Here is a 72,089-nt window from a genome sequence, read left to right as displayed (position 1 = left end):
TACTGATGAGCAGGCGGCAAGTACTTGGGTACTTCAGGCGTCAGGTACTCTGATGAGCAGGTGGAAGGTACTCGGGTACTCTGATGGGTAGGTGACAGGTACTCGGGTACTTTGAGTACCTGTCAACGGAGTACCCGTCATCAAAGTACCCGAGTACCTGTCATCAGAGTACCCGAGTACCTGTCATCAGAGTACCCGAGTACCTGTCATCAGAGTACCCGAGTACCTGTCATCAGAGTACCCGAGTACCCGTCATCAGAGTACCGGAGTACCCGTCATCAGAGTACCCGAGTACCTGTCATCAGAGTACCCGAGTACCTGTCATCAGAGTACCCGAGTACCCGTCATCAGAGTACTCGAGTACCTGTCATCAGAGTACCCGAGTACCTGTCATCAGAGTACCCGAGTACCTGTCATCAGAGTACCCGAGTACCTGTCATCAGAGTACCCGAGTACCCGTCATCAGAGTACCCGAGTACCCGTCATCAGAGTACCCGAGTACCTGTCATCAGAGTATCCGTCATCAGAGTACCCGAGTACCTGTCATCAGAGTACCCGAATACCTGTCACCAGCCCATCAGAGTACCCGAGTACCTGTCATCTGAGTACCTGATGACAGGTACTCGGGTACTTTGATGGGCTAGTGACAGGTGCTCTTTATTGGGGGGGGGGGGGCAATCAGTGTGGTTGGGGTGCACTGTAGTTGGTAACTAGCTGTTACCACAATCTCCTCCTCACACAGGATCAGTGTGTGAGGAGGAGAACACGGTGACAGCTAGTTACCGTGTTCTCTGTTGACATTTGTGACCGGCTGTGATTGGACACAGCCGGTCACGTGGTAAAGAGCCAATTTCATTGGCTCTTTACCTAGATCGGGGATCGACTCTGTCCGAGGGACGAGCCTCGTCCCCGATCGCTGCTCTGCGCGCCCCCGGGGGCGCGCATTGCAGAGAGAACGAGCGGCTCGTGCTGGAGCCGCTCATGTGATCGGCTGTGATTGACACAGCCGATCACGTGGTAAACAGCCAATTTCTATTGGCTGTTTACCTTGATCAGTGATGGGCTATGTCCGAGGGACGAGCCTCATCCCTGATCGCGCCGCTGCGCGCCGCCGGGGGCGCGCAGTAGCAGCTAGAACGGGCCGACGTCATATGACGGCGGCCCGGATCTAGACAACCACCTTGCCGACGTCATTTTACATGACTCGGTAAGGAAGTGGTTAAAGATTTTGAGTAAGTGGTGAGGGACTGGAGCCTCTGTGGGATTTTTTTAAAATAGATTTTCTGTTTGTTCTAGGTCCTCCATGCATTTGATATCCTTCATGTTGCGTAGCCATTTAGAAATCGGGATTAGGGTCTTTCCATTTCAAAGGGATGTGGGATTTTGCTGTATTCAGGAGGTGGTGAAGTATGGATTTATTGAAGGTATTATTAGAAATTGAGGAATGGTGCAGTAAAAAAAAAAATGCCAGGCAATCAGCTATATTAAAGTCCATGAATTAGTGAGATATTATCCTGTCCTTAGTCCAAAACAGTGTTGCCAACTGTCAGTATTTTTTACTAGCAGCCAGTAAAAAATGGGCACTTTTCTTCTGCCAGTAAATGCCAGTAACACAAAAAAGTTACCAGTTAAAAATATAACCGTGACACTTGGCATGCCTAGTTCCAGTCCAGAGCGAGCCGAGACCATCTGAGTGCCTGTTATAGTGTTTTTAGGCGGCAGAGGCAGTGCTTGAGTGTGACGTGTGATGTCATGGTGCAAGGGAGCCAAGCAGAGAGGCTGGAGCCTCATGTGTATGGGTCTGAAGGATGGGAGCCAGGCAAGCTGAGAGCAGGACTGTCACTGCTATTTGGACTGGAGTGGACTGAAAGGACCACCTGGTGTGGAGAGGGACTCTCACTGTGACTCAGGAGGGTACATGTTGGTGAGGTGTCATCATGATCTGTGCTGCTGCACTGTGCTCTCAGTGTCACTGTGAGAGTCAATTTCATGTGTGTGTACCTGCTCATTCTAATTTCTTGCCCTCCTGTCCCGGAGCTACTTACTTACTATATTGAGAAAAAAGAAAAGAAATATGTTTTTTGCCTTAATATCTACCATCAATCACATTGCTAATTGCATATTGTACTTTTTTGTAACTTAACCACTTGCCGACCGCCGCAAGTACATATACTGCGGCAGTCAGCCCCTCACAGGCAAAATGACGTATGGGTACGTCACTAGCCTGCGAGGCTCTGGGGAGCGAGCGCGCACCGCCGGTCACGGACCCCCCGCGCGTGTGCCTGGCGGACCCGATGTCCGCTGGGCACTCGCGATCGTCGAGTGGGAGAAAGGCAGGCGGCTGATGTAAACAAGCCGCCTGTCATTCTCCCCTGTATAAGAACAGTGATCATACGGTTCTACTATGTAGGACCGTTGATCACTGTTCGTACCCCTGAAGCCACAGCCAATCATAGTTAGAATCACGCCCCTAGGGACACACTTAACCCCTCCCTCTCAAATAAAGTTAACCCCTTCACTGCCAGTGTCATTTTACAGTAACAGTGCATATGTATAGCACTGATTACTGTAGTAATGTCACTGGTAACCCCAAAAGTGTCAAAAATGTCAGTCAAGGGTCTGATCTGTCCGCCGCAATGTCACAGTCCCGCAAAAAAAAAAATCGCAGATCGATGCCATTACGTGTTTAAAAAAAAACAACAAAAATGACAAAAATCTTTCCCTTAGTTAGTAAACGCAATAACTTTTGCGCAAACCAATCAAAATACGCTTTTTGCGATTTTTTTTACCAAAAATATGTAGCATAAAACAAATTGGCCTAAAATGTTAAAAATTTTTGATTTTTACATTTTTTTTGGGGAATTTCATATTGTTATTTTTGCAAAATTGACGCTCTTTTTTTGTTTATAGTGCATGATCGAAAAATCGCACAGGTGATCAAATACCACCAAAAGAAAGCTCTGTTTGTGGGACAAAAAGGACGTCAAATTTGTTTAGGTACAGCGTCGCACGACCGCGCAATTGTCTGTTAAATTAACGCAGTGCCGAATCGCAAAATACCCCCTGGTCAGGAAGGGGGTAAAATCTTCCGGGGCTTAAGTGGTTAAATGCTGACATTTGCACGTAAAACTTACATTTTTTAACTTTTGGAAATGCCAGTAAAAACTTGGCTATGGCAGTAAATTTTGGGTGTTGTGTCAGTAAATTTTAATCTGGTAGGTTGGCAACAGTGGTTTTAAAGGGTCTCAAAAATGGGAAAGACCAGAATACGTGTAAAGCTGGATACACACTATACAATTTTCTTTAGACTTACCAAAACCATATAATATGAGGTCAGACCTAAACACTTTTCATTTGTATGCAATCAGGCAGGCCCTTGCACTACATAGTTGATGGTAAATCCAAAGGAAATCTACCAACAAAAGTTGTATAGTGTGTATCCAGCTTTAGGCTGAGTCCTTGTCTCTGGTAAATCTCCAGCAGATATCTGTGGATTCTCGCAATTGTCTATGGAGTTATGTGGGTATTCGGTCTCTGTCAGTTTTTCATTGCTGTCTGTGTCCCTGCTGGAGAAACCAGAACAAGAGGTGAGTGGAAATCTTCTAATGGGATGCTAAATACAGTAACAACTGTCACTTTGGAAAAATGTCCTCCTACTTGTTATGCCTACACGTCAGGAAGTGAAGGGGAATTTCCCCATGGCACACAGATGACAACAGAAGCAGACCAGGGTTTTAATCATGTCTTATTCTAAGCAAAATTAAAAAAAAAAAAAAAAAGTTTTAACGTTAGATAAACCTAAAGTGATACTAAAGTCTTGTTTTTTTTTGTATTAAAATAACAAACATGTTTTACTTACCTGCTCTGTGCAGTGGTTTTGCACAGAGCCGCTCAGATCCTTCTCTTCTTGGGTCCCTGTTTGGCATTCCTGGCTATGGCAGCTTGCTATGGGGGGCACCCGAGTCGAGCAACAGCTCTGTATGTTCATTCGGACACAGAGCTGCGACTTGGCCCTATCCCTTTTCTCTCCTCATTGGCTTACTGACTTTGACAGCAGCGAGAGCCAATGGTGCCCGCTGCTGTATGTCAGCCAATCAGGAGGGAGAGTCCCGAACAGCCGAGTCTCTCGTACAACATCACTGGATCGAGATAGGACTCAGGTAAGTATTAGGGGGTGCTGGGGAGGCTGCTGCACACAGGTTTTTTTTTTTTTATCTTAATGCAAAGAATGCATTAAGATAAAAACCTTTTGCCTTTGTAACCACTTTAAACAATGTTCAGTTTGTCTGTGAGACTGCATAGGAATTATGCCGCAGTGCCCTCTTCACTTGTAGGAAAATAATCTTTTCTATTGTATGTTTCTGTGCATGGGGAGCAGTTACTGCAAAATTAACATGTCATCCAAAGCTACAGTAACAATAAATCACATAACACGCGTGTAATGGATGATCGAATGGTTGAATAAACATCAAAAACAGGTGTTAAAATTTCAAATGGGGATTCAACCCCAATCATCCTACCAGAGGTCTCATCTGAGGAAAGGGCTTAACCCTGAAATGTTATATTTTTGAGACCATACCCATTTGTGCCATGGCTGTTGGGCACCTCTTTTATGGTTTACCGCTATAATTTTTGTTACTGTGTGGTTCTCTATTGATGTATTTATGAAATTATGTGTTTATTACAGTTGCAATGAGATTTCTCTTGTATTTACTTTGCAATACTAGTGAAACATTACTTATGTACTGTCCCTGTAGGGCTTGCTGTATGATGACTTGTTGGGCCTCCTCTGATTACCAGCATACAGTCACTTAGGGTACAGTTTACACATTCATCCTTACTCCCAATGGCTCGTTGCTCAATATACACTCCAGGGGTATTGGTTTTTAGTATTTATTGTGGAACTTGGATGGGAGAAGGGAAATAGTGGGATACTCCAACTGGAACTATCCATATTGGATAAGCACAACTCTTGTACTCAGAAGGTTGCTTGTGGAAGCTTAAACCATACTGTCACATGTATGGAAAGGGTTAAGTCTCCTTGCTTTTTCTCTCCAGTAATAGACTTGATGATCTACATTATCTTCAGGATATTCTCTATCATCCCCTTTACTGAGATCTGTCCACGGACTCTTCTAGCTGCAGGGGTTGGCCCCCTCAGGTCATACCCCTTGACATAGATCTGTACTCATTGTACTGTAGGATCAGATGCTTCCAGTGTCTCCACTCTCAGGTCAGCTCCCAAGGACCTCTGGGTTCAGTTCCTCTCTAGCTCTCTAGGCCCTAAGGTCGACTACCTGAGGCTGCATGGCATCTCTGCAGATGAAAGACCCCAAGCACATATGCTCCTGGCTTTTATACATTATCCCAGCATGCACCAAGGCACTTTCCTCTGCCAAATCACCAGGGTGTATTAAACGCCTGTGCACTCATTTGTCAGGTTTCCTCCCACTTTCCAATTTGCCTCCCTATTGGACCAGTGTGAAACACTCTGCAGTCAGAAGGAGTTGCACCTGAGCACATTGAGCAGACCTCACTAACAGATCCTGCTCTTTGGTAGATAGAGAACCATATAGATTTACCTGCAATCCCTCCGGTAAGCAGACAGGATTTAAAACTATACTCTCTAGCACCTACCTAGGAGGATGCTACACTTGCTATATAGTGTGTGGTTCCTAATGCACAGTAACAACATGCAGAGGTTTCTGATTCAGGAAAGGAAAGCCAGTGACGTTGGACAATGCTGACACTGCTGGCTCCTGGGTGCATGACGAAGCAGTGTGCATTTCAGGCATTAATTATGTGGTTTACAGGTAATTAACTACTCAAAACTGAAAGTTTGTAGCAAGGGCAAGAGTCGGTCTTGAGCTTAAAATAATTCACCACAGTACAGAACAAATGAATATCAGTCTTCCCATGGTAGACACATCAGATCTGTCTACATAAGGTAAGCATAAAGTACTGAAGCTAGGGTTGCCACCTCATCCCTTTATACCAGGACACATAATGATTACACAGGTTCTGAGGCTAATATAATGCACATTAGGCACTAAGTGGGTTTAATTACCACCTCAGCCACATAACCTGTGTAATTAATGTGTGTCCTGGTTTAAAGGGGTGAGGTGGCAACCCTAAGTGTAGCTAGAGCTGGTGCCTTAACTACAGCAATAACAAAGCAAAAGTTATTGCTAATAAACTTCATAATAACATAAAAATAATGTAAAACCCTATATCCGATGCTTAATCATACCAAGAAAGAGAGGGGGGTTCTTCTAAACGTCAAACACTTCAAACACAATCATATAAACATTGACAATAGGCTCCTGCATGAAGACCAAGAGATCTATATAAAGAGATGTGACTTTATATATAGGCCTCTGATTGGTTTGCAGTATATAGGCCTCTGATTGGTTTGCAGTATGCTGTGGGATCTTTATTTACCTTACTTCTCCATTGAACTCTGTCATACACTTACAATACAATATACAATACAACATGGGGGGTTCTTTACTGTTAGGGCTACAAGATTGTGGAATTCTCTACCACAAGAGGTGGTTTCTGTGGGAAGTATGGTGGCTTTCAAAAGACTCTTAGACGTACATCTCAAGGATCAGGACATTAAGGGCTATGTGAGATGATTAAAGCCACACACACCTACACAGGTTGAACTGGGTGGACTATTGTCTTTATTCAACCTCACCTACTATGTAACTATGTAATATAATGTTGCATTGCACATTACAGGGCTCAAAGTTGTAGTGCAGTCTGTGTCTAACAAACTGGGGTTTGCTAGGGTGATTATCTTTATGTTCCTGTTTTTAAAGGAAATCTGTCATGAGAGAATAACGAAGGCAGACCACTCTTTTTGAGGATACTGGTTGCCTGGCTGTCATGCTGATTTGACCAAAAAGTAGCGATACAGATGGCAACAACCATCTAACATTTTCAAAAGAAGTCCAGCAGTGGCCTCCCCTGTACTTCTTTAATGACATATTATTTTACCACATAAGTGAATATGTTCTTTCTGTGCCATATAATATCTAAACAACTGAAAACAATAACAGGAAATTAGCATCACAAAAAAAAAACAGAAAGGAAGCTTAAAATGTTTTCTTCTGATTCCCCATTGTTCTCCACCAAAGATGACAGTGAAGACAACACAAATCCTGCTTCCACTGCAGTGAGCAGTGACATGAAAAACATAAAAAAAAGTACATGATATGGCATATTTTTCTCACATTCCACCTGTTTCTATTAAGTGTGACATACTGACTAAAAGAAATGCAGCAATGCATAGAAGCCATGATATGATTCAAATCTCCCACTTTTTTGCAAACACTGTTATACAATAAAATTAAACAAAATAATAAACGCCCAATGCACCTCAACTGCTCACCTGGGTTGCAGAGCACCGCAATGCACAGTATTGCACTACTGCATACCACAAGTACATTTGTAGCAAGGTGTTAGGACTCCGTTGTAATGCCATGGGAAAATTCTGCTGCAATACTCCTGGGTTGCACTAGATGTCTCCACATGTCCCCAATTTGTCTGTGTAGGAAATTTAATTGGGGAGCCCAGCATAGGACCAATGTGTCCCCTGCAGTGGGCTTCAGGCGTCATCTTGAAAAGGGTCTGGGAAAACTCCTAACTACAGCAGGAGAGAGACTTAAAAGCTAACAAAAACTATGATAAGAAATCATGTTAAACTAAAACTATTGAAAGGCAATACAGCCCTGGCTGGACATTGAATGCCTGCCTGGGATGAAGAGTGAGAGCGAGCAGAGACTAGGAAAAGGTGATTGGCACCATTGTGGGCTCCGGTTTAGAATGGGGCAATTGGCCTTCCAATACCTTGGCGCCATTCTGTAAACCTTGTGCCCTACTGTCTCAAGGGCTTCTGAGTTGTAGTGGGACCCTGAAGCCAGATGCCTGGAGCTACCAGTGTATCGAGAGGCCTCTCAAAGTAAATGTTTCCCTGACAGCACTGAGGCCATGCATAAAGTGAACACTGTGTTAAGTAACCTGGTTTCTGAACCTCATTAAACTGCTTAATAAGGCAGTTGAGTAAAATAGACCTCCAACAGGACATGACTAAGGCTCCATGTACACGGGACGCTGGAAATGGCCGTTTAGGTGCAGTTGGGCGTTTTTTTTAGAAGCCCCTGAACCCATCTACATTTTATCTTATCTGTCCATGTACACCAGGTCGTTTGCGGTCGTTTGTGGGCAGTTGCGTTCAGGGACTTTTTTTAGAACGCAATTATTTGCGTTCGAACGTGTGTTTCCCGGCGTTTCAAAGCAAAAACGCGACCGAACGCGTCCGAACGCGATCGAACGTGATGACCCGCATTTGGCGTTCGCGTTTTTCCATTTTAAAGGGGAATAATTTTTTTGACCTCTAGGAACGGTTCTAAACACAAATGCCCGCTAAACGCCCGCTAAACGCGGGTACAAACGCGACCGAACGGACGTTTCAAACGTCCTAAAAATTCCAGCATTCAAAGGGACTTTTGACAACGTCCCGTGTACATGGACCCTTACACAGCCTACTGGAAAGACAGCAACATGTTGGTAATTGTCAAATCCCACCCACTAGTTGCAGCTGCTTTAACCACTTGCCTACTAGTCTGGTTATGTTTCGTTCAAGTTGAACTGTGCAAATAGTTGAGTTCATAAACTAGCTATTAGAAGTCACTCTATATAAAGAGGAACATCCTGCTCAATTGGTTGTACACAGTGAGCCCCACAGTGAGCGCTGAGTGCCTCTTGGGCTTTTTGCCATCAGGCCTCTATTGTACAAGTTTGTAAGGCATCTGTGCACACCTTTACAGAATTTTACAAGGTGGATTTGTTGGCATCATCGGATGCCTCTTTTGGCCGCAAGGTTTTGCAGGTTGCGGTTTCATAAGAGAATGTTTGTTTGTAGTTCTCTTCGGGGTCTTTTATCTGGGTGAGCTCCTGTTGTTTGGTTGAGCTCCATGTTGCCTGGTTGGCTACGTTTAGCCTTTTGGAGATGAGGCTGCGTCTGTCGATGGACATCAGAGAAAAAGATTTTACGGTAAGATCTTACAAAAATCTTATTTTTGCTTATTTTGCTAAAGTAGAAACTGTTTCTTTCCATGGGTTTGCGTGAAGAAATAAATGATCTACTCTTTCTTAACTTAAAGGGGTTTTTTTGAGTGTATTTAGGGTAGTAAATAGACCTCCAACAGGACATGACTTACACAGCCTACTGGAAAGACAGCAACATGTTGGTAATTGTCAAATCCCACCCACTGGTTGCAGCTGCTTTAACCACTTGCCTACCAGTCTGGCTATGTTTCGTTCATGTTGAAATGTGCAAAGAGTTGAGTTTGTAAACTAGCTATTAAAAGTCACTCTATATAAAGAGGAACCTCCTGCTCAATTGGTTGTACACAGTGAGCCCCCTATAAGAGAGCGTTATCCTGTTGGTTCCAGTGCATCGGCAGCCCATTAAAAACGAATGGGCTGCCTTATGCAACACATGTGTAACCTGCATGTGTAAATTCAAAGCACACAGGTGTGAATGGGCCCCCAAGGGAAAACTATATTGAGAGAAATATGAAGGCTGCCATTGCTCCTTCTAAAAATATCAGCTGCCTGGCTGTCTTATCAGTATTTTATGAATCATTCACCTAGTACAAGATTGCAGATTAGAAATTCAGAGTGAAGTCAGAACTCTAAATCTACATGAAAAAATAATATTAATTGCAGCACTCAAATTCTAAAAATGATAAAATAATCCTTGTGTGCAATAAAGATACTCTTAAAAAACGTTTTTTTTGCATACATTAGGATTATTTTCATGTTTTTATAATTTAGGTGCTGCAATTATTATTATTTTTAATTCTTTTAGTTGGTTGTATATCTGGACCTATTGCATGTAGCACATATTTTTCTCACTTATTTAGATAGCACTGCCTTTTTTTTTTTTTCACTAGTTCCAAATCTACAAACTTGTCCCAGGACAGTGACACAGGGAAATAAGACCAGGAGGGATGAGAAGTGATTTTGTCAAAATTAATTTCTCTATCGTCCATCGACAGACGCAGCCTCACCTCCATGAGCTGAGTGGGTTATGCTCCTCCCATCAGGAGTAGTCTAGGCAGGAAAATTTGAATGAACACGCCCAGGGGGTTGTCCCTCTAGGCATAACCCCCACTGCCACAGCCCAGAACATCAGTTTGTTTCTGCCTAGAGAAGGAGTAGGACCTAGGTTTCCTGCTGGGACCCCAGTCTCAGTTTTTTTTTCTTTTGAGAATATTTTCCCTGTGAAGGCGCATTCTACTAGAGCACTGAGTGCCTCTTGGGCTTTTCGCCATCAGGCCTCTGTTGTACAAGTTTGTAAGGCAGCGACTTGGTCGTCTGTGCACACCTTCACAGAATTTTACAAGGTGGATTTGTTGGCATCTTCGGATGCCTCTTTTGGCTGCAAGGTTTTGCAGGCTGCTGTTTCATAAGAGAATGTTTGTTTGTACTATTCTTCAGGGTCTTTTATCTGGGGGAGCTCCTGTTGTTTGGTTGAGCTTTTGCTTATTTTGCTAAAGTATAAACTCTGTTTCTTTCCATGGGTTTGCGTGAAGAAATAAATGATCTACTCTTTCTTAACTTACAGGTTGTTTTTTGAGTGTATTTAGGGTAGTTTCATTTATTTTAGAGTTCACTGTATTTGCTTTTTTTTTCCTTTTTTGTGTATTTTATTGTTATTTGTGTACTATTGCTTTACATTTTCTTTTTGGTGTCTGTTTTTTTTTTTCTTTCTGTGTAAAAAAACATAATATAACAAGGCTAAAGTGGGGCTGTTTTATGGTACCAGAACAAGTCCATGATAGTTCAGGAGCTTCCATAGATCAAGTTCAAGATATATTAATAGCCCAATGCTTTCCTGAAAACAACTTTAACTATACCTTCCCAATTGACTCCAATATATTATAACAAATTTGGAACCATGTTTGCTGAAATCTCCAGATTTTCCTTTATGCTCGGTTAACATTTGTGCGATGCGGGAAGGCTGCGAATATGCAGCGTGATCCCGCATCGCATCCGCATATCTGGCAGTTCACACTGCCATATGCGATACGCAGGGGGTGTCAATTAAATGCTAACGACACCCCCAGTTTGATCGCATATCGCAGTGCAATCTGCAAGTTCGCACAGAATCGGATCGCACAAGTGTGAACCACTGTGCGATCCGATTCTGATGCGGCTCAAAAAATGCCTCATGTGCGTGTTTGGTGCGGATGCAGTGCAAATTCGGCCATATAAAGTGTATGGCTGAAATTTGCACCACACATGAGATCGCATGTAATTTAGGAGCAGTGCGCTCTGAATTACATGCGATCACCGCATCCACACAAGTGTGAACCGGCTCTTAATCCCTTTTTGTAATGCCAACTAGCATTCGGATTAATTGGATGCCTTGATTTCAGATCATTGATTAGCACAGGAGCATGTTGTTTTGAGTTACTAAAGAAAACAATTCAACCTAAAAACCAAAATCAAATTTCAATGTTGAAACGCGCCAATTGCCATAAATAGATCTTTATTTATACTGGAGTTTGCCAAGTGCTTACGGCCTCTTTCCAAGCCCTGTACAGTTATTTTTCTGAGACTCTTTGTTCCAATATACAATGGAGCAGAGGAAAAAACATTCTGTGGACTCTACGAGCAGACTTGGGATTTCAGTTAAGATGCCTATGACAGCATTAAGTGGCCTTTTTTAAAAGAATTACTTTTTATTCTAATGCACTTCACCCTACATCATCCTATTTCAGCACTTCCTCCCATTTATAAAAGTTCAGAACATAAAGTTGTAATGTGAAATTGTACTGAAAAACTGTCAGAAGGTAGACGAGTAAAAAAAAGGTATTCACTGTGACCCACAACAAAAAGTGACAGGTGCCGCTCAGGGCTCCTCCAGGTCCTATTGCATGACAAAGTGCTAGGAGTGCCGACAAGGACAGAGCTCTGCCCAGCTCAAAACATCTAGTAGAGAAAGGAAGTCCTAAAAGTTGCACAACACAGAAAAACTCTGTAAGGAGGTGTATGACAGCCTCAGCCTGGTCTCCAACTGTAATAAGCTCTGGAGGCAGAGTAAAACGCATTGGGAGCATGGCCTGGTTGGGGCCGGAACTGAGGCTGTCATACACCTCTTTACAGGGTTTTATTGTGATGTGCGACTTTTAGGACTTCCTTCCCCTACTAAAGAAAAAGTATGCCATCCTAAAAAAAAATCCTTTCTTAGTAAACCCATCCCTGAGAAGTTTTATATGTTTTTGACAGGTAAACATCAAGCATAGTATAGAAGTATTTTGTATTCTCACGTGCATTTAGCAAGTGGCTCTAAGACTCTTTTCACATGCCTTCAATGACCAGTGATGATCAACTTGAAAATGATAGAAGTCCCCGACACCTAGATGGCCACACAATACCAGCTAATTTTCATGCATTGAAGTGCACCGAGTAGTGACTAGGCAGCCCATTCATTTTGAATGGACTGTAAAGCACCTTAAAGTTTGCTATATCTTTTACACACACACTGAAGAAGAAGAGGGAGTAAAATAAGCCCCATTGTTGATGTCAGTGGCATTAATAGTAACTCCCAGCATTAATGGTAACTCCCCCCTTAATTTGCAGCTACTGCAACAATAACTACCAGTATTGGTGTCAGTGACCACAATATTAACCCCAACATTGGTGGTCAGTAGCATTGCTATTCTAATCCCCATTAATTGTTGGTCAGCAGCACTGCTGTTAACCCCTCCCTTTATCCCCACCTCTTCGTTAATGGTAAGTGGGGGATGATAAATGTTACTGGGTTTGTTTTGTGGGGCGTTCATCAAACCCACTGTGAAAAGTCTGTAAACTTAAATCGGAACCCGACTAAAGATTATGGCTGCAAATCATGAAAATCAATTCTGGCCCTTCTCAAGGCTAAAAGGCAAGAGATTGTCAAACGAATGGCATGGGGAGATGAGCACTGGCATAGGGGACATGTACCAAATGCAAATAAATATTTAAAAAATACCTCAAAGCGGGGAGAGGGTCCATCTTTTATTTTGATTTTCAGGACGACATGAGAAAAACACCAATCCCTTAAATCACATGTTTGAAAGTAGCCTTTGAGCTGTATGTGACAATACAAACCAGTACGATTCTCACAGACAGTGTCAATGACACCGTATTACAGTATCACATATTTTGCAGGTGTTATGGATTTTTTACTGTTACATAGTTGTTTGACTTAAATATAACAGCAACACCTTAAAGCGGAGTTCCACTTAAAAGTGGAACTTTCGCTTATCTGTCTCCTCCCCCCCTCCAGTGCCACATTTAGCACCTTTCAGGGGGGAGCGGGTACCTGTTTTTGACAGGTACCCTCTCCCCATTTCCGTCGGACCTCGCTGCGCCAAGGTACGTCAGAGTTTCGGCCCCCTACTCCTCCCTCTGTTTCCTGGCCAATTACCGAGCGCAGCGCGCTTTGCGCATGCGCAGTAGGGGCCCGGCTGTGAAGCCGCCCCTGGTGTTAACCCTTTCCCTGCCAGTGTCATTACTACAGTAACAGTGCATATTTTTAGCACTGATTACTGTAGTAATGTCACTGGTCCCAACAAAAGTGTCAAAAAAGTCAGTTAGGTGAACGATCTGACTGCTGCAATGTTGCAGTCCCACTAAAAATTGCAGATCGCCGCCATTACTAGTATAAAAAAATATATAAAAATTACATAAATCTTTCCCCTAGTTTGTATACGAGATAACTTTTGTGCAAACCAATCAAAATACGCTTATTGGGATTTGTTTTTACCAAAAATATTTAGCAGAATACAAATTGGCCCAAAATTATGGAAAAAATTTAATTTTTACATTTTTTTTTATTGGGAATGTTTTATAACAGAAAGTAAAAAAATATAGATTTGTTTTCAGAATTGTCGATTTTTTTTGTTTATAGCGCTAAAAATAAAAATCGCAGTGGTTATCAAATACCACCAAAATAAATCCCTATTTGTGGGAAAAAAAGGACATCAATTTTATTTGGGTACAGCGTCGCACAACCATGCAATGGTCAATTAAAATAATGCAGTGCCGAATCGCAAAAAATGGCCTGGTCATTAAAGGGGAAAATATTCCGGTCCAGAAGTGCTTAACAGCCTCTGCCTGCAGCGTATCTACCGTGGTAAAAGTACAAGTCATTTGGGAATCACAACCATGAGAAAAACACATGACTATACAACAAAGAGTTTGGTAGGAGCAGCACTTCAATCAGAGTAGTCAGCAGTAAAAAGCATGCACTCTCTTCCTTAAGGGCACATAGTAGCCAATTTATTTTAGTTTGTTGATATTGAATCCTTTTCCTCCTCAGTTTTTTTTTTTAGGATTTTTCCTCTATTTCCACCAGCTGATCCAGCCAGTAAGTTCATTATTTTTCAACTTCAAGCTGTCCACAAAAAGTAGCAGTTAGAAGGTCAAGACAAACCATTTGACACCGAAAAAAAAATCAAAAAACTGTCTGCTCCAATGGTTGTAATGATATCCTGCACTGGATATCCTAAAAGCTGTCGCAAGCAACCATTTTGTCACGGCAACCATTTTGTTCAGAGCTCTGCCATGACAGCTTACAAAAGATCCTCACTCACACGGCCCCCCTCCCCTACCTCGGTTAATTCCTGGAATGCAGGGAGTTTCGACTTCAAACAAGGCGTTATCTGAACAGATGTCTGGACGGATATCTGTTCTGATACTCAGGCCAGGTCATAAAGCTTTAACCAAGCAAAGGAGGATAATGGCTAATGGGTTGTAAAACAGAGCCATTCAAGAGCTCTGTTAATTTTTTCCCCCTTTCCCGTCCTACCTTACTATAGTATTGGGTATCGGCTTTTTTCAAGATTAATACTAATACTATGTTATCAACATACTTGTTACTTTTTATATATTTTTATACATCTTACCCAATACGCCGATCCCACAATACCTCAATATCCATTTTATTCCCCTCCCCTCTTCTTTTATATAGCTCTGTTAATTGAACACATTTACACACAAATTCATAACTTGAAACACAAACAAGATATCTCTCTAGAAAGTGTATAGTTAAATGCAAAATAAAATACTGATCGAATTGAGACCATGCATGATCACCCTATCACATATAGAATAGAAGATAGCAATAAGATATTCCCTGTGTGATAATATATTCATATTTAGTATCTTTTGAAGCCAAATCACATGCTGAATGATAAACTAGCAGTTTAAAGAATGTAACCATTACATATTTTGAGATATGAATTATGTTATAAATCTGTCTATACGGGAGGTTCCTTGGTATTGTCGTAAACTTTAGGGCCGCCCATGGCCACTGTGTTTATTGGTCAGGGACCTCTGTTAACACCCCCTGTGGTCTCAGAGAAAAAGAGAGAGGCAGATGGGGTTAGGGAGTTCTCATGGTAACATCAAGAAGTAACATCTATCAAGTTTGAGAACCGATCACACTGGCTCAGCTTCTGAACATTGATAACCCAAGGACCTTGAATGCAAGTATTCTTCTTTCTAAATTCACCTATTTTTTCTGAATTGTGTCTCTTTGCTGAATTGTGTCTCTATTTCTTTGAAACACTTTTTTCTGTAAATATTTTATTTGCACCAAATTTTAACCTTTTTATTATTAAACTTTATTTTGAAAAGTGTTAATCTTGTCCCTAAGCTCTTAGCGCAAACTAACAACGAACCTGTCTCTTGAAGAGTGCTACTGTATAGAATAAATCCTCTGAACATTCCTGTCTGTGGTGACAGCGCGTTTTACAGATGATTATTCTAAAGTCACAATTGGTATTTCTAAAATTACGAGCGTCCGCTGGGCTCATCCTAACGTAGCGGTGGTGGCAGTGAAAGGGTTAATTGCTTAATTAGCCCGGTGACAATCGCTCTCAGCCTGCTGGCATCTAGATTGTGGTCCCACAAGCTGGAAAATCTATGTGCCGGGTGCAGCTGAGAGTGGCATTGTTATGCAAGTGACGGCAGGGTGTGAGTCCTTGCCTGGTCCTTGGTCACGAGTTAGTGAGAAGGGCAGGGATCTGATACCCACCACCGTCCCAATGGTTTATAAAGTTTTATCTGGCGTTCACCTTCAATTTATTAGTCAAGTCCATCTAATGCCCCGTTCACACTTGTGCGACTTGTCATGCGACTTGGGACTCCAAAGTCGTACTCCATGATTTCCAATGATTATCATTTATATCTATGCAACTTCAAGTCGCAAGGTCTTTAAAGTAGTATCTGCACTACTTTGGTCCAACTTTCATGGTCCATAGACCTCAAGATTACACAAGCATTGCTTCAAGACCAGTCAAAATTGTGTCAATATTGCGTGACTTTTAGGTCGCACAAGTGTAAAAGGGGCCTAAATCTGCTAGTACATCCAACACTACCCTCTCCCAAGACTGACAATGCTGCTGTCCAAAGATATCTGCTTTACAACTTCATCCACATCCAGAATGCAGAAAAGAAAAAGAAAATAAAACTGAACAGATTCCCCCATCCACACAAGCAAGTAAGGAATCCTCCCCTCGGTGGTATTATATTCTGACAAACGAGAGTGATCAGTGCTGCAGCTATGCTGATGAAACAAACATTTTCCACCAAGCCCATTCAAGAGAAATGGAACAATAATCGATTACTTGAGAACAGCCGTAGATGGATTGAAATTAACAATTTACAATCAGGGATGGAGGTGCATGCTCCTCAGCCGGTCATTGTTAGTTTCAACCCTGTGGCTATCACATAGCCATTGGATTGTATTTACTTGTGATTTTGTAATATACATTGAAGACCAGTCATAGATGGGGGCAGGTTGTGGTGTGGGAGGCTTGGGCTATCTCCATGCCCACCTGTCCCTCATCTATCCATTAGCTAGCATGTGCTCCCACTGTGGAGACACTTATAAATTAGTAGTGTTAGAACTGCAAGTAATACAGGGTGCCATGAAGGGGTCTTGCAGCTTACACATGCGTTTGCAAATGTGTGTTAACTAAACCCCTGTTTTTAACCTACATTGTTGGACAGGTTGATTTGGTTTGTTAGCAAACTGATCGGTGAGTATGGTTTACTTAGGGCCGGTTGTTTTCACGCACCTCATTTAAAGTCCCAATCTTTTTTCCTTTATTTAGATGGATTGACATTTGGCCAGTAGCTGCTGAACCGGTAGAGTTTCAATATGTGTAGCACAGCTCCCTTGGGGGTTGCTGGTTAATGGGTGTTTTTCAGCACTACTGTGACCCTGTAAACCGTCCAACCCACCTGACACTCTAGGTTCGGACATTGTGTTTACATCTTTAAGAATTACACTGACGCAGTACAAATGAGTTTTGACTTTTACTCAGTGAGTAAGCAAGTGAAATTATGTCAGTCAGCTGAATCCCTGCTTAATCCATCAGGGTTCAACCAGACTGACACAGAAAACAACAGAAAACAGTAAGTTATAATATCAAAGAACAGTATTGAAACAATGTTCTATCTTCTAAGCATGTATAGTTATCTCCTAGAATGATGCAGCAATATCAGATTAATGGAAAACTTTAAGCTTAAAGAAGATCTCTAGGCTAATTTATGCTATCAGTATACTACTCAGCAGTATAACCATAAACTAGAATGTGTCCCCTTTAAGAACTATGTGTATCAATGTCCCTCCTTTAGCAAGGCCCTGCTACGTTCTTCACCGGCAGTTGGAGCTCTTAAACAGTTTCCACTGTGATTTAGTATAGCAAAGAGGATAGATTGTATTCCTAAGAGAATTTATGCTTGTTGTAATGTCTTCAGTCAGTGTAATGATGAGATGGTATACTTGCGGTCTGAACCAGGTGAAGATACTTTCTCTCACTCTGAGATGTTTGTCCGTGAGTGCCCCTGCAGGATAGGCGATGCAATCTCCCATGCTCCGGCGTCTGGGAACAGGCCGCGCTCTGTCACCCCAGGATGCAGGACCAACTTCCACTCTGTCTCCTTCAGCAACACTGTGAAAGCATCCACAGTACAGGGACCAGCTTCTGCTTCGCTGAGGCTGAGTGCCGTGAGCGGGTTCCGGCTGAGTGCACTAGGCCGCAGCTGCCATCAGTCACACACTCAGCAGGCTGATGTGCACTCAATGGGTCTCGGGAACAAGAGAGTTTTCAGGCTGTAGAGCAGATAGTTTATATCTTCTCCCATGATGCTCCGCTCCCCCTTCAGCCTCCTGGGAAGATAGTTTCCTCGGTTATCCAAACAATGATTAGCATTTGGCATTTGTCATTGAACACCAGATTTGGCAGGTCCGCCACTGGCCCACTGTGCATTTCACAGATGTTTACCCTGAGCAGGTGACAGACATGAAAGGGCCTGGAGAAGCCGTGGAGAACATTATGCTGCCTGTAACATCATTCAGCATGACTGGTTTGGTGGTGGGACAGTGATGGTCTGGGGAGGCATATGTATGGAGGAATGCACAGATCTTTACAGGCTAGACAATGGAACCCTGACTGTCATTAGGTATTGGGATGAAATCCTTGGACCCACTGTCAGACCCTACGCTGGTGCAATAGATCCTGGGTTCCTCCTGGTGCACAACAATGCCTGGCCTCATGTGGCGAGAGAATGCAGCCAGTTTTTGGGGGATGAAGGAACTGATGACATTAAATGGCCCCTGTGCTTGCCTGACCTAAATCTAATAGAACACCTCTGGGACATTATGTTTCGGTCCATCCGACGATGCCAGGTTGCACCTCAGTCTGTTCAGGAGCTCAGTGATGCCCTGGTCCAGATCTGGGAGGAAATACCCCAGGACACCATCCATCATCCCATTGGGAGCATGCCCCAACGTGGTCAGGCATGCATACAAGCACATGGGGGCCATACAAACTACTGAGTACCATTTTGAGTTGCTGCAATGAAATTTCAGCAAAATGGACTAGCCTGCTGCATCATTTTTCCACTTTGATTTTCGGGGGGTCTTTAAATTCAGCCCTCTGTAGGTTGATCATTTTAATTTCCATCAAATGATGTGGCATCCTTCCGTTCCTAACACAATACCCAGTCCATATCAGTATAGATATCCAGCATTATATTTTTACCAAATGAGATCTGATGTGTTTTCAAAGTGTTCCTTAAATTTTTTGAGCAGTGTAGAAATACTCCTATATCAGTGATAAGGAAAGTTTTTTTTCTTTAATAAATTAACAAACATGTTATACCTACCTGCTCTGTGCCATGGTTTTGTACAGAGCAGCACCAATCCTCCTCTTCTGGGGTCCCTTGCCAGCTATCTTAGAAAGCTGCACTCATACAGGCTCGCTCCTGAGCCACCCTGTCTGGGTCATCACAGGATTTGATTGATAGCAGCAGGAGCCAATGGCTCTCATGCACAGTGCTGGATCAGGAATGGGCTCAGGTAAGTATAAGGGGGGGGGGCAGGGGGGTATTCTGTTGTGACACAGAAGTTTTTTTTTACCTTAAGGATATTTGATATGTTTTCATTATTTTCCCAACTTCTCTATCACGAGATGGGTTTCTAAAGAGTATCTTTGACACTCTTTATGGATTCCAGGGAGTGTTGCTTAGCCAAGAGCTACTATCAGAAAAAAAAATCATCATATAGTAAATATAACAGACATGATAGAACATATAAAGAAATGTAAATATACAGTATTTAGGGCTGGCTGGTGAATGATTTAGATGGAGGGGAGATGGTATGTGTGCTTGTGCTCATCCCATTGCTGCGCACACAGCAACATCCCCTCTGTACTGGGGAACAGCCAAACACTGACATTCCTGCAGGCTGTGTGAAGTCTGGGAGGGGACAGTTGTGGACTCTGCTCGCTCTCTGCTTGCTGTCACTGTATAGGGAAGCTGCATCACCTGCGTTAAGCACTCTCTACATCCATTTCTATTCATTTACTGCAACTCCTTCTTTCTGCAGCTATTTACTCCTGATGCTTGGATGACCAGGGAGGGACAAGCCAAAGCTCCCCTCTGAGAACCTCAGGCAATACTTTTAGGTTTTAATTAATATGACAGCTATTAGTGGATAAAGTCAGCAGGAACCCATTGGAGAGAAGTGAGCCCAGCAGCAGCAATGTCAATGCAGGCAGCTCAGTAGGAGAAGATTTCTATCAGCCTGGACTGTGAGTGGTTGTGCAGTGATGGATCTGGGCACCAACAGAAGCAGATGTGTCTGGATGATTGTGCTGGGTCTGATGGCACTCCTTGGTCTGGCTGAGGCTGGGTGTTTGGAGGCTGGGAAGTGCTGTAAAGGTAGAGATTCAACATGTATTAGCCAGGGCTGGAGGATGGACAGGACCCATGGAACATGTTACTGTGACCAGCTGTGCCAGTCTGCCATGGATTGCTGTTATGACTACCCACAGGCATGCCCAGGTAAGGAGAATTAATGAAAGAGCCATAATTGTGTATTTACTTATAATTATTAATATTAGAAATTCCATGCATCTCCAGATGCTGGGGTTCTACAATTTCAATGAAGACATGCTGGCTAAAGACTGGCAAAGCGTGAAAATTGTAGTTCTCCAACAGCAAGGGAAATCTATTGAACACTATACCGTATATGCAATTTCAACACATTACCAAAAAGGAAAAAAAAAAAAAAAAATATATATATATATATATATATATTTATATATATATATATATATATATATATATATACTGTATAAATAAAAATGTATGGCACTATGTAAAAAAAATGTTAAAAGGAATCAGAAGAGAGTACCTTGACTAAGATTGGGTGTGACCAATTGAATATATATGTCTTAGGCTCCATTCACACCTGAGCGTACTGTAATCATGGGCAGAATCGCGCAATTCTGTCCACGATTCCAGAATTGCGGCAAAACACAGGATGCGTTTGCGATGCCATTATTTCTTAATGGCACCCAAAACACTGTGCGATTTTGCCACGAATGTCGAGCTTCTTTGGCGCATTTTTGGAGCAGAGGGAGGCCCATTGAAATGAATGGTGCCACTTCAAAAACGTGCCACAAGAAAGCTAAAAAAATTGCGGTGCAACAGATATTGCTGCAGTATGCTTAGGTGTGAATGGAGAATAGGGCCTCTTTCACAGGGGTGGACTAAGCAGGTTTGCCTGCAGCTTTTGTTATTTTAAGTGGACCCAATCGGACGCTCTAATATTCTCTATGGAGCAGCAGATGTAAAAGGACATGTGTCCGTTTACACCCGCTGACATTCCAACCCAATCCGATCCGCTAGAAAAAAATGGATGGGGATCCCTTCCCCTTCCATCTAGGGGATCAGTTGGCAGTTGGGTATAAACAGACATGTGGTCCATGTACGTCTAACCGCCCATAGAGGTGAGCAGGCTGTGCCTGTGTCCGCTCTGCATAAGCAGGGTGCACACAGACATCTGCCTGCTCAGTGGGGATCAGCGGACAGGTTCCCCGCTGAGCTGGCGAAGTCTACCCCATGTTGAAAGGGCCTTAACCAGAATGATTACTCAGAATAATTATCACTCGTCTCATATAGAAAACAAATAGGTTGCTAGAGTTACGATAATGAGACAGTAAGACAGAATACAACTTCCCATGATGATATAATGTATTGTATGTATGTATTGCATTGCAATATATTCTTTTGTTTCCAAGCATGCATGGTCTTGGTTACTCAATTTTTTTACAAACAAATGCTGCACTGATTAAACAAAAATCATTCATTCTTTTATTGTGCAAGAAAAAATGTTGTGCTTGTCCCTTCAGATAATTTCGCATTAACTGTCGTGATCGGCTCTCGAAAGCTGTGTACTAACGATCAGATTATCGGACGATCGCTCTAAAAGCAGTATTTTTTGTCTGATTTTCTCATTGCGTATACTAGGCATTACTGTATAAGAATGGGGGCATGTCCTGGGCGAACAGTGTACCGCATAAAGCCTATAGATTTATAGCTGCTGTAGGACTACAAGTCCCAGCATTGCCTGCCCTTGACTGTTCTATTCCTCAAGAGACTCAGGCTGCCTGAAGTTAATACAAGTGTCTCTTGATGTTTATTGAACTTGTGTGGGCTGCATTACGACATGAGAAGTAATACAGGAAGATAGGAAACAATCATGAATTCCTTCTAATAGTTTCATCAGGGCGGATCAGGCTTGGCCTTTGTATTTTAGGAAATGACTAATTGTCCTCTATTCTTGATTGCACACTGGCTTGTTACTTTCTTTCATAAATGCAATAAGAAAAAAAATATTTGCTGCAAATAATACACAAGAGGCAAAGTTAGCTAAGGAGGTGGCAGCGTTGCTGGAATCATTTCATGCTATTGTGAAGCTATCTTATGTGGGTAGACACAGTATATTGATCTAATAAAAACCAACAGGTTGCACTATATTGCGTTTTTTTTCTTTTGCTGGATTAACATGCGTGACGGAGGAGAGGAGTATATATTCAATCCCTGCTAAAGTGCCCTGTGGTTTCCAAATGCTTCTGAAACATCTTGCTGTAATCCTTGCTGGTGTGCCCTGGGGTCAGCCATGATTGGAGTGAGACCCCTGATCCAGAGCACTACTCAGACCACCTATAATTTCGGGTCTGAACCAGTAAGAGCCTGCATGGTTCGGTAGTGGTGGAACTCACATAATCTTCATGTGGATGGATTAGTGCCAAGTACTGGAGTGGTGTCGGAACTCCCCTGAATATGTTAGTATTACTTGTTTGAACTTTATTTGATTTTTTCATTACATCGAGTGGTGGTGGAATTTACTTAAGGTAATACAAAATTTTATTTATGCGATTCCAACCTTGCAACGGTGGTGAAACCCACCGTAGTTATGTTTAGAATTGTTTTGTAATAGTATAATTTGTTTAGTCACTTTGACAGCCCATTCAGACTGGCGCGACAGGATTTTGTGGGGCGACCTGTGAAGTCGCGGTGCACAGCGTGACTCGGCGCGACTTGCACGGACTTCATATAATTGAAGTCAATGCAAGTCGCCTCCAGGTCGCCCCAAAGTAGTACAGGACCCTTTTTCTAAGTCGGAGCGACTTGTGTCGCTCCTATTAGAACGGGTCCTGTACTATTCAATGGCGAGCGAGCGACCGCCCACGACTTGTCAGGCGACCAAGTCGCCTGACAAGTCGCGCTAGTGTGAATGGGGTCTCATTCATTTACTTTGAATTTGTGATGACAAGAGACTTGGGGCGACTTGAGGGCACAAAAGTCGTGTCCCAAGTCGGAGTAGTGTGAACCGGCTCTAAAGGGATTGTATAGACAGAAGGTTTTTTTTCATCTTCATGCATTCTTTGCATTAAAATAGTGTGAATGGACCTTAAGAGCCGGTTCACACTACCATGACCAGAAAGTGGCTCCATGAAGGAGCGTGACTTTGAAGAGACTTGTTTAGAGACTTGGAAGAGACTTGTAAGAGACTTGTGCACTACTTTGAAGAGACTTAAATGATAGGCGACTTTGTCTGTGGGGAATGCCTGGGTAATCTTTTTCTTCTTCCTGGAAATTCTGATAACAAGTCGCTTGAAAATAGATAAGGATCCGACTTAGAGGCGACTCCCATTGAAGTCTATGTGCACAAGTCGGATAGAGGTAGTACAGGAACCTTTTCTGAAGTCGGAGCGACTTCAGTAGTGCATATTAGGCGCCCATTCACACAGGGGCGACACGACTTGCTGGGGCGACCTGTGAAGTTGCGGTGCACAGCATGCACCGCGACCTCGGCGCGACGTGCACGGACTTCATATAATTGAAGTAAATGCAAGTCGCCTCCAGGTCGCCCCAAAGTAGTACAGGACCCTTTTTCTAAGTCAGAGCGACTTGTGTCGCTCCTATTAGAACGGGTCCTGTGCTAATCTATTGCAGGCGACCTACCGCGACTTGTCAGGCGACCAAGTCGCCTGACAAGTCGCGCTAGTGTGAATGGGGTCTCATTCATTTACTTTGAATTTGTGATGACAAGAGACTTGGGGCGACTTGAGGGCACAAAAGTCGTGTCCCAAGTCGGAGTAGTGTGAACCGGCTCTAAAGAGATTGTATAGACAGAAGGTTTTTTTTCCATCTTCATGCATTCTTTGCATTAAAATAAAAAAAACTTCTGTGTGCAGCAACCCCCCTAATACTTACCTGAGCCCATCTTTAGCCAGCGATGTTGCAGGAGTTTATCTGCTGCCCGGAACTGGCAATCAAGTGAGAGAGGGGGCGGGGCCGTGTTGCGGCTCCATGTCTGAATGGATACACGGAGCTGTGACTCGGCTCGGGTGCCCCCACAGCAAGCTGCCTGCTATGGGGGTACTAAACAGGGGTGAGGGTCCTGGAGCACAGAAGAGGGACCCGAGAAGAGGAGGATCCGGGCCAGTTTGTGCAAAATAAACTGCACAGAGCAGGTAAGTATAACATGTTTGTTATTTTATTTTATTTTTTAAATGAGACTTTACTATCACTTTAAGTGGCTACATTTTAATGTATTGATATATTTTTTGATTTACACAGCTTTAGACCGCATTCACACTAGTCCGACTTGGACCGCGACTTGTCAGCCTGGTCCGTCACGCTCCCATTGATTAGCACAGGACCCGTTCTAATAGGAGCAACACAAGTCGCTCCGACTTAGAAAAAGGGTCCTGTACTACTTTGGGGCGACCTGGAGGCGACTTGCATAGACATTCATTTTATGAAGTCCGTGCAAGTCGTGCCGAAGTCGTGCTGTACGCGACTTCACAGGTCACCCCCTAAGTCGGAGCGACGTAGTGTGAACCGAGCCTGAAAGGATATATTCACTTAAAAAAAAATAAAATAATAATAATAAATGCATATTTTTTTGCATGGAAAAAAATCAGCATTTATTATTTTGTGTTGCAGAAGCCTGGACAGTAATGCACTAGAGGTCACTGATGCCATGCAGGACTCCTGTACACTGTCAGTGTATTGGTTTACCCGTACATCCCATACAGGTAAGCCAATACTCCCTGACAGGAAGACTCAATGAACTACCACAACGCCATGGTAGTTCATTGAGAACTACAAGCCGAAAGCTGCTAAGGATGTTGGGGCTTGTAGTTTATTCAGACCCAGAGCTCTGTGCATGAATGACGCGCCCGTGTAGGTGAAGCCTAGGGTTGCCACCTCATACCTTTAAAACCGAACACATATTATTTACACAGGTTGTGTGGCTGACTAAGGTGGTAATAAATCACTTTCTGACCTCCAGCAGTACATATACTGCAGCAAGTCGGCTCTGACTTGCGAAACGACGTAACCATATGTCATTTCGCGGGTCCGCTAGTGGGGGCGTGTGCAGGCACGGATTGGCTACAGGGGGACCGGGCACCTGCGATCGCTCCCCATGGAGACAGAACAGCGGTCTGCTGTTGTAAACATGGCAGACCGCTGTTCTGTCAGTTATGAACACAAGGACCCTGTGTTCCTCTTATTTAGGAACATAGGTCTCTGTGTTCCTGCAGCAAGCCCCCCCCCCACAGTTAGAAAGCACCCCCTAGGGACCCTTTGCACGCCCTTGGTATTAACCCGTTCCCTGCCAGTGTCATTGGTACAGTAACAGTGCGTATTTTTAGCACTGATTACTGTAGTAATGTCACTGGTCCTACCAAAAGTGTCAAAAATGTCAATCAGGTGTCCAATCTGCGATAACTTTTGCGCAAACCAATCAATAATGAAAACATTTGGTTTTTACCTTTTTTTTTATTTGGAATGTTATAAAGCAGAAAGTAAACAATATTATTTTTTGTTTAGAAATGTCACTCTTTTTTTGTTTATAGCGCAAAAATAAAAATAGCAGAGGTGATTAAATAACACCATAAGAAAGCTCTATTTGTGGGGAAAAAAAGGAGATTAGTTTTATTTGGGTACAGCGTCGCATTACTGCGCACTTGTCAGTTAAAATAATATAGTGCCGTATCGCAAAAAAATGGCCTGGTCATTAGGGGGAAAATCTACCGGTCCAGAAGTGGTTAAATCCACTTAGTGCTTTACCTGCATTAAATTAGCCCCCGAACCTGTGTAATTAAAATGTGTTTGGTTTGAAAGGGATGAAGTGGCACCCCAAACAGTGGCAGCTAGTACAGGGAACTTCTCCCCCTACAGCTGCCACAGGGAGGGGGGGCAGCGAGGAGCGGCTGCAGCACTGGGAACATCTTACATATTCCACCCTGAAAACAGATGGAACATTTAACGTGTTCCCAAAGACGAAATTCTCGTTTAACCACTTGCCGACTGCCTAACGCCGAACAGTCAGCAGTCAGCCCCTCACAGGCAAAGCGACGTAGGTCTACGTCGCTAGCCTGTGAGGCTATAGGGAGCGAGCGCACGCCGCCGGAGGCGCGCTCCCGCGCGGTCACGCACCCCCCCGCGCGTGTGACCGTCGGGGGAGAGGGAGAAAGTCAGGCGGCTTGTGTAAACAAGCTGCCTGTCATTCTCCCCTGTGTATGAAGGATGATCATACGGTTCTACTATGTAGAACCGTTGATCACTGTTCATACATCTGAAGCCACAGCCAATCACAGTAGAAAGCACGCCCCTAGGGACACACACAGCCCCTCCCTTTCAAAAAAAGTTAACCCCTTCACTGCCAGTGTATTTACAGTAACAGTGCATATGTATAGCACTGATTACTGTAGAAATGTCACTGGTAACCCCAAAAGTGTCAAAAATGTCAGTCAAGGGTCCGATCTGTCCGCCGCAATGTCGCAGTACCGCAAAGAAAATCGCAGATCGCCGCCATTACGCGTTTAAAAAAACAACAACAAAAATGACAAAAATCTTTCCCTTTGTTAGTAAACGCAATAACTTTTGCGCAAACTAATCAAAATACGCTTTTTGCGATTTTTTTTTTTACCAAACATATGTAGCATAAAACAAATTGGCCGAAAAAGTTAAAAAATTTTGATTTTTACATTTTTTTGGGGGGGAATTTCATATAAAAAAATGTGAAAAATATTGCTATTTTTGCAAAATTTACGCCCTTTTTTTGTTTAAAGCGCATGATCCAAAAATCGCACAGGTGATCAAATACCAGCAAAAGAAAGCTCTGTTTGTGGGAAAAAAAGGACGCCAAATTCGTTTAGATACAGCGTCGCACAACCGCGCAATTGTCCGTTAAATTCACGCAGTGCAGAATCGCAAAATAGGGCCTGGTCAGGAAGGGGGTAAAATCTTCCGGGGCTTAAGTGGTTAAAGACACAGTACAACTATATTTCATACTATTTCTGTGTAATATGTAAAGGGATTGCTGGAGGAAACTTTGTCATGTACTAATTAGAAACTTAAGTAACATTCGTAAGAGCAGACAGAAGCTTCACACTGTGATCAAGGATCTTAAATAGTCACCCCACTTGGGGATTGGGTGAGGTGGGTGAGGCTATTATTTTCACACCCAGCCTCCCAAGGGGCTGCTATGCCAGTTCTTTTGGTAATTTCACCACTAACCAGCTCCCTTAAAGTGGAATTCCAGCCTCACCAGTCTTGCATTATTGTACAGACTCCTCTCCTCTTCTGAAATTTCCTACTCTGATTTCACTGCACACTGTGTGCTTTAGACAGTGTGCATTAGAAGATGCAGCAAGTTATATAGAGCCTGCCTCATTTTGTGACTGGAGGATATTCAGCATCATTTAGCCCTTCATTCCCCAGTCCATCTGTCCCTGGCCTGCCCCTTTTATTCGTTGGATTTCACTTCATTCAATCGTGGAGGCTCGGCATCGCATGTTGATGTTACCTAGGGCAATTTGTAAGGTGCAGCCTGCCCATTCCTCCAGAATTACATGCACTCAAGGCATTTTGATATTTTTATAACTCCTCCCAAGAGCCAGCGTGCTATTAAGAGGCAGGGTACTATGATGTCTTTAGGAAGCTATGTACAGGATTCCGCCGGCCCCTCCCACCTGCCATAATCTCCCTGCATTTCATAGAGAAGAACAAAGATCCTGTGATGATGTCACTGGGTCCAAAATAAGGTATGTTATGAAAACAGGAGGATTTATTTTAAATTTTTGGATACACTAACAAATAATTAATGTGCGCTACCCCTCTAACAAATGAAAAGGATGCCTACTAGCTGCTGCAACCACTGAATGCGCTCCCACACCAATATAACCACCACTAAAATACATGTGCTTGTGCTGGTAAATCCTGCTAACAAAGTGTCACAAACAGTCAACGTGAAACAAAATGAATAAAAATGTATCCAAAATAAAATAGAATGAAATGTTGAAATAAATCCTTTAGGATTTATAAGGCAGTGGTTCTCAACCTTCCTGATGCTGCGACCCTTTAATAGAGTATCTCATGTTGTGGTGACCCCTGACCATAAAATGATGTTTGTTGCTAATCATAACTGTAATTTTGCTAATGTTATGAATCATAATGTAAATATTTGATGTGCAGGATGTATTTTCATTGTTACAAATTGATGCAGGGGCTGCGGGCATGTACAGGAGATGGAAAAAAAATATATACCCGCGCCAAAAAAACGAACCTATAAAGGTGTTATTGGACCTAGTGATATTATTAGAATAAATATAAATTAATGAAGTGAATAAATAAATTGCAGCTGCTATAGTAAAGTGCTAGTGCTAGAAGTGAAAAGTAGTAATCAAAGTAGGTGATTACCTATAGCGCTTGCTGAAAATGTGTCAAATAAGGGTATAATAACTCTGTAAAATCACTCTATAAATAGTGCTAATAAAATAATTGGTGTGAATACTGTGCTACATGTGGTGAAAGCTATAACAATATATATAAACAATCGATAAATAATAAATGATTAATTTTCATGTGCACAACCGTAATACTAAATAGATGACAGATAGTCCATAATACGGTAACATCCACCACAAAATGTGACTTTTAGGTGAAAAAAAGTCCAAAGAATATTTGTAGGTAAATAATAAAGTGCAGGTGCTCCTTTCCTTCTTCCCTTCACCGTGGAAAAACGGGTAAATTGCAAACTCACCAGAAGATGTGGGTCCTATATGCCTTACGACACTAAGAGCAAGCGTGCTTTAGGAGACCCTCTCCAGGTCCAGGTACGTCCCTCCTGGCGGATATGGCTATCCTTCTGCAGTACCACTCCCACTGCAAGCGGTCTCAAAAACGGGTATATCTCCTTTGAAACCGATAACTCCTCTTTACATAGAATAATCCCCTATCCCCTATCATAGGAGAACAGAGAAGCCAAACACCACATGTGAAGGGAGGCAAGATAGAGGCAATAGCCGCAAGGAGGTGACCCAACAGGAGGATTATTCTATCGGCCGATATTGGCCGATATTTTCACAGATGTAACAGTTTCCCAAAAAAACACAAATTTCTACACAAATCTCTTAACAAACATGTTAATCTGTATTTATTAAAATTTTTAATATTAAGTGCTCGTTCTTCACACCTTAACTGCATAAAAACTGATAGGAAAACTTAAATTGCAAGGAGTTGGACATTTAGCATTTCACATCATCTGATTGTGCATTATGTATAATAAAGTGCTGCAGTAGTGGACTCACTCACTGCAAAATAAAAATTTTAATTCACTACTGCAGTGCATTCAGCGCAAAACTGCTAGGAAAAAAACTAGGCAACAACAACAGCTACACAATAAAATACACATACACACTGCACAACTGCTATAAAAAGAGCAAGGCAACAGCTACACATGTCACAGTGGATTGGACTGGACTGGACTCTGAGTCAATGAAGGACTACCTCTGTGTGCAGTATGGCACTGACTGCAACTACTGCAGTCAGTGCAATACTGCTAGAAGAAAAGCAAGGCAAGTAGGCAACAGCTACACATGTCACAGTGGATTGGATTGGAGTCAGTGGAGGACTATCTGCACTGCAGTATGGCAGTATGGCACTCACTGCAACTACTTGCAACTACTGCAGTCAGTGCAATACTGCTAAAAGAAAAGCAAGGCAACAGCTACACAGTGGATTGGGCTGAGTACTACCGCTGAAGTAGGGCACTCACTCACTGGAATAATTTTAAATCACTACTGCAGTAGTGATTTAAAATTATTTCTGCAGTGAGTGGCGTTCTACTGCAGCAGTAGTCCACTGGCACTGACTCCAATCCACTGTCTATCTCTATTTTTTTTTCTATCACTTTTGCACTGACTGCAGTGCAGCGCAGTCAGTGCAAAATTGTTAGAAAAAATAGATAGACGCAAGCTAGACAGTGGATTGGACAGACTCAGTGGACTGGAGGACAGACACTACTATAGACTAGCTACACTTTCAAATCAATACTCCCAGTTAAGTAGAACAATATTATAGTGCATAAAGCATAACATTTCAGCATGTTCAACAGTTAAACGGCTTCTTTTCTTTTCATAAATTGCTGCCACTTCACTAAAAACACGCTCACTTGGTACTGAGGAAGGAGGAGCAGAAAGGTAACTTCTAGCATGAGAAGCAAGTCTTTTGTAGCGTGCGTCTTTTTCTTTCCACCACTGAAGAGGATCACTTCTTCTGTCAATTACTGGTTCCTTCAAATAGAGATGAAGTTCATCATCCAGGCTCATTATTGCAGATTCTGATGAATCCTCTGCATGAGGCCCCAATAAAACGCTGAACATTGCATCTATTTGACCACAATGAATTTTCTCTTCTGTCCGTTGTCTTTTGGGACATTTTTCTCCTGCATCCTGCTCTTCCACATCAGAAACCTTCTCTTCTTGTCTTTGACTTTTCTTTTCATCAGTAGAAACCTCCTGCACCTTCTGTTGAATATCTTCTGTCAGCCATTGCTTTGTCTTGGCCAATACATCATCAGAAGAGAAAGGATGGTTCTTGTATCGAGGATCCAAAAGACATGCAAGCACAACAGTTTTACAGTAAACCCCCCTCCATTGCGCGGGTTACGTTCCGGACCCAGCCGCGAAAAGTGAAATTCCGCGAAATAGAAAAACCCTATTAAAATGCATTGTAGGCATGATTTTTTTGCTGTCACTGTACGTGTAGAAGCATTTTAAGGTCTTTAAACACACTTTTAAAACAATAGAAACTCATTTAAACACATAAAAGATACTTAGAGACAGAGCAAGAGCTATGAAAAACACAAAAATCTTTCATTTTTAATGATTTATATAGTAAAATAACATTACAAAAAAACCCGCGAATTACCGGGACCGCAAAAACTGAACCGCGATGTAGCGGGATTTACTGTATTTTCCTCATGCTTCTCAAACCTTTTGGTGAGGCTGTCCCTCATGGCCTGCCTACATGCTTTGATGCCACATGTGTTGGGTCCTTCATTCTGTTGAAGAAGCATCTTCAGGACTCTCACACATGGGATCACAGAGGAAACAGATGAGTCGTAATGACTCACCTCCAGTGTCACTTCCTCAATGGGTAATGTTGCCTACTAGCTCCCACTGATCTGCAGTAGGGCAAGAATGTCCTCCAAGTCCATATTCACCAGAATATATAGTGAGAGCTCGCTTCTGCTCCAGCATCCTCTGTAACATGTGTAGCGTTGAGTTCCATCGCGTTGGAACAGCCTGTGTCAGGTTGTTTTTGGGTAGGCCAAGGTCTTCCTGAATGCACCCCAGTCGCTGCTTGGGAAGAAGAGAATGGTGGAAATGGCCTGCAAACTTCTTCAGCATGGTAATAATGTCCAGCAGGTCTTTGCTGATTCCTCATTCTTCTAGCATGCCTAGAAATACTTCTTTAATGTACTCCCCAGTGTGGGATCCTTGCATCACTTTTGTATTCAACACCTAAATGCTTTCTTGTCCATTCGCTGTCAATGTAGTGGCATGTAAGACTCATTTGTGATTCTGTTTGTCCTGACCAGCAGTCTGTTGTGAATGAGAGTGAGTTGCCAGCATTCCCTGGTTGCAGCATAGTCTTAACTTTGTCAACGACCTTTTGGTGAATCTTTTGCAGCATTTCAGTTCGATAAAACTTGTCACTCTTTAGTGTGTACCTTAGCTCAACTATGGACATCAACTGCTTAAATCTAGAGTCAGACACATTGTAAATGGCTGGTTATCAGTGACCATCATCTCAGTGATTACTCTGTCCAGCAGTTGTGATCTTCCATCAGATTTTAGCCAACTGTTTTTTTTCTGAAACATATCTGTTATTGTTGCCTGGGATAGGGATGATTCACCTTGTGATTCATTTTGTTTTTTCTGTCCTGCATGATAAAATTCAAGATGATGAACTCTTAGATGGGCCCAAAGATTAGACGTATTTTTGTTTTTTGCAGTTATTGATCCCATGCTCACATTGTTTTTGCATGTGTTGCACAGTGCTACTGATTTTCCTGGCGATGGAGAAGAGAAATACTCCCAGACCACACTTTTTATTTTTCTATCTCCATCCATCTCCATTGAAACAAGAAAGAAAGAGTCAGAGTCAGACACTAATTTAGGCTTACACAAAATGGCTGGCTGGCACCCTGTGGTGGCTAGCACACTGTTGTGGGTGCCTGTCTGGCTGGAAGGCACCGTGTGGTGGGTGGGTGGCTGGCTGGCACCCTGTGGTGGGTGGCTGTCTGGCTGGCACTCTGTAGTGGCTGTCTGGCTGGCACCCTGTGGTGGGTGGCTGACTGGCTGGCACCCTGTGTGGTGGGTGGGTGGCTGGCTTGCACCCTGTGGTGGGTGGCTGTCTGGCTGGCACCCTGTAGTGGCTGTCTGGCTGGCACCCTGTGTGGTGGCTGGCCTGCCACATACAGGCCCAGGGCCTGTGGCTGGAGAGCTGGTACAGTAAGACTCAGGAGGAAGACTCAGGCAGGGTCTGTGGCTGGCTGGTTGGACTGTGTGGGACTGGGTTGCTGGCTGGCACCGGGCAGCTGTGGGTGGGTGGTTGGCCGCGGCGGCTGTGTTACAGAACAGAGAGATACAGAACATGTGTCAGAGTGTTTGTTGGTCACTGTTATCATTTATCACAGAACAGATAGAATACAGTGGTTGGTCACTGCACTCCCTAGATGTAGCAGAATTCTTCTTGTCCCGACTCTCCCGACCGACCACCTGTGCCGCATGCAGACTCCAGTGTGGCAGCGGCGGGTAAGACACTGTAAGGAGGCAGAGGGAGCCTTTATATATATAAAGGTGATCCTCCACCAATCTATCTAAGGTTTATAGGGGACAAATTAAGTGTCTTGGTGGCCATACACACTTTGAAAACAAGTGACTGACCTCTTCAGATAGGAATTATTGATCTATCTTTGACAACCCATTCAATCGATATGATACGCGATCAAAGTTTAAGACTGTAAGTTATGATTGATCAATTACTTCTCTATTTCCACCATGTAATCTCATAATCTGATCCCAGGGTGTTGAAAAAGAGTAGAGCCAGCTCACCACAATAATACAATAATAGACCCATAACTTAATATTGGTCAAAAACGCTTGAAAAATAACAATGGTCCGATACTCCTCCCGAGTTAGCCATCCACCCTGGTTCAATCTCTGATTACAGATGACTATAACTAGCGACATCTCTCCATGGCATATAGAAAAATAATTAGCCACAGATAGTGTAGTATATTCAATTTAGTAAAAAGCTTAGAATCCAGTTAAAATTCTGCTTACATTGCTTTAAAGAAAAAAAAAATGTTTTCTTCCTGACAAAGTGCTGTGGTTGGTGGCGTAACGCTTGAAGATGTAGCCAAATGAAGTCAGACATGGACCGAAGGTATTGATGCAGAGAGCAGCCGGGACATACGTGTTTCGCTGCTGAGGCAATATTTCTATGCATTCATGATTTTGAACCAATGTGAGTAGGATTTTAACTGGATTCTCATTTTTTTTCTTTTAATTTGAATATACTACACAGCTGCAGTTCTTTTTCTATTTCTTTCTTTTTTACCTATATTAAGTCACATTGACTGTTGATTCTATTTGTTACATTTTGATATCAGGATTTAGCAGCGCAAGAACATTTATTTTACTGGTATTTTACATTTTTATCACCATGTTGATGATGGGGGGAGACAGCAAAATATAGGGACCAGTAGAGCTGGTTAGGGTACAGACCCTGTCACACTCCTGATGTTACAGTGCATAATGAGTGCATATATTGAAAATATATATATTGAAAAATAAGGACCTTTAGACAATCACCAACAGCACTGTTTTTAAAGCTCAGGCTGCCTGAAGTGGGTATTTTTTAGGCATCCTCTTTCCAAAGGAATACCAGAATTCTCTGAGGGCAGACTCCATCTGCCTCCAGCATGACTTCATCTGGTTCTCCACCTTGGGTGCTGTACCCTCTGTGAACAACCAAGGCAGCTTGAGGAACGCAAACAGATTGTGCACACACCCCACCCCAGGCCACAGCCCAGAGGGAAGAGGGCTCACAAGACCACTCCCCAGACATTTATACCCTCCCGCAGCATGCACTACTGCCCATGAATTAGCTAAAACGTTGAGACCAGGCAGAGTAATCCTCCGTGACTGGGCTCCTGACAATGAAAGGATTATTCCGCCTGCTCCCAAAAATGGTAGGTAATTACCTCTATGTCCCTGGCCCCTGCTGCTGAATATTTATTTGCTGTGAGCCACAGCTCGTAAGATTACTGTGTCCAAAGGTATTTAAAGAATTCCCTTTCTGTCTCTGGGCCCCATACAAAACTGATGGGGCCAAGTACAGGGGTGCTGGCTCTACTCTTTTTCAACACCCTGAGATCAGATTATGAGATTACATGGTGGAAATAGAGAAGTAATTGATCAATCATAATTTACAGTGTTAAACTTTGATCGCGTATCATATCGATTGAATGGGTTGTCAAAGATAGATCAATAATTCCTATCTGAAGAGGTCAGTCACTTGTTTTCAAAGTGTGTATGGCCACCAAGACACTTAATTTGTCCCCTATAAACCTTTATTCTCCCTTATTCATCTAGGTGGTTTAGAACTAACCCTTTGTTCTATGTACTTACCTCTTCCTGTACCAGGAGCAGCTAATCTGAACCTTCACAGTTTTACACTGAAGGATACCTATGCAGAGTTGTCACCACCAGTAACTTCTACTCTCTGTCTACACTGTCAAAGTGTCCCATGCCAGTGGAAAGTAAATCTACGCCCCCTTAAGACCGCTAGAGGTTTCCACTATGGGTGACTTTAAGCTGTCAGATCAGGCTGTCACTGACAGGCCCAATCTCCATCAATGATCCAGAATGGTTCCTGATCATCAGCTATGATACACAAGCTGGATGTTTGACAAAAATAAAGTTAAAATGGCTCCCATATCTATAGTTCAACTGTATATGTAGATGTGTAACTGGAGTTCAGCTTTTAATTAAAAGGCAAAACAGATATGTCCGCACAAATTTCATACATCATTTTTGACATAAACAACACCCATCATAAACTGTAAACTACATTTTTTATTTATATGAATTTTGAATTCTAAAAATTGCAACCACAATGAAATTCAGGGAACAATTTTCTTGGAGTACTTGACTTCAAAGCTCTAATGAACTACAGAACAATTTGGAGTTTCAGTGCCGGTTCACACTTATGCGCTTGTACTGCGAATGCGATGCGTTCTAAATAGTCTCCAATCGCATGCATTTACAAAATTCATTGAATTCGTGACGCTCGTTCACATCTATGCGTTGCGATCCAGATGCGAATGTGATGCGATGATAAAAAGGGTCTTGTGCGAGTTTACAGAGTTGCGTTGCGAATTTAGTCTCCATAGACATCAATGTAAATCGGTCTGGACTCGCATTATCAGTTCAGATATGTGCGAATTCTTATGTGCGAATTTTTATTTTTTGTTTGATTTTCCCCTCAGCTCCACCCCTCCTGAGCTTAATTAACATAATCAACGCAATAAAATTTTCATTACAATCGCGCTGGTACTATTGAAAAACACAAGGGAAACTCGCACTGCAAATTCGCATTGCAAGCGCAAGCGCATAAGTGTGAACCGGCACTCAATGAACTTAAATTCTTAACCTCAGGCTCTAGGGAAAGAGAAAAGGTTGTGGGTGTTATTCACTTATTTTCTAATTAAATCTCTCCATTAACATATTAGAGAAGATGTTTGGGAGGGGGTTTATGAGATGTTTGGGCGTATGAGCCCTGGGCATTCTGTTTTTTAGATGTTCTCAGTGCTTTGCTATATTTAACACCGTAGATAAGAGAGAATTAAAAAAACAGGCAGATAAGCACCAATGGAGTCATATAATGAAGGCATGCAGTATTTCAGAATTTTATAATATGTTTTCAGTTGCCTGCATATAAAGACTTTAGAAAGACTTTCCAATATCAAAAGGTGAATGATGAAGAGCTGCATAAAAGCGCTCCCAGCCCCTCTGTTTACCAATTTGAAGTTATTACATACAAGACAACAAGCAACTCAGGAATTACTAAAGCTGCATTCACATCTTTTGCACTGTTCCCTTTTTCTTGCATTTTTGTCACGTGACAGCATAAGGCGATGCTGTACACACAACAAACACTCCAAAGTAGCTCTTGCACCTTTTTTTTTTTTGCCAGCGAGCCAAACATATTTTGTGATGTGTGTTTTGGCAACTGCTACTTGCATTTTGGGTGCCATTAAGAAAAAAGGGCACCGCAAGCGCGATAGCCGCTTTGGTGCATTTTTGTTACATGTTTCTGGAAACACGAGCAGGAACACACCTTTTTTGCCCACCTTATTGAAATGCTTAAGTCTAAATGACCAGCTCATTCTACCTGCTGTTACATACATGGTAGAGCTGTCCACACATTGAGGCTTTCTGGGAAAAGATCTTTGATAAAATACGACAGATCACTGAGACTATAATCCCTAATACCCAAAAGGGATTTAATGACTATCCTTACAGGGCCTAATAATATCCAAGACGTGGCTTTATTTTTTGGCTGCTTCAATGCTCACAATACCTAGACATTAGTAATCTACCATTGTGCCCCAGATTAGGCAATGGGTTGCCAAAGTTTGTTTTTTGATGAGGATGACAAACCTGAAATGTTATCTCCATGACACTCAGGATAAATACGTTGCTCAATGGAGCCCCTGGATTCTCTTTACAAAGGCATTTAAATCACTTGCCTCTAATTGACTCTGATGAGCAAAGTGCCCTGTGGTGTGTGTGGCCCTTTCCCGATTTTTAAAACTTGCTTTGCATCGTCATGACATAGAACCTTGTCACCACACCATGCACACCCTCAGGGCTGTCTTTAACACAAAAGGGGCAGCTACCCAGGACCCAGTCATTAATGTGGGGCCCAAAGAAGCTTCCCCATTGAGCCCACAATGCCCACAAATAGTTGATAAGTGGATTCAGGAGGGCCCAATGAAATGTTTGCCCATGGTCCAATCAATATTAAAGACAGCCCTGCACACCCTCTTTCCCAACCTTGATTCTTTCCCCTAGTTTCCCCTTTTCTCTCTTTGCTCCCTTCCCTCTTCTTTGTTTCTGACAGTGCAGGGTTGCAGTCAGCACTGTATTTTGGGGAGCTATGGAGCACTATGTATTAAATTATGACATGATCATTTATATATACATACTGTATGAATCTGCCACTTAGTAAAGGGAACTTGAACTACAGCAGCCTGCTTTATGGTTAAGGTAACAAAATCCACATTCACAAACGTGTCTAGGCCCAGACCTTCCAACAAAATGCAGTTTCTATAATTTTGACATTATTATAAAATAATCAGATTGCTGAATTTCTGGATCTCTTCTACACCACTGTTATTTTTAGATGGAGATTAAGATGGGGATTAGGGAATAGTAAATGCCTGTATTTAAAAACACAATTTTATGAAGCTGGACCTTTTAATTGTGAAACTTCAGTGGATGTGCTTGTCCCCATTGTTTGCCCAGCAGTGCAGGAATGTACCCTATTTTCTGGTAGGAGGTGAGAGGTTTGAGGGATGATCTGAGAGCTGGTATGTAACATATGGTGTGATTTCATTGCCATGTGCCTCTGCCAGGTCTGTGGGAAGGTTGTAGAATAAAGCACGGAATAGAAAGATGCTCCTTAGAAGTATCCAAATGCTTCTGCAGATCATTCTAGCAGTTTATGGTTGGGACTGGTGCAGACATTAAGGGAATGAACCATGCCAATTTCCCCTTCAGGTGGATCTCTACCCATCAGAAGGAAAGCAGAAAGCTTTTGCAGTGGGAGGCCTTGCCGTGGGAGGACTGTGAAGTTTGTGAGCCTGTTCTTATGCTTAAGATTGAGATGGATATGATACTTGCTTCTAAACCGTGGGATGTGTTTGCAGTCTGTTGTGAACTTCGGTTCACAGTAAAGACCGTCTCTTTCATGTAATTTGAATTTCTCAGTTTGACGGGAGTGTAAACCACAAAGCCTCTTAGATATGTAAGGGTACACAAGAACCTAGGGAAGGACTGTATAGCTCCCACATGTATGGTACAGCATTGCACAACAAGCTACTGTTTGGTTTTGACAGAGCTAGAAAATGACAAACAGAAAATCTTGGCATAGGATTAGATAAAGTTTGATTGGAAGCTGTTACAGGAATTTCAGCCTGACGAGATGAGAAGAATTTGCTCTGTTCTAAATCCACAAATTGCAAAGCAGTGAAAATAAGGTGGTGGCAGAATAGAGAGTGCCAGCAACAAAGGCATTTAACTGTGTAGATTGTATCTCCAAAAGTTTTCAACGTCCTCAATGTTACCCAATGTAACAAGAGACTAGCTGATGGCTGAGCCTTGGAATGAACTATTTATGAAATTTACACTATGTGCATTTCTCCCACTATCATATCTAAAACAATATAGAAAATTGCCTTTTATTATTTTATGTTGTAGTTACCTGTTAAAGGTGCTATTAAAATAATCTGTAGACAGCTATGACTTTCTACCAATGCTAATAAATCCAGTTGAGGATTCTGTAGCATTGACACCCTGAGGAGCTGCTGATTTGTTGGGTTCTTCAGCCATGTTCAGTGGTGACCTGTCCTTAACTAGACCCGAAAACTCACCAACATACCAGTAACAAAGCAAAGAGTTTTATTAGGGCCAGGACAAGCCCTACAAAAAGAACAATGGAAACACTGATCTTATCACAGTAAAGCCTAGTACACACGATCAGAAAATCAGTAAAAAAAAAATGCCTCTTTCGAAATGATTGTGCAATAAACTGATTGTTAGTGCACAGATTTCGAGAGCCGATCACGACAATTTATCCAAAATTATCCAAAGGGAAAAACATGAACATTTTTCTTGTACAATACCAGATCGTACGATTTTCCTTTTATCAGTATAGTATTAGTCTGAAAAAAATTGGAAGAACAAGACAATGCACATTCAGAAATGAAAGAATGCATTACAAAACAATACAACACATTACATCCCTTCCAAAGTTGTATTTTGTCGTACTAGAATTTTTGTAAGTTTAGTATCCTCTACATATATGAGACTAGCATGCAAAAAAAAAAAAAAAAAAACAGACGATTATTCATCCGATATTCTCATTGCGTGAGGCTTTAGGCTGACATGTTTTAGAATACCAAAGTAATTAGCAACACCTTAAAACACATCATTTTTCTTCCCTTATACTGCTTGTAAAGAGCCTTGCCAGAACGCACTAGGCTAAATAAAGGAACATTTTTATTAACTTTAATGAAAGCAATAGGAGAAGTAAATACCACTACATTAGAATGGAAGTTCACCCTAAAACTAAAATCTGTGAATCTACTGGCATCCACAATTTAAGACTAACCTATCTAGCCGTGTAAAGAAGAAATTGCTATACATACCTTTTCTGAAGCCGCTCCCATCCAGTCTCCAACGGTGGAAACTCTGTGCAAGAGGCAGCCGACAATGGCTGGGAAATGCCTGGGAAGTGACGTCACCCATAGACTTACTATAGGGCTTCCATTTTCGGCTGCCTCCTCTGCACCCGCCTACATAGAGAGGCCACCGCTAACAGCTCGGCGGGGGACTAGACTGGAGCGGCTTTTAGAAAAGGAATGTATAGCGATTTCTTCTTTACAGGGCTAGATAGGTTAGTCTTAGATTGTGGATGCCAGTAGATTTACAGATTTTAGTATTTGGGGAACTTCTACTTTAATGAGGAAGGATAATAGTAAGATGGCCTATCTTATAGTGCTTTGTCCCTGACTACATAACTGGCCCTTATACTCTAGTTAGTGTGAAATGACTTGTAATTTAGAAGAACGCTCGAGGGAGCCATCTTTCATTGTGTGTTTGGATCAATAAAATCTTTAAAAAGACACTAGTGACTGGTGCCTAATGTTTCTCAATCTCTCCCTTTTACTAGCCATTGATTCAGCCTACACGCAGGGCCAGATTAACATAGGGGCTATTGGAGCTGCAGCTCCAGGCCCCTACCTTAATATAGGCCCCGGGTTGGCCATATTCACTGTTACCGCTCTTCTGTCACTTGTAAACACAGAAGTCTGGCTTCTATGCTTGCTTCCCCAGGCAGCTCCCTCAGAACCTCCCCACACAGCACGAAGGCCGGACAAGGAGGGACAGTTGCCGATGCATGGATGTGTTTATGGGCTTCAGAAACAGCATCCCATGTTGAATTAGGCATGCATGGCTGCACCCTTCCTCCTCTGGGTGCATGCCAAGGCACGGCCCTTAAGGCCCTTCAAAATCCTCAGCACCAAGCCCATGATGCTCTTAATCCGGCCCTGCCTACACGCTAGCCTTCAGGCCAGGCTTAGAATAGTTAGCATAACTTTACTGTTTAAATGCAACATGATAATACTGCATGAATAATGTCCTTTCCCTTATCCTAACTAACATGAAGTAGTGGCCCAGGTCCATAAGGTGAGAGTACATATAGGAAATTTTCCATGACTTATAAGCTGTCCGTGGTTCTCTGTGTCTCCTTCTGGTGAATCACCAACAAACTACAAGAACAGCGACTACTATTGCTACTACTGCTACTGCCCCCAATCTTAGCGGTCCTCCTATATATACAGTATATTACAGGTGGGCCTGGCAAAATAAAAAACAGGAACTAGACTGAAATTGCTACAACCCTTTCCCTGGCCTGGGTTGGCTGCTGGATGGAAACTAGCTAAATGCATTTTAACCTGCCTGCATGCCAACTTTGGAATGAGTGGTGTGAGGGGAGAGCAGCTGTTGTCCTAAGAGAAACTTGTGCAGTCACAGAAATCCTGACACGAGTCTAGCTTTGTAGAGGGAAGAACTGGTGCTCTTTTTCTGTAAATAGATAAAGACATGTCTAGACACCAACAAAGGCATTAGCATACCTGCCAACAGTCCCATATTTTGTTTCCTGTGTACAGGGGCTGAGTCCTATGAAGACTCCCCACCTTTACATGTATAAATGATCAGACCACAGGATTTACATAAATATGAGTTTAGTTTACATTAGGGCGAACCTGTACTATATGTAGCACTGCCCCCTAGAGGGCTGCTGACAATTACACCTTGCGCGTCCCCTGGGTTACCATTAGCAACCGATAGCAGGCAAAACAGCATTTAAAGACCTTGGCTCAAACAATAATCAGTCCAGGGGATATAGGTTTTTGTGTTTTTATTTAGAACTGGGATGGGAGAAGGGATGAGTGGGATACTCTAACAATGCACAATCTTGAGGACAACTAACTGCAGAGTGCGGCAAGGCTGCTGCTTCACCTTGCCACAGAAGTGAAGATAGTTTAGAAAGTTCCTGTTTCGATCATTCTCTTCAGGGTTCTAACTTGGCACCCCCTTTGCTTCCACTGCCTGTGTGTGCTGACACCCGTCCATTGACTCTATACACTGGAGTGGTCCCCTTCCTGGGCAGACCCCTTGGCAAGCTTCCCGCACTCACGGACACTGTTATTCCAGAGTTGCTCTGCCGTCTACTCCACCAGTCAGCTTTCCTGGACCTCTGGATTCAGCACCACACTCCTGGTCCATAAGGCTGACCACCTGTGACCACCATCCACAGCAAACAGGAGGAGAGACAGCCGTCACCCTCCTCCCGGGACCTGGCTTCCCGCCCAAAGACACCCTGTCACATATCCCAGGATGCACCACTGTCTGTGCCAACCCACTGGGATAGTTACAAAAGCCTGTGTGTCACTGGCTGGGTTTTCTCCACTGTCCAACAGGCTCCCCTATTGGATACAGTGGGGACAGTGAGGCCAGATGAATCACACATGGACACATGCAACAGGCCTAACAATCAGGCTCCCCTGATAAGCAGATGGAGACACTAGGCTTTTACCTACCTAGCACCTAGCTAGGAGGGTGCTACGTATAATTTGTGCTTATCTAAAAAAAAAAATAGAAGAAGCTGTTTGTTGGCCTATAATTGAAGAACAAATCAGGGCACTTTTAAATGGATTGTGTAGTGGTTTTGCATATCCTTTCACTAATCTGCATGCTTACCCATTCTGCCCACCTGCTGAACCCCCCCCCCTCTTGCCCGCCGTCCCCCAAATATCCCCCCCCCCAAAAAAATTCCCCCTCCTAGCACAAATCCTCTACCCCTAAAATTTTCCCTCGTAGTACACCCCCCCCCACTTCAAATCCCCCTCCTTCCTAGCACAAATCTACTTCCCCCCTTCCAACACAAATCCTCCTAAATCACCACTATTACCAACCCCCCAGTTCCCCCTCCTAAAACAATACTTACCCCCTGCTGCCCCTCAAATGCCCCCCTCCAATACAAATCCCCTCCCCCTCAATCACTTTGTGGTGCCCCCCCCCCTTCTTCACATGATACCACAGTGCCCAGGGCAGCCGCCCCTCCTGGCCACCCCTTGACCTGGCCCTGGCTGTACCATGTACATGAATGAAAAAGTATCCTTTTCTATTTGTATTGCTTCCTTTGTGTAACATCTCTGGTGTTCCTGCTAGTCCCTCTGCTTTCCTAAAAAAAAAAAAAAAAAAAACTGACCGCGCTAGACATGAGAGCACAATGTGATCAGTGTTTTGGCTGTGCTAGGAGCTAATCCAATGATCAGGCTTGCACTGACATCTCCCCTTCCTGCACAGCTATTCTCTGGGAAGATCATTGTGCTGCTGCTTCTCCTCGCCTAGCTCTTATGCAGCTGAGAACAGAAGAAATGTAATCATTTAGATGGAAAAATGTTATAGATGAAGTGTAGGCAGGTTGAAATATGTTGGTTCTAGTGAGTTAGCGGCTGGCCCAGGCCAGAGAAAAGGGTTAACTTTTGTAAGCTCACTTCCCAGCCTTTTTGGTCCTAGCCAGCCAACCTGTACTATAAAAAAGGGGGAAGGTTGAGGTCGGGAGCCCTTGGTAGCCAATGTGGTTGGTTCTGTTACCGCTCACGGTTGGAAGTACTGGGACTGCTTCGCCCTGCAGTCTGCTAAAGGCATGGAGACTTCGGAGACATCCATACCAAGGTGGACTCTCACCTCATGGAGGTATGCCTGGGAAGCTTTACTACTATAGTTAGGGTTAAGGGAAGGACATTATTCATATTAAACTGTTATGCCATGTTTGTTCAGTAAAGTTTGTAACATGGGGGAACCATAAGCTCTAGTGGTAGATGCGTTTTCAAGTGAAGCGTTTTCAAGTGGTCACAGTAGTCAGGAACTATATTTTTTATTAAAAGGCAAATAAAAAGTCTGTAACATATCGGTTTCCCATGCAGGGGTTCTTCTCCCGGTAAATACACAAACAGAAAATGCTAGCCCACCTGGCTCTTTATGATGTCACCCCCACCATAGGTGCTTATGTGCAGGCCACTTTACTTTAGCATCCACAGCTCCGCTCTGGCCTTAGTCCTCAGGCTGTTTACTGCCTCTTGCAGATACACACACATACTCTCAGATACACACACATACTCTGGCTGCAACCTGCAGCCTCTGAATCCTGGAGAGGATTGGATTCCTCCTGACTCTCATGCACAGACCTCCTGTTTGTTGGGTGGAGCAGTTTCCAACTAGGAGCCCTGAGATATTCCTAAACCTTCATTATAAGAGCTGTGTGCACCTGAGCACACACCTTGCTGGTCCTCCACAAAAGCCGGACACAGGGTTGGAGATTACGTCCCACCCAAGACACTATGGAATCTCCCAAATACAGAGCCCCATCCAGGTATAACAAAACCTGGAGAAAGCTGCAAAATCAGTTTTCTCCATTCCATATCTACACCATATAGTCCTGCACTGAGCCAATGTGCACACTCTGTGTCCTTTAACCAACCATTTTCACCGTGACATCGTCTCATCCTGTCACAAGTTACATTAACCGGTTGCCGACCGCCGCACGACTATATACTGCGGCGGTCAGCCCCGGCCAGGCAGAGTGACGTATCGGTACGTCACTCGCCTGTCACTGACTTGCGAGCCTATAGCGAGCGGGCGCGCGCCCGCCGAGGCGCGCGCCCGCCGCGGCTCATTCACAGGCAAGTCAGTGCGTGTGACCGGCGGACTCGATGTCCGCCGGCCACACTACGATCGCTCCTGTGAAGGGAGAAAGACAGAGCAGCTTGTGTAAACAAGCTGCCTGTCAGTTCTCCCTGTGTAAAAGTAAAGATCTGACCGTTCTACTATGTAGAACGGTTGATCTTTGCTTTTACACCAATAGCAATGTCCCTACACAGTAGAAAGCACGCCCCTAGGACACACTTAACCCCTCCCTTCCCAATAAAGTTAACCCCTTCCCTGCCAGTGTCATTTTTGCAGTAACAGTGCATATGTATAGCACTGATTACTGCAGTAATGTCACTGGTAACCCCAAAAGTGTCAAAAATGTCAGTCAAGGGTCCGATCTGTCCGCCGCAATGTCGCAGTACCGAAAAAAAATCGCAGATCGCCGCCATTACGCGTTAAAAAAAAAAACACCAAAAATGACAAAAATCTTTCTCTTTGTTAGTAAACGCGATAACTTTTGCGCAAACCAATCAAAATACGCTTTTTGCGATTTTTTTTACCAAACATAGGTAGCATAAAACAAATTGGCCGAAAAATGTTAAAAAATTTTGATTTTTACTTTTTTTTTTGGGGAATTTCATATAAAAAAATGTGAAAAATATTGTTATTTTTGCAAAATTTACGCTCTTTTTTTGTTTATAGCGCGTGATCAAAAAATCGCACAGGTGATCAAATACCACCAAAAGAAAGCTCTGTTTGTGGGAAAAAAAGGACGTCAAATTCGTTTAGGTACAGCGTCGCACGACCGCGCAATTGTCCGTTAAAGTCACGCAGTAAAAAATCGCAAAAAAACCCCTGGTCCTTTAGCAGCCAAATCCTCCGGGGCTTAAGTGGTTAATAATTTTGAGCCTGTTCTGAAGTTATTCAACGGGGTGCCTGTTAGTTCTGGTGTTTCTGAAGAACCAGGGTCTGTGAGCACTAAGGGGAATTAAGTAACATCACTACAAGGGGTTAACTCGGTAGGACAAGGAAGAGGAGTGTAGTTGGTAAGAGTAACCAGGTACAAGTTCAAATCACAAAGCAACCAGTCGTTAGGTCCTCCAGTAGTGAGGGGCCAATGTTCTGGCTCCCTCCCTAGCGGTCTTTATTCAATGTCAATCAGATCCGAACCCGAGTTATGGGGGTCTATGGCGTGATCATGAGGTATGCAAAGAAAGTAGTTAATAAGTGTACTCATGAGGTCTGCGCTAGATGCATGGTGGGACCACATTATGTTACTGGGATCAAAGTAACAGAGGTACGCTTGACTGGTGGATGTGCCTCCTAATGCAAAATCTACCAAGTTACAGCGTGTAGTGACATGGGACAGCACTTTTCAGAGAAACTCTATATTTTATCACTGTACACATTAAGGCTCATCTCTAAGTCGGGAAACTGCCTTAATGTTAGATTTTTCACATGACCGCAGTCTCCTCCTGGTCCCAGGCATTGATGAGTGCGCTCTGTGTGAAAGGTACCCCCATGTGCAGGGCAAGTACGTTCCATTCACAGAAGTATAGGTGAACATTTAGGCTCGGTTCACACTACGTCGCTCCGACTTAGGGGGCGACCTGTGAAGTCGCGTGCAGCACGACTTTGGCATGACTTGCACGGACTTCATAGAATGAATGTCTATGCAAGTCGCCTCCAGGTCGCCCCGAAGTAGTACAGGACCCTTTTTCTAAGTCGGAGTGACTTGTGTCGCTCCTATTAGAACGGTTCCTGTACCGCACAATGGGAGCGTGAAGGACCGCGACTTGTCAGGCTGACAAGTTGCGGTCCAAGTCGGACTAGTGTGAATGCGGTATTAGGGTCCATTTGTAAAGCAGTATGGCCACGTTATTGCTACATAAAAAAAAAAAATAAATTACACAGAGCAGAGCACAGTACGCATTAATGGAAACTGCCCTGTATGCAATAGTACTGCAAAGTATAACAGGGATTTGATATCCATATGTAAATGTAAATGGAATCTCTATTGTGAATGTCCCGCATAAAGGAGAGGAGGGAAGCTGGAAGTACTGCGGGGGGTAGGGGGGCGCACAGGGGGGCCTGGGCAGTAGGGGGAAACATACAGTGCTCACTGAGGGTGATCCAGCTGGCGGGGGAGCAATTACTGGAACCAATCTCCTGTATCGCTCTCTCTGCAGCAGCTGAAAGCCAGTGGCATGGAGAGGCGAGAAAGACAGTTTTCAGCTGTTGCAGAGACAGCAGATACAGGGGAACAATTGCAGTAATTTACACCCCCCGCTCGCCTGCCAATCACTCTCGCTGCCTACATCTGATTCACCCTGCTACCTGGTCCCCCCTGCTGGCCCGGGCCCCCTACAGTACCCCCTTATCCATGGCCCTGACTGTGGGGCCACAATTCTACTAGTAAAGGCAGGACAGTTGCTGTGATGCACATGTAACTGGAAAGCCTCTGTTGCATCCTTAGTGACAGTCTTCAACAATGTAGCACAGAGTGACAGTATGGTGCACAATGCTAACACTTAGCTTCAGGTAACTGTTCTTATGTTCAGTTGGTTGTTTCAAAGCAGGGATTTAACCACCTGATGCTCAAATGGACTAGAGTATTGCAGTATGACAGCTCACTCGTTTTTCTGGTTCTATAGTGCATCTTATGGAGGATCCACCAAGGCCCATCTTGCCCGTTGCCACACAGCATCTTTTGTTTCTTTGATGTATTTAGGTGTCATAAGTAAACTGATGATGTTGGCACCCCTCACCATTCCCCCTGGTGCATGCAGATGAAAATCCCAGTCATAGAAAAATGCAGTTGAAGGATGTTGCATTAAACCAATCTACTCAACAAATAAAAAATAGGTTCTCAATCAATTCTATACTTACCTGGGTAGTATACAATGGTAAGGTATACACCTAGTACAAAAAAAGTAAAACTTTACCTAGTATAGTACATTCTGATATATTCATGAATGAGAATATAATAATATGTAGCTTTGGTGTAATATATGTGTTTACTTTACCAGCTCTTGCATGCACTGTTGGTGAATGGAGTCATTGGAGTGGCTGTGCAAATCAGTGTACCCCAACATACAGAGTGCGCAGGCGTGAAGTGCTGCAGGAGCCGGAGAATGGCGGAGAGCCCTGCCCGCATCTGGAGGAGAAGGCTGGGTGTCTTGAATATTTCACACACCAAGGCATTGAGTGTGGACATTCACATGGTATGATTCAAAATAATAAAAGATTTAGAGTTTACTCTACAGGCTCAGAATTAAGATATGGTTTAGATATGTGCGATTTGTTTTGTTGCAAATGGAAATTCAGACAACATTTTCATTATTCAGAGATTCAGATATATCCCAATCACAATAGTAACCAATTTCAACAAATCCCAAATAAATTATAATGAAACAACAAATTAATTCTCATTCATTCATTTCATTTGGATGACATGATGCGATAGTTTAAGCCTTTTGCAAATGTTTGAAGCATCGGAAAAAAACGTAATGACATAACAAATGATCCAAATTGATTGGTTTAATGTTGAAAAATGTAAAGTAATGCACTTGGGGGCCAGAAACCAGAAAGCAAGCTACTCACTAGGGGGGGAACCTCTGGGTGAGTCTAGGATGGAAAGGGACCTGGGGGTACTGGTAGACAACAGGCTTGGCAGTGGCATGCAATGCCAAGCCGCTGCAAGCAAAGCCAACAGAATACTGGCATGTATAAAAAAAGGGGATTCACTCCAGAAATAAAGAGATTATTCTCCCGCTCTACAAGACTCTGGTCCGGCCACATATAGAGTATGCTGTCCAGTTCTGGGCACCGGTCCTCAGGAAAGATGTGCTGGAACTGGAGAGAGTCCAGAGAAGGGCAACAAAAATAATTAGGGGAATGGAGGGCATCGGCTATGAGGAAAGACTACAAGCACTGAACCTATTCTCTCTGGAGAAGAGACGATTGAGGGGGGATATGATATCAATGTACAAATACTGTACTGGCGACCCTAGCATAAGGAACAAACTATTCAGAGTAAGGGAATACAATAAGACACGTGGCCACTCACTAAAACTTGAGGAAAGGCGGTTTAACCTTAAAATGCGTAAGAGGTTCTTCACTGTAAGAGCGGTAAGGATGTGGAATTCTCTTCCACAAGCAGTCGTATCAGCAGGAAGCATTGATAGTTTCAAAAAACTATTAGATGGATACCTTAAAGACCACAACATACAGGGGTATACAATGTACGGTTAAAAGCAAACACACACACACATCATAGGTTGAACTGGATGGACTGATGTCTTTTTTCAACCTCACTAACTATGTAACTATGTAAATTTGGATCCATATTCCTGTTTATATTCCCATTGCACACATTCCTGGATCACAAGGTGCATCCATAGTGGGTGCTGTCACATGCCTGATGAAGGGGTCCTGTGTGGCTCCGGAACGTTGCACTTGTTCTTTTGTGATGTGATCTTTCCGCAATTTGGACTGCATTTGAAGATCCAAGGTGTGCTGGCGAATATGTACATTGATTTGTATCCATTTTTATCTTTATTTTGCATTAACATTTTCATTATTACAAAAAAATGCACGACATATGAAATAAAAGCATATTGCAGTAAACACAGTAAGGTATAAAGGTGAAATAAGATGTTGATTCCTATCTATTTGTTTGATTAGATGGAGGTAGATCTAACAGAATCTCCGAATCATAACCTAACAAATGAATACTATATGAATTTCTTTCCATTCATTATGCTATGATTTGGAGATTCAAATAGATCCACCTCAATCCAAACCAAATAGAGTGCATAAGTAATCTCCCAAAATAAAGCATTAACACGTTTAAGCAAATATAGCCAATCTTCCGAAATAACTTACAAAATATTATTCAATTTGGAACTAAACGGATTCTGAATATACAAAACGAATTTAGAAAATAAATCATTCTAACATAACGAATATGATGAAATACAATGTTTAACTTAACAAATGAATCCAAAACTAAACAAAACTATTTTTATGTCCTGCACATCTCTAATATAGGTCTACTGTAAATCAGATACAGGTATACAGTTATCAGAGACTATATGAACTCTACAAAATTTCAAATTAGATTTTCGAAAACAAAATAAGGATCACCATCACCAAACCCATATAAAATGTAAAGAAAAGAATCGCAGCATTCAGATATGCTCTGTATTATGTGACATGCTTGAGAGTAGAAGGCAGCAAAATGACATATGGTAATTTGGACTATGAGATTAATGGCCATTAAGTCTTTATTTTGGAACATTTTCTTTAGTACATAAGGGCATAATTCCCAACTTTCTGAGATGAGAAAGAGGGAAATATGTTAGCACAAAGTATGTAGGAAAAAGATCGTAAAGCTTTAATACGCAACAAATATTGGTTGGATTGCTAAGTGCATTTTACTGCTACTTTTGCAATATTTAAAACACAAGGGTAGTGTTAGAAAAACATTTTTCATGACATCCTTTGATTTCATATCTGCAGTTCTGTCAATCAAAATCATTTTCACCAATAGAAAGCAATCTGTAACAGAGGACACTGTTTCACATTGACTTCTTTAGTCAGGCGGTTTTTACCATGATTCTCAAATTAGATAGAAATAATTGGCATAAAATGCTCTTGTGTGACACTCAGTGTACAGAAAGTTTATGTGTAATTCATTTCCAGGTTTATGTTGGCTCATAACATATATATGTTTCTCTATTTCCAGTGCCTGCTTTTATCACGACTTATGAGTACAACAAAGCCAGAAGGAAGCGTGCATTGTCTCCAGACTGGGCTTCCCATACAGAAGATCCCGGGTATTCATTTAATCAAATATTGTGAAATATTACAGTAGGGTTGCTGATGTAGGTGCAGAGGACCAATCCCAGAAGACATTAGGCATCTGATGTTATCATGAATGGACACAAAGGCCCACTCTGACTTTCTTTGTAGGCTGACACTCAGCTACCAGAAGCTAGCACTGTGCATGACTAAATGAACAAAAATTAAGTATTGAGAGTAATGCATTAGAGATACCATGCAATGCAAGTTCATTTTAGCACTTATTTAGTTGGCAAAAGCCCTCTGTGATGATTCCCACGACACTGATACAAGATATTGCGCAATGGGGAGTTTATAGAAGAAATAACAACATTTTTTTGGAACTATGGCCCTTTAAAATGGCATGCATCAAATTAAAAAATTCCTACCACTGGTTTTAGTAACTTTACTGACACATGCAGCAGATTCAGGTAGTTCTTAACAGCGCCCCTTTTACAAAGTGGTGCTATAATGCACCAAATTCAAAAATAATTATCTGAAGTTTGTAAATAACGAAACTGAAGGCAATTAGGGCCTACTTTGAATTGGTGTACAAAGAGAGAGGCAAAGTTCCTGTTCCTGTGCACAATGTAGCAAGCAGAAAATTTGCAGGTGCTGCTTCTTTCCTGTTTCTGTTTGTTAAGGACACTGTCGGCTTCACAGCTGGGGAGAGCTCCACTCTACTGAAGTGTCTGAGTGCACCTCAACACTTGATGCATGTCCCAGATTCATGTACCTGTAAATAAATGTATGTACGTGAACAGTATCTCACAAAAGTGAGTACACCCCTCACATTTTTGTAAATATTTTATTATGTGGAAATGTTCAAATTGGGCCCAGCTAGCCATTTTCCCTCCCCGGTGTCATGTGACTCGTTAGTGTTACAAGGTCTCAGTTGTGCATGGGGAGCAGGTGTGTTAAATTTGATGTTATCGCTCTCACTCTCTCATACTGGTCACTGGAAGTTCAACATGGCACCTCATGGCACAGAACTCTCTGAGGATCTGAAAAAAATAATTGTGGCTCTACATAAAGATGGCCTAGTCTATAAGAAGATTGCCAAGACCCCAAAGCTGAGCTGCAGCATGGTGGTCAAGACCATACAGTGGTTAAACACGACAGGTTCCACTCAGAACAGGCCTCGTCATGGTCGACCAAAGAGGTTGAGTGCACATGCTCAGCGTCATATCCAGAAGTTGTCTTTGGGAAAAAAGACGTTTGAGTGCTGCCAGCATTGCTGCAGAGGTTGAAGGGGTGGGGGGGGGGGGGTCAGCCTGTCAGTGCTCAGACCATACGCCGCACATTGCATCAAATTGGTCTGCATAGCTGTCGTCCCAGAAGGAAGCCTATTCTAAAGATGATGCAAAAAAAGCCCGCAAACAGTTTGATGAAGACAAGAAGACTAAGGATATGGATTACTGGAACCATGTTCTATATATCGTATTTATGCATCACTGTGTAAAAAAAAAAAAAAATCTTCCGCTGGTCAGCCCATGCCTGCATATCTGCCTCTTTTGTCTATTGCCAACTTAACAATCAAGAATACATACAGTAGATAGTGGTATAGCAGATAGAAGACCAAGCAAGCAGACTGTCTTGACTGCAGGTACAAATAGTATTTGGCAAATAACTTTGAATATAACCGCTGGTAACACCCCACTGAGGTGCAGCTGCCAGATTACGTACAGAATGTCACTTTCTTTCTGCAGAAATATTGCTAATGAGGGAGCAGCAACATAGTGGCATCTCACTCGGTTAGCCAATGAGAAAGTGACGCCATAGGATTGGGTCAGTGGACTTTTAGCAATTTGGTAGCTGATGAGTGATTACCAGTGACATAATCACTTTAGTCTTAGGCGCCTATATTAAAGTGTTTAGAATGGATGAGGGCTAAGAGGTGGGATTACTTTCAGGATGAATATGGGAAAGCTTCACTATTTAAAGATCATCAATACATTGTGGTTCCTAAATGTACTTAATTATATATCTAAGATTGGGACATTTTTAGCTCCGTGTGTGTTTGTTGTATGTGTGTCTTACATGGTTTACATGTGACTAATAATGGTAAATTTTTAATTGCCAACAGATATTGTGTGGAGTTCCAAATTGAATCCTTATCTCCCGCTTGTCTAACAGAGGACCGCCCACATGCCCGTTGGATGCTCTACCTACGAGAAGGGTACACAGTATGTGTTGCTTGTCAGCACCCTGCAATGCATATTAGAAATCATCGATGCTATGGTGATGGCAGTGATGCCAATGAGTGAGTAAATTTTGCCTTTATCTTTGAAGTAGCAATAGTCTATGTATAACATAAAATATGTAAGACTTTCATATCAACCCTAAAGACAAGTCAATTTAAAAATTATGTCATTATGTCAAAATGTATGTCAATTTAAAAATTAAATCTTGAAATTATTGAAAAATCTTTGCTTTTTTGAAGAACTCAAATGAATAAATTTGGTTATTGCTTAGTGAATGCACATTGAATGGCCAATTCATAGTATAGTATTCTTTATATATACTGTTTGTGTGTTTATATAAATATATATATATATATATATATATATATATATATATATATATATATATATATATATAATAATATTGTAATTAGGCAACCTAAGTGCGAAATGGTGATTTTTAAGTGCAAACATGCCTTATTCACTGGAAGAAATGTATACTGCTAAAGGTGAGTATGCACTCCTTTGCTCACATAGTATAGGCCACTTATTGCTCATTATACTAGGCTTTACTTTTACCATTGGGTATTGCTGCAAGCCTCTTGATAGTGTTTACAATGATTTTAGATTTTTTGTTTGTATTACATTTGTGGCTAGATAGCTATATGTGAGATATACAGTATTTTAAGAGCCTGTTCGCATTGCCCACATGCTAAAAACTTTTCGCAGTTATTTGGCAGCTTTCGGTTAGGGGACAGTTTACTTTTTAAAACTTCATTTCAAGTGCACAAAAGTGACACGTCATTTATGTTTCCTCACAGCAGTGTGACGACACACCTGTGCTCTGCAGTAGATTGCAGCATGTCTACATTTTACCACAGCTCACTACACTGGGCTGCTTTGCATTGACAACAAAGCAATTGTTTTCAAAGTGCCCTAGCAGTGATTACTGCTTATCCAGTGAGGAAAAAATACCAGTTACTGTTTGAATAAGCCCTAATAATTTTTCTGAAATACCTTAATCAAAAAAATACCATATTATGGCCACTAGATGATGCGGATAATCACACGCGATAATATACAGCGGGTAAAATAAGTATTGAACACGCCCCTATTTTTCTAGGTAAATATATTTCTAAAGGTGGTATTGACATGACATTTTCCCCACATGTCGTTAATAATCTATGCAATCCATACATATAAATCAAAACAAATAAGTTCAGAAATGAAGTTATATGTAATAAAAATAAAAGAATGACACAGGGGAAAAGTATAGAACACATGAAAAAAGGGATGTGCAACAAGGCATGAAAAGCCAAGACACCAGCCGAAATCTATCAGTAATTAGAAAGCAATCCTGCCCCTTGTCAGTGCAAATTATTTTAGCTGGTTCAGTCTCAACTGAGGGCCTATAAAAAGGTGTCTCATCACCAAGGTGTCACACAAGAAACATCTCATGATGGAAGAAAGCAAAGCGCTCTCTGAAGACCTTTGCAACCTGATAGAATTGGTTACAGAAGGATTTCTAAATTTCTGAATGTTCCAGTGAGCATTGTTGGGACCATGATCTGGAGTTGGAAAGAACATAATTTCACCATAAACTGGCCACAGCCAGGTGCTCCTCGCAAGATTTCTGACAGAGGAGTGAAAACAATTATCGATAGAGTTGTCCAAGAGCAAAGGACCACTTGTAGAGAGCTTGAAAGACCTGAAACTAGCAGGTAGAATTGTTTAAAAGAAAACAATAAGTAATGCACTCAACCACCATGGCCTGTATGCATGCTCATCAGACAAGACTCCATTGCTGAAGAAAAAGCATGTTGAAGCTCATTTAAAGTTTGATGCACAACATTTACGCAAGCCTGTGAAATACTGGGAGAATTTAGTCTGGTCAGATGAGAACCAAAGTGAACTCTTTGGATGCCATAACACCATGTTTGGAGGTCAAATGGAACTGCACATTACCCCAAAAACACCATACCAACAGTGAAGTTTAGAGGTGGGAACATCTTTAGGTGGGGCTGTTTTTCAGCATACTGTACTGTGAAACTTCATATTATTTATTATTATAATTAGGAAGGATGAATTGAAAAATGTACCAAGACATTCTTGATAAAAATCTGCTGCCATCTACCAGGATGATCCCAAACACAAATCCAAGGAAACTCTCAATTGGTTTCAAAGAAAGAAAATAAAGCTGCTAGCATGGCCCAGCCAAACACCTGACTTAAAAAAATGCATTAAAAAAACCTTTTGTTGAGGTGCTAGCTTGTAAATGCAATATGTGTCCACATAGCATGCCAACATTAACACCAAATGCATACAATTATAAATTTTTAAAAATAAAAAAACAATTCAGTGCTGTTGATTTAGCAATAAGTGAATATCCTTTGATCATTTACAACCGTGACAGTCCTTTGTGTAATTTCCATAACAAAAAAACGTGTTAATTAGTGCTCCATGCTCTTAAAAAACGCTCCTCTTTATAAATATACTCCTCCAATGGTAAGGGGGGCCACTCACCAGATGACTTTTGCCACCAAGACCCTCACAGCTTATATGGAACTCCTTGATATCAGAATAGGCTCAGCATATATTCATGGGCATCCGCAGAACTTTTTTCAGGGGGGGCATCATTTTAAGGTCACCCGTGCTCCGCCCCTTTTCGACAATGTAATGAAGGGGAGGGGCTTAGTCATTATCAAAGCACAGGCATGCAAAGGTTTAAGAAACCTGATGCAAAAGCTTAATAGAAGGATCAATCTGCAATTGTCTGATTAGCAATTTCTAATCTTTTTTTTGGTTTACACTATTGAATGCACCATATTATTCATACACACATGATCAAGGCACTACAACTGAATTATAAAAAAAAAACATGTAGAATCTGCATTTGGTGTTAACAAATGACAAATAAAATATATTTATTTTGAAATGTGAAATGCGTCTCCCCGTTGTGTCGGACTCCCAACTCAGCTCTCCTCTACTAGAACGGAGCCGCTACTTCCTGTATAGATCCGGCTGACAGGCGGAGTGATATCAGATGCTTCCGCCTGTGACAGGAGAAGCCATACACAGGAAGCAGCAGTTTTGCTTTATACTGCAGTCGCATGCTAACTCCCGGGCTCAGACAGACAGACACAGTGCCTACTACAAGCAAATCTCTGCAAGTACCTACCTACCCACTACTATTATTATATAATTTCACTGTGTGTATGTGTGTATATATATATATATATATATATATATATATATATATATATACATACGTATATGAGATATATATATGCATAGGCATAGCAGCCCACATTACATTATTATATAGTCATCAAGCAGTGTCTGGCCTACCTGGTGACTGGTCTTGGCGCTCGGCTCCGATCCGATGGCCTGGTCATTAAGGGGGTTGCGGTCCAGAAGTGGTTAAACCTGCAGGAGGACCAGTGTTTTTATTTATAAATTACTTTACTATTGCTTAAGGTCTGGTTCACATGTATGCGGGTTGGCTGCCCACATTTGCACAGGCATACCAGCCCATTGATTCAAATGGGCTTGGGCTGCTATGCCTGTGTTTTCGGCTGAAAAAAGGTGCATGCAGAATTAAAAAAAAATGCAGTAGCCGTGAAATCCATCCTGCTTTTGCACCAGGTGACTTACCTGCAGTTCCTGCACACCGCACAAGCAAACTGTGTTTTTAAGTGCTGGGCCCACGTATATAAAAACGCAGAAAGCCTGCCAGTGCAGTAACTGCAGGTAAGTCGCATGCTGCAAAAGCAAGATGGATTTCACGGGCCACTCTATTTTTTTAAATGCTGCATGCACTGTTACTGTAATAATGACACTGGCAGGGGAAGAAGTTACCACAAGGGGTGATCAAAGGGTTAAGTGTGAGCCTAGGGGGTGTTTTCTAACTGTATGGGGGATGGGCTTGTGAAATGTGTATGAAGATCTGTGATCCTATATAGAAGAATCACAGGCCGCTCTGTGTTCATTTCAGGGAGAACAACGGTCTGCTGTGTTTACAATGGATGACCGTCCTCCTCTCTCAGTGGAGAGCGGTCGTGGATGGCCGGCGACACTCGGTGCCGCCAGTCCCATTGATTGGCTTCTCCGCTGTCTAGTGGGGGCGGGTGTGCGCCCCTGGTGTATAAGGATCCTTTCACATGAGGGGTGCTCAGCGGGGATCGATCCGCTGATCCCCGCTGAGCAGGCGGATGACAGCTCCATCTCCGCTTACTTTGCAGAGACAGAGCTGTCAGAGTCCTGCTCTCCTCTATGGGAGATTGGATGCAAATGGGCCGCCTGTCCGTTTTCATCCGATCTGATCCTATTAGTAAGTAAATACAGCTGGTACTACTTGTCGTCCTCCAGGCTGTATAGATAGATCTACTCATTATAACAGTATATAACAGCACAGCAGTAGATGTAGTATTTATGTAGAGAAATGAGAGATCTGTGACTCTATAGGTTCAGCAAACAGGATCCCAGGCGCAGCTGGTACTTGTAGTACCCCAGGCTGTATAGATTATTCACAATAATATTAGATGTCCTATGTCTGTTTTACAATTAGAGATTAGTGACTCCATAAGCAAAGCAGACAGGACCCCAGGTGCAGTTGGTACTTGTAGTCCATCAGGCTGTACAGATCTGCTCACTATGGTATTATATAACAGCAGTAGATGTCTTATGCGTGCAGTACAAAGGGAGATCTGGGGCTCTATAGGCTGAGAAGACAGGATCCCTGGTGCAGCTGGTACCTGTAGTCCTCTCCAGGCTGTAAAGATCTGCTCAGCCTATAATATTATATAACAGGCTGGCAGCAATAGATTATAGATGTAGTATGTGTCACATGTCAGTATTTAAATGTCTAATTGATTGCAATGTCAGTGACTTACTCTTCACCGCTCAGCTCACTCACGTCGTGTCAGACTGTCTGTCAGGTCACTGACAGGTCACTCACTCTTTCTCCAAGTCCCGCAGCGCTTCCTCTTCCGAGTCTCCCGCCTCCTCTCCAGGGCACACGCTGAGGCTCCTCTCTCCTCCGCGGGCCGCAGCTCCGCCCCTTGCTGACTGACATCAGCAGCAGCCAGCAGGGAATCCCAGGCCCGCCCCCTGCAGCTGTCGGAAGGGCAGCACAGGACCGAGGACGGAGAGAGGAGGGAGTCAGAGCCGACGGGCGGGCGGATCAGCGCTGCGCTGCTGAATTAAGGCAAAAAGATATTTGTGTGTGATATTCCAGGGGGGGGGGGGGGCACTCGCCCCCCCTTGCGGACGCCCATGCATATATTCAGTGTCACCAGCATGGATACCCCAAAATTAAAAAACAATACCAAATAGTTGTGCAGTATGTTTATTTAAAAGGTTTTTCGAATAAAAACATAAACGAATAAACCCACATTTCCTTGTGCCATACAGCGGCGCACCCACTATAGATCGCCTGGTCAATATACAATCCTCATGGCTCATTACTAGAGCTGGCATGCGTTCCACCTGAGTCAGACGTGACAAAACCGAAAAAATCACAGCTACAAAGACCTCAATGCATTTCACCCAAAGGCGTCATCAGAAAGCCAACATGAACATCCGTTGTGTCACAAACTCATATACAAAAAATTGTGCCAAAGATTCCCTTTAAGTCCAGAAATAATTATTTTTCTCCACTTCAGAATTATTATCTTTTGTGCATGATATAGAAAACAGTACCAAAGTGATGATAGTGTGCAATCCTTAAAATGACTCAATACTTTAAAAAATGTGTTTAAATATCACTCAGTGCAATCCTCCTCATGAGTACTAAAAAAACTCACTAGAGTTAAATGCTGGTCAAGTTAAAACCAGATAGTGTGCTATCTGTCATCAGAGAAAATAATTTAACAGCTGCTGATTCTACTCCTAAGATAAAGACCTGGTATCCTCTTACACCCTCCACAATCGTATGCAGGATAAAGATTAAAGAAAGGAAGCTCCAATAGTTTACATACGTCTAAAAAACTTGTGTTTTAAAACATTTAAAAGCACTCACATTTGCAGGTGTCTCCATCGACACTAGTATGAATCGCAATATCATAAAGCCCAGTCGTCCCAGAGTCATACTCTTGGCAACAAGAATGTGGTCGGCGTGCATGGTGACATCAGCTTCTTAGCCCCGCTCTACGCATTTCGTTATGTGAAACAAGAGAACATCACATGATGATAGCAGCTTTCCTGTACACAATTGCACTTTATATATTTATAATCAGGTTTGTGGCGTAGTTCTTTAATATACACAATCATCTGACTTGAATCCAATAGAAAATCTATGGAAAGAACTAAAGATCAGAGTTCATAGAAGAGGTCCACGGAACCTTCAAGATTTGAAACTTTGTGAAAAAATGTGCAAAATCACACCTGAGCAATGTATGCGACTAGTTTCTACATACAGGAGGCGTCTTGAAGCTGTCATTACCAGCAAAGGATTTTGTAGGAAGTATTACATTAAATAAATGATTAAATACACTTTAGTTAGCGTGTTCAATACTTTTTTTCTGTGTCATTCCATTTTATTACACATAACTTAATTTGTGAACGCATTTGTTTTGGTTTCTTTGTATGTATAGATTGCATGGACAATTACCGACATCTGGTGACCATTTCATGTCAATAGCACCTTGTTCACATGTTCACATGTTCACATGTTCAGTACTTATTTTATCCGCTGTATTACAAACAATACAGCCATCATACATTGTGCATTTGCTTACAACATCCATATGGTGAATTGGACTTATCAGCAATGTGTCAGAGGTGACCCCTGATGTTGTTTATTAAACAAGAGAAGTTGCTGCAGCTCAGAATGCGGTGATTTATGCCTATGCCACTCTGGGCTCCTGTGGTCAATCTGCAGCAGAATCTTAAAGGTGTACTGCATACCAATTAACTTACTGTACCAAAAAAATAATAAACGATACGTTCACCTTTTGGAACATATTACATGTTCCATCCATTTTTAGGGTGGAACATGTAACATATTTCCAATGCTGCAGCCACTGCCCGATCCCCCCCCCCCCCTTTTTGACAGCAGTACGAGGAGAAGTTCCGCCCACACAGTCACGTCATTCATTTACACAGCTCTTTGCGGCTGTCAGCTTGTAGTTCTCAATGAACTACCACGGCACTGTGAAGTGCCATGGTAGTTTATTGATTCTACTTGTCAGTGTATCTGCTTGCCCATACGGGATGTACAGGCAAACAGATACACTCACATATCTGCAGGAGACCTGCATGGCACCAGCAATCTGCTGATCACTGTTGCAATGCTTGTTTTACCTGAAAAACATTTTGCATTTATTTATTTATTTTTTTTAAAGTGAACTTTTCCTTTAAGCTTTTAAATCAGTTTGAGGTGATCATAATGGTCGTGAACCACCAAAATGTATACATGATGACTTAACTTACATAATGATATCTTGCTAAGTTAACATGATTGTGGAACCTATAAACACTTTTATCTACCCAATTTCTTGGGTGTTTTAGTATTATTAATAAAAAAGACAAGGGATGGTTAGGGCTTTTTTTTTATAATTGTGTTATTAACTATGGTACATTTTAAAAAAAATAAAGTTTGTTCCACTGACCAATTGTTCTATTTTTTTTTTTTTTCAGAAATCAGATTCTTCACTGGCAAGCTGTGGGTAATGCCAGGTGTTATGGGTCCTGGAGAAAAGTAAGACAAGCTGACAAGTGCTCATGCCCCATGGTGCACAACTTTATATTTACGTAACAGAGGACTTGTTCATACAAGTTTGTAGCCCTACCTACAATTTTTATGAATATTTTTATTCTAAATAAAAAAAATAAATAAAAAAAGTCCGCTACTGGTAAAAGTACTAACAGTCAAAAAACATACGTATGCTGCACAGAAGTCACAATGTTTAAAATACTAATACTGGTCATACTTTCAGCTATGGAGTTTTCACAAGCAATGGCACCGATATAAGACCTTCTTTAGATAATGAATAAACATTTGAGTTATACGTGATGGATACTTAGATTCTGGCAACTTTCATTGCTTGCTGGATCTGTCACAGAAATCTTGCAGGAAGATGGAAAATGTATGCACAATCATTTTACAATTAACAGCATTCAGAAAGGTAACCATTTAAATGTGAACTAGATTGTGATTTCCACAACTGCTACTACCGTAGAATACTCTTAGTCTACAGTCACATTTGGCGTATTGGGACCTCTGGCAGAATCGTTGCTATTCTGCTCACAATCTCAAATCACACTGCAATTGCAAAGCGCATGTTTGGATGCCATGCATTTTCAATGGCACCTAAAACACGGTGCGGTTTTGCTGTGATAAATTGCGCAGCCAACGCAACCCACGAAGTGTGACAAGCTTTGCACGTTGCGTTTTGACCCGATTGCCACAAGATTTATCGCACTATAATCATAGCAGAACCACACAGCGTTTTAGGTGCCATTAAAAATGAATGGTACCTGAACATGTGTTTTACAATTGCAGTGGCATTTGAGATTGTGAGCGATTATCCCCAGAGATCCCAAAACGCCAAATGTGAACGGAGCCTTACTGTAACTGACAAAAGATCTGATAATCTATAACCAGATTAATGTGAAACTTAACCCATCAATTTAACGGTTTCAAAAAACAGTTACATTGCTTGTGCTCTAAACCAGACTGTCAAACAATTAAATGGCTGGTGTCATACCGGATCACATGTGCAGCATAATGGCTGCTGAAGATCAAACAGAGACTAAAGGCCCGTACACACGTACCGATCGTCGTCATACAAACGTCGGCGGACGAAAGATCTGCCGATTGTACGCTTGTTAGTATGGTGCCTCCGACAGCTGTCTGCGCACATTCTGCGGACAAGAGTCTTTCTTGCAAACATAAAAATTTTTGTATGCCGACACCAGAACGGACGATTGTTCGCCAGTCAGTACAGAAATCAGCCGACAGACCGCGGATTTGCAAGACTGGGCATGCTCAGAAAAGAAAAAACACAGGGAAAGTTAACCATTACATGACATCACTTCTGTAGTCAGCTGAAGTCGGCGGACAAAATTCTTGTGCTGTCTTTGCACTTTTCAACAGACATTGACATCCCGGGGAAAAAAGACGAACGTTTGTATGACGACGATCGGTACGTGTGTACGGGACTTAAGATGGCAGCTTCCTTGGCTGAAAATGATAGGAGGATTTAGTTCTGATTTAAAATAGAACTGTGGCCAGGCTAATGACATTTAACTATTTACAGTATATATATATATATATATATATATATATATATATATATATATATATATATATATATATATATATATGCTTAGCAAACAGTTAAAGCCCAACCCCAGGAACAAAAAAAATAACCCTTGCAGTACTGCCCCCCCCCCCCCCCATACTGCAAGGGTTAAATGCTCGTTAAATCTGGGGGTTGAGGAATAGACTGTATTACTTACCCTTTTCCCTGCTCCTTGATCATTGCAACCACTCTCCCCGCAGCCTCCTCAGCATGTCGCCCCTGGTTGTGGTCACACTCCTGCCTCTGTCAATGTTCAATAAAAGGTTAATAGCCCTGCACTGTACATGATGATGCTGAGGCTTTATCCACAAATCTGAACTTTGGGGAGAAGAGGAGAGCACCAGAGCCATCAGGGAGTCAGATAAGTAACAGGGCCTCTTCTGCAAATCCCCTATATTTAAAGTAATATTAAACCTTCAGTTTTATTGAGCATTTTTAGCAGCTGATTTAATCACTTGCTAGTGATTCAGTGTGCATCTTCTTTATTTTTAATCCTTGCCTATGATACTCTGTTTAAATTGGTGCCATAACTGCTGCCCCAGGTTTCATGTTTCAGGGTGGCTCCTTTCTCTTCCAGCATTCTATGGAGCCACCCTTGCATGCAGGGACTAGAACTGTGTATCCATACACTGTGTGCATCAACAGAAATACACAGACCCATAACCTATGAATGGCAAGGCCCTCCCATGCTCATCCCCCCTCACTTCTAGAAGCTAACAGACTGCCTCAAGACCACAGTGTCCATTGTTCTTTACTGTGCAGAAAAGAAGGCGGCAGCACTGAGAGAGGTTAATCAGAAGTGGTTAATCACTAAGGCCTCATGCTCATTGAGCGTTTGCTCAGCTCCTCTGAACACCTTTTCTCCTGGCAGGAGAAAAAATGCTTAAAAAAGCATGCATAAAAATCTGCATATTGCATACTTATTATGTGCCTGTGTGTGCGTCTGTGCTCGTTAATGTATTCCATTGGCCAGAATATACATTTATTCTAGACATTAGCAGTGGCTGGTGCTAAACATTTTTTGGGGGGTGCAAACACACCCCTACAGGTCCTCACTCACCTTACAAATGGAGCCCTCCAGCAGTCATGGGTCCCCTGATACCCGGCAGCTTCCGTGTTAACCTGGTCTTCTTTCCAGGTTCCAAATCTTCAGGATGAGAAGCCTGAAACTAGAAATTATGCGAAAGCGAATATCGATTCGCTAAAATCACAAGTGGGAGGGTTCTGCAGTGTTCTGCGCCCGAGGACAACTGAAAACAATTAGAGCCTCAGGCTCTAATCACGTGCTTGTCAAAAAAAGGTTGACCTAAATAAAACTATTAGTCTGGCGCCCCGCACGGTGTTAGAACGACGGATTTTTAACCACTTGCCTACTGGGCACTTATACCCCCTTCCTGCCCAGGCCAATTTTCAGCTTTCAGCGCTCTCACACTTTGAATGACAATTGCGCGGTCATGCTACACTGTACCCATATGACATTTTTATAATTTTTTTCACACAAATAGAGCTTTCTTTTGGTGGTATTTAATCACCTCTGGCTTTTTTATTTCTTACAAAAAAAAAAGAAAAAATACAGAAAATTTTGATAAAAAAAAGTTTTTCTTATTTTCTGTGAGTAAATTTTGAAAATAAATAAATTTTTCTCCTTCACTGATGTGCGCTGATGAGGCGGCACTGATGGGCACTGATAGGCTGCACTGATGGGCACTGATGAGGTGGCACTTATGGGCACTGATGAGGAGGTACTAATATGTGGCACTGATAGGCGGCACTGATGAGCACTGATAGGTGGCACTGCTGGGCACTGAGAGGTGGCACTGCTGGGCACTGAGAGGCGGCACTGATGGGCGGCACTGATGGGCACTGAGAGGCGGCACTGATGGACACTGATGGATACTGACGGGTAGCACTGATGGGCAGCACCATCAGTGTCCACACTCAGTGCCCATAGTGCTGCTAGTCAGTGCCCATCAGTGCCTAGATGAGCAGGCACTGATGGGCACTGACTGGCAGCACTATGGGCACTGATGGGGGGCACTGTGGGCAGTTGTGGCATTTTTTTCCCCTCTTCTGTAATCAGGGCACTGGTGATCAGTGCCCTGATTACATTCCTTTGTGTCCCCTTACCGGTGATCTGCTCTCCTCTTCCTCACGCTGCAGTCTCCGTGTGAGGAAGGAGAGCTGGCGATGAGAGATGATCTCATATGTTTACATATGAGATTATCTCTCATTGCACGGTCCGATCACGTGGTAAATGGCCGCTGTAATTGGCCATTTACCACGATCTGTGATTGGCTGTGTCCAAGGGACACGGCCGATACAGATTTTCCCCGATGCGCGCTCGCGGGAGCGCGCGGGGAGTCTGTTACTGGGAGGCCGTTTAAAGACAGCCTCCCGGAAATTCGAGTCCGCGCTGTAGCCATACTTCGGCTATAGCGCGGGCCGGAAGTGGTTAAATAAATGATAATATGACTAACATTTTTTAACTGTGAGATGTTACTCATATTGTGTATAGTGCAAAAGTATACCTGCGCTGCTAACAAAGCAAATACATAAATAAATCTCAATAAATGGTGTATAAATAATCTGTGTAAAGTGCTAGTGCTCAACTTCAAACACACATTCCTATATCATAAATCCCAATCAATATATAAAAATATAAAAAATACAATAAATACAAATTTTATCACGTGAAAATAATAAATATCAATAAAGTCTTCCAATAAAAGACGTGCTTAAATAGTGACAGTCTTTGTGCAAAACATAAGTCCAAAGTGCTGCGTGCTCGTAAAACAAGTGCCAGTGCTTTCTCTACATGAGTAGGTGCTCCCCTCCTGGACCCCTACTCACCAGAAGCCAAATAATATACCGCTTTCAGAATATCCTTAGATAGGACGAGCCTTAATGGACCATCAACTCAATCAGCTTTCCTGTAGGTCATATCATCCAGGTAATGCTCAAAAAAATGGAAAGAGATGCTGGCATCGTGAAGTATGTAATCACTTTATTCGATGCACACAATACAAGATACACTTACAATATGGCAAAGGTTAAAACGCCTAAAAAATCATCCCACGGGTTGCCAATCCAAACGGCTGTACTCACTCCCCGTGTCCCCGTATGTCGGAAGGTGGATGTAGTCTGGCGTAGTGCGTACTCGGACGAACGGCTTGACGCGTTTCGCTCCGCACACAGAGCGTTATCAAAAGCCATATTATCAGTAATTATAAAATAAATCGTTCTATGATTATGCAAATAACTTTGCGCCCCTGGGCCCCTTCTGGACTGGCTGTTAGAATGCATTAATGGGCAAACACACATAAGAGCATCTAGCATTTATGTGCATTCTGCATTTTTTTCTGCCCAAACATTCCTCCCCTGAATATGCTGGTGGTGTATTTTATCTCAAGCTAAACGCTCCTCTTCTAATAAGCCTGAGCTAACATAGAGGGGTATTTAGAGGCAGAAAAAAAAAATGCCGAATACCTATAAAAGCAACATTAATTACGCCCTGTGTGCATGAGGCCTTAAATTTTTCACAACATGCAGAAATGTGGGGAATCAATCTCATTAGCATGACTGTAAATCACCTGTTTAACAGTGTGCAATATATCTAATGTGATGCAAACAAAGCATTTATTAAGGCTCTTTCACACAGGTGCTCCGTATGTCCGTATTTCATCCCATTTTTTTGCGGATGAAAAACGGACATAATGCATGTCAATGGGATTGCGGATGTCAGCGGATGACCATCCGCTGACATCCGATTTTCGTCCTTTCGGTTCTGTTCCGTTTTTTGGAACGGAACAGAACCCTATTTTTCTTCCGTTTAAAAAATGGAACGGGTGCAAAATCGGATGTCAGCGGTGTCATCAGCTGACATCCGCAATCCCCATAGACATACATTATGTCCATATATCATCCACAAACTGATGGGATGATATGCGGACATACGGAGCGGATGCCACGAGTGCCATCCGTGTCCGTGAAAAAAAAAAAAAAAGTGCCGCAGCGGAAACAAAAAATCGGAGCTGCCGTGTGAAAGAGCCCTTACATGGGCAATTTTTATATAATGCTACTAAATGAGGTAACCTCTTTTTAGCAGGCACCTCATCTACAACATGCTGCAATAAATGTGTTACAAATTATGTGATGACCAAAACAGTTAAGTTACAGTATCATAAACTTGAAAGAGCCAATGAAGTTTAGGCAAACATGACCAATCAGTATGTTGGTATGTTTTTTTTTTTTTTTTGAAAAAAACTGAACTAAGGATCCCAAGCTCTCACTAAAACACAATGGACAGGATTTTTGAAACAGAGATATTCTCAATATACTGACACATTCTTTCCACAAAGTTAATAACCCTTCTACATTCCTGTTTGGAATTAAAAAATATATATTTTTGTTCAACACTTACTAAGGAATACACCACTATATATTGTATAAGGTTTTGTATCACAAACGTTACTGTTTAATGTTAAAGAAAGAATGTAATAAAATATTTTATGTAATAAATTAGTATTTTTTTCACATTCTACATTTGGAAGCCTCGGGTTTTCAGAATACTATGAAAATGGTTTTCATTATAAAATACATTATATATGATACTGGTGGACATAAGGCTGTAATTGCCTTGTTATTAAAACTGTCCATTAATCTCTGCTTCCCCTCTTGAAAGTTTAAAGCTGGGGGTCTTCTGAGCCCTAGCTATTTGGTCAAGTGCCTGGAAAGGAAACCTGAGATTGGGCAGACCCTCTTAGTGCTCCAATCCAAACACCTTTGGGCAAGAAGACAGGAACTGTAGAGATAACGAAGCACATGTGCTGGTGGGTGTTGTTGGTGTCACAGGTCGTCAAAGGGTTCAAGATGAGGAGATGTATTTCACCAGTGAGACAAGGTAAAAACAATAGTTGAAGTCAATAGCAGGCGGGAAGTGCAGTGCCAATAAGCAATGCAAGGTCAGCAGATAGAGATTAAATCAGGAAAAGGCCAGAAAAAAACTTGCAAATTGTGAAGTACTGAAGGGTTAAACAAGAATTGTTAATGAAACAAGCCAGGGTCAGAGCAGGTACAGATATGCAAAATTTACAGATGGTTAAAGGGTAAACCCTTTCACCAGTGCCATCTTAAGAGCATTATAGGCCCCCGGGCAATGCAGTGCACTGGGGCCCCGCCTACACAATCACCCACGACAATAAAAATGTAAATTATCGATAAGGCGATATTTATTGTTACCTCCAACAAAATCAGTTTGTAACCATTAACAAAACGTTTGGACAATATAACACGAGCATGAAAAACAAGACATTACAGACTGAAATGGCGCAGTACGAAAGCACTAGGAACTATTTATTAAATTTGCGATACTTCGGAGGGGTGGAGGGAGAGAGAAAGAGGGATGGATAGAGGGAGAGAGAGAGAGAGAGAGAAAGTGGAATGGAAGGACCCAAAAAGAAAGAGGAATGGAGGGAGAGAAAAAGAAAGAGATGGAGGGTGAAACAGAGAAAGAAATAGGTATGGAGAGAGAGTGAGAGAAAGAAAACAGGGATGGAGGGAGAGAAAAAGAAAGAGGGATGGGGAGAGAGAGAACGAGAAAAACATAGAGATGAAGGAAAAGGGCTGGAGGGAGATAAAAAGAGGAATGAAGGGAGAGAGAAAGGAAGAGGGCTGGAGGGAGAGAGAAAGAAAGAGGGATGGAGGGAGAGAGAAAGAAAGAGTGATGGAGGGGGAGAGAAAGAAAGAAGGATGGAGGGAAAGAGAGTAAACGAGAAAGAGGGATGGAAAAATTATGAAATAAAGAACAAAAGAAAGAGTGATGAGAAAGAGAGAAAAAGAAAGAGGGATAGGGGAGAGAAAAAGAAAGAGGGATGGAGGGAGAGAGAGAGAAAGAAAGAGGGATGGGGGGGAGAGAGAAAGAAAGAGGGATGGGGGATGGAGAAAGAAATTATAAAAGAAAGAACAAAAGAAAGAGGAATGGAGGGAGAGAAAAAGAAAGAGGGATGAAAGAAAGAACAAAAGAAAGAGGGATGGAGGGAGAGAAAAAGAGAGAGAGATTGAGGGAGAGAAACAGAGAGAGGGATGGAGAGAAAGAAAGAGAGAGAGAGAGAGAGAGAGAGAGAATAAGAAACAGGGATGGAGAGAGGAAGAGAGAGAAAAAAAAAGGGATAAAGAGAGAGGGATGGAGGGAGATAGAGAATAAGAAACAGGGATGGAGAGAGAGAAAAAAAAGGGATGAAGAAAGAGGGCTGGAGGGAGAGAACAATATAGCCACAGCGCATAAGTGTAGTGTTATGATTTTATGTTGTGCAGTGTGAAGATGAGGATAGTGGATGATATATTAATCTCCATCCACCCTAGCAATAGTTTAGCATGGACATGACGAGAGAGAAAGAGAAAGAAAGAGAGAGAGAGAGAGAGAGAGAGAAAGAAAGAGAGAGAGAAAGAGAGAGAGAGAGAAGGAGAAAAGGAAAGAGAGAGAGAGAGAGAAAGGGAGAATTTTGGAGGGGGCAGAAAGGAAGCAGGGGGATCTGGAGAGAGGGGGGGGGGAGGGATGACAAAGAACTGTTAGGTGTGAAAAGGAAAGCAGGGATGGTAAGTGATGTAAATTGTATATACTTCAGCACAATGAGATGACAGGATAAGTAGCAAGCTATGCTGTAATTTGTAGTTCCACATCAAGTCCTTCATAAACTCCCGGTTAGCAAGTGCTGAGTTATGTCCTACAACCAAACCTTTCAGCTCCAGTCTTTTTGCACCAAAATATTTCCTTGGACAGTGACACCATTTGATTTTTTTGTACCACCGATAGCCCGATGTCTGAAACTGAACCATGCTAATGAATTACACAGGGCCATGTGTATTAAAAAGTGAAAGCAGGTAAAATAATTATCTGTGCGATGTCTTTTTGCAGCAAAATACTTCCTTGGACAGTGACCCCATTTCATTTTTTTTTACCACCGATAAATCAATTATCAGTAATACATTACACAGGGCCACCTGTATTAAAAATTGAAAGCAGGTAAAAGAATGATCTGGAGAGAGAGAACAGAACAGAAAACACAGATCCCAGACGAAGATCTGTTAAACTATATACATATACTCACTATATATTTTATACACACAAAAATATATATATATATTTAATGTGCGTGCGTGTATGGGTCTAATTATAAAATACAGTGAGTTCTAGGCATATGATATATATCTATATATTAAATAGTGTGTGTACACATAGCACCCTCTCCCCTCTCCCCTGATCTGTAATTATACATACATACACAGATGATCAGTGCTCACCTTGGATGGTCAATGTAAGCATAGAAAGGGGACTGATTGCAATAATAAAGCCCAAAGAGGATGAAACTGGTAGTGTGTATAACACCAAGGAACTCCACAGAAGGTAAAAAGATATAAAGGAATCACAAGCTGTGCTTATGGACAGCGGAATGGTCAATATGCTGGTGAATTTCATCTTACCTTTCATAAGGAGGAACTGGCTCCGAGCTGCAGCAGCAGGAGAGACCCACTGACCACCCCCCGCATTTATGTGGGGCTCCTTTCCGGCGACGCCTGCTCCACATAATTGGCGTGTGATGTCACCGGCCTGGCCCCGTAGTGCGCATGCGCGAAATCCGAAGCAGGTGTCTGCCCATCGGGAAGAGAGCTAAGTGCCCAGTAAACAGCAATGGGAGGGCCGTCGGTCTCCCGCTGCCCGCCCATCCCTATGAAGCCGCACATCCGCCAGAACAGACAAAGCCAGGCCACCCCGCAGGAGGCCACACCCAGGGCACAGGCTGCCATGATGGAGCTGGGCAAAAAAATGGAGCAAAAAAGACAACTAGAAGAGGGACAGCCATGATTGAATATTCAAAAATAAACCAGAAGAGTTTCACCAAGGCCCAAAGCAGCCATGCTGGAATTGGGCAAATTGCCCAGAAAAGAATGCATGGGAGAACACCACACCAAGAGAGAGATTTTTTACACATAAGTTAGGAATAACATACAAAATTCATATAGCATTAATAGAATTAAAAAAATATATAGGAAGGTTGATAGACCATAAGTCATTGTATGAAATTCTAAAGAGAGAATAGACCTTTATGTGCCACATTAATTTGGATTATGCCATGGATCGCACCAGGACAGGGCTATACTGAATAGCAAAGACATTCTTGAAAGGAAAAAAGAAACCTTACTCACGTTATGAGTGAATTTCAGATTATATTGGTTAGTATTGAGTTTTTCCAAAAATTGGTCCAGCTCTCTTTTGGTACCAGTCCAGATGACCAGCAGGTCATCTATATAGTGGAACCAGTACAGAATGCAAGGGAGCCAGGGTACAAAAATTTCATTCAAAAACACTTCTCTCTCCCAGCCACCTAGGTATAGATTTGCGTATGACGGAGCACAGCATGTGCCCATGGCTACTCCCTGGATTTGAAGAAAAAGCTGATCCATAAACACAAAGTAGTTTTTGGTTAAAATGAAGATAGAAAGGTTCAAAACAAACCGGTTTAACTGCCATGATAATCTGTGCTGCTCCATCAGGAAGGACCCGATCACCCAGACACCCCACTCCTGCAGGATACTAGAATACCACGACAACGGCATCAATGGCAACAAGTAGGGTGTCCGGGGGAACATGGGTCCCCTCCACATCTTTCAGCAGATCAGGTGTGTCTTTGATGTATGAGGGAAGTCTCATAACATAGGGAAGCAGGAAGGAGTCCACAAATCTGCTGGCATTCTCAATCAGCGACCCAATACCTGAAATTATGGGCCTACCAGGTGGATGAGTGAGGTTTTTGTGAACCTTAGGTAGGGTGTAAAACATAGGTGTACACGAGTATGGATTAATCAAATAATCCAGGGTGTCTTTATCAATAAGTCCTTCCAAGAATGCCTGTGTGCATAATTATCAAAATTCTCTCTCATAACGTGAAACTGTTTGTGGGTCAACATGACAGTAACATTGTTTGTTATTTAGAACATCATGGCACATACGTTGGTATTGTGGGTGGGTCATCAGAACGATGTTACCCCCTTGTCTGATGGCTTAATAACAATATCAGTCTGCGTCTTAAGATATCTGAGAGCATATACCTGTTCATATAAGTTTGAGGGGAAAGAAGAGAAATGCCAACGTGCAGCTTTTATGTCTTTGATAGTTTGCTAAAGAAACATTCATAGATTAGAACAGAGAGATAATTCAGGGAAATGATGAAAATTTAGGCTTAAAGGCTTGCACTTTGTGTGACTATGGTTCAAAAGTGTTTAGTGTTGACTCAAATGGGGGATTTGAGTCGACACTTGTATGATGAGGCAGCTCCCTCATCATACAATTTCTTTAAATCCCTAAGGGCTCTGAAATCTTTTGTGAAAATCTTAATTTGTTCAGAAATGTTCCCCCCTCCCCTTTTTCGGTGGGATTCCTGCATTTGCTGAGACAGACTTATGCCCCCTGGTCCCCTGCGGGTGGCCTCACCTTGGGTAAGAGAATGCATGCATTTTCACCACATTTTGACTATAGTTTTACAACCTGTTCATAATTTGAACACATTTTTGTTATCATTCTACATTACAGCATTAGATGTGATTATTGCTCTATATTAATGTGTTATAGGCTTCTGAAGAAGCGGGGGTTTCCCTGCGAAACATGTCGAGCACCCAGCATCCAGATGGTATCTGCTATAATTAACAGGGGTTATGTTCCCAAGGTCACTCCAACTATGATTTGTTTTTATAGAGCCAAATGTTGAAGACACAGTGTCCTGTGGCTATGTTTTAGATGTGTATATGTTTTAACATGTTTTTGAATAAAGTCTAATTTTATTTAATGAATTTGTCAAGCCTTTTTATGGTACCATGAAAGTCCACATACGCCTCAATAAATTTTTTCCTCCATCTTTATAGGATGAGGGTACCCATGTCTATTTGTGATTTAGACTGGCACTATTCTTTTCCAATATATATAGACCTATATATACATATACAGTATCTCACACAAGTGGGTACACCCCTCACATTTTTGTAAATATTTTATTATATATTTTCATGTGACAACACTGAAGAAATTACACTTCGCTACAATGTAAAGTAGTGAGTGTACAGCTTGTATAACAGTGTAAATTTGCTTTCCCCTCAAAATACCTCAACACACAGCCATTAATGTCTAAACTGCTGGCAACAAAAGTGAGTACACCCTTAAGTAAAAATGTCCAAATCGGGCCCCAAGTGTCAATATTTTGTGTGGCAACCATTATTTTCCAGCACTGCCTCAACCCTCTTTAGCATGGAGACCCCCAGAGCTTCACAGGTTGCCACTTCAAGTGGAGCTTGAATCGTTCACATAGCAGCGCGCAAGTACCTTCTTTTATAAAAACACAGATAGTGCTGATGAGGCAAAAATATGGGAATGCGCAAGTAAAAATCATGGATGTCTACTG

At 42.3% G+C, this 72,089-nt stretch overlaps 1 protein-coding gene across 1 annotated transcript; it reads left to right on the top strand.

Moving 5' to 3' along the window:
• The first annotated feature begins 19,820 nt into the window (after window positions 1–19,820).
• Window positions 19,821–60,699, top strand: SBSPON (somatomedin B and thrombospondin type 1 domain containing). The gene is made up of 5 exons (XM_082257495.1): window positions 19,821–20,421; window positions 47,339–47,533; window positions 50,059–50,149; window positions 52,240–52,416; window positions 59,975–60,699. Exons 1-5 carry the CDS (start codon window positions 20,187–20,189, stop codon window positions 60,090–60,092), a joined length of 816 nt encoding a protein of 271 aa, XP_082113621.1. The 5' UTR covers window positions 19,821–20,186; the 3' UTR covers window positions 60,093–60,699.
• The last annotated feature ends 11,390 nt before the right edge of the window (window positions 60,700–72,089 follow it).

Source organism: Pelophylax lessonae (genome assembly GCF_965119305.1).
Source record: "Pelophylax lessonae genome assembly, chromosome: 5".
NCBI lineage: Eukaryota > Metazoa > Chordata > Amphibia > Anura > Ranidae > Pelophylax > Pelophylax lessonae.
The sequence above is the reverse complement of the archived record's forward strand: the minus strand, read 5'-3'. Positions and strand labels throughout refer to the sequence as shown.

Excerpts from the sequence above, each read along its gene's own strand:
- SBSPON (XM_082257495.1), top strand. The coding sequence starts at position 20,187 with ATGGATCTGGGCACCAACAGAAGCAGATGTGTCTGGATGATTGTGCTG. Across the intron at positions 50,150-52,239 it reads TCCCATACAGAAGATCCCGG|ATATTGTGTGGAGTTCCAAA; the intron begins GTATTCATTTAA and ends AATTGCCAACAG. Across the intron at positions 52,417-59,974 it reads GATGGCAGTGATGCCAATGA|AAATCAGATTCTTCACTGGC; the intron begins GTGAGTAAATTT and ends TTTTTTTTTCAG.